The sequence below is a fragment of the Taudactylus pleione genome, unplaced genomic scaffold, assembly GCF_031769625.1.
Source record: "Taudactylus pleione unplaced genomic scaffold, aTauple2 ptg000205l, whole genome shotgun sequence".
In the NCBI taxonomy this organism is placed as follows: domain Eukaryota; kingdom Metazoa; phylum Chordata; class Amphibia; order Anura; family Myobatrachidae; genus Taudactylus; species Taudactylus pleione.
This window is the reverse complement of record NW_028284607.1, coordinates 3,116,234-3,188,322: the sequence shown is the minus strand read 5'-3', so window position 1 is coordinate 3,188,322 and position 72,089 is coordinate 3,116,234. Positions and strand designations below refer to the sequence as shown.

At 44.7% G+C, this 72,089-nt stretch overlaps 1 protein-coding gene across 1 annotated transcript; it reads left to right on the top strand.

The window, feature by feature from the left end:
• Positions 1-25,696: 25,696 nt before the first annotated feature.
• On the top strand, positions 25,697-69,071 carry LOC148517964 (uncharacterized). Its single transcript, XM_088477937.1, has 3 exons — positions 25,697-25,739; positions 25,811-26,133; positions 68,730-69,071. The coding sequence occupies exons 1-3, from the start codon at positions 25,697-25,699 to the stop codon at positions 69,069-69,071; spliced, it is 708 nt and encodes a 235-aa protein (XP_088334063.1).
• Positions 69,072-72,089: the final 3,018 nt, after the last annotated feature.

Genomic DNA, 72,089 nt, shown 5'->3' with positions numbered 1-72,089 from the left:
AGGGAATAAAAGACAAAAAAAATACAAAAAAATAAAAATTGGCCATTAAAATCTTACATGTCTACATTGTGGCAATTAACTAAATGTTTAACAATAATTACCTAAAAAATCTGGCCACCACATCATCGCGTATGGCCCCCCCACATACTGGCCTCCGACCAACCTCGGGGGGCCATCCTCAGGCAAGGCATCCTCTGGCTGCATTGGGACACCACTCCTTATGGCGATGTTGTGAAATATCCCACACAGGACCACAATTTTAGAAACCATAGCCGGCAAATACATGAGCTCGCCACCAGAGCAGTGGAGGCATCTGAATCGGCCTTTTAAAAGGCCGATACAGTGCTCCACCACCTGCCTGGTGGCTGTAAGTGCAGAATTATACTCACTTTGTGGCCCTGGTGTGGGAGCCAAATAAGGAGTGAGCAGCCAGGGCGTGCAAGGGTAACCACTGTCTCCTGTGAAAAAACAAAAACAAACATCAGGACCATTGTGTTACAAGCTTTGCAGTGGTTGCAACAGAAGGTGTCAACTTACCCAGAAGCCATGCATCACCAGCTTGTAGGTTGTCTAATTTGTGCCAAATCCCTGATTGCCGGATGACGAAGGAATCATGTGCACTCCCGGGGCATTTGGCATTTAGGGACAGGATCTGGAGGGAGGCATCACATACCACCATTACATTCAGTGAATGAAAGTGTTTGCGGTTCCTAAAAATAGCCTCCAGCCTTGCTGGAGGCTGAAGTGGTATGTGAGTGCCATCCACAACCCCTATGATGTGTGGGAAGCCAGCTATTTGGTAAAAATTGGCCTTCGCCACACTAAGGGAACCCATATCCACTGGCATTTTAATAAAATGATGGAGGTGTTTAAAAAGGGCCTCCATCACTGCCCTCGGGATCCTAGAAAAAGAGGATTGGGAGATTCCGGCAACTATTCACACCGTGGTTTGAAAGGATCCTGAGGCACAGAAATGTAACACCGACATTAATTGCGTAAGTGGTGGTATTGCTGTAGGACTGTCAATTTGCCGTTCAAGATCACTCTCTGTTAATGAGAGAGTGTCTAGGATGATTTGTGGAGGAAGACGGTGTTGTCTGTCGAAGCTGAATAATTGAGTAAGACAAGTTCAGTTTAAAATTCAATCACAGCGACGCCATCTTGCGACTGGCCGCAAGACGCCATTTTGCGAATGGCCACCTAGGCGCCATTTTAGATAAACTCACATTTTAGTACATGTGGCGATAATACCATTAGCATCATGCGAAGGCATCTGTGACCATTATCATATGAAGCAAGTGGCCAGGTGACAACTGGCTTGGGTAGATAAGTTTCCTGCATAGTGTTTGTTCACTACGGGTGGTCTGGCTAGAATAAATAAGCAAGCTTCCTGCAATGACACAGGAAAGGTGGGAGGGCCTGCTGGCAGGACATGTAGAACTATCTAACCCAGCATGCCACACTGCTAAAATTTTCACTCAGTTAGAGACAAATGCATTTTCATACACACATTAAATATGTCTTTATACCAAACCCTGAATACCCACACATTTCATATTCATACATAAGGTTCAATAAGCTTTAAAGTGTATGATTCAAGAAGGTTCAGTTAGTTTAAATGCTAAGAAATAAAGATATTTGTTAACTAAGTAATTATACAAGATAAACACGTCATTCTTGGAGTTGTTCTGATGCATACTCTTTCCACAGTTTCCCGGTGCTATCGGTGAGGAGATCGCATTATGCATTCTCGAGTTACGGACCGCAGAACCTACAAGCAACCAAAATGTATATTTTAGATTCAACTGTTAGGATGCTGAAGAAGGCGTGAGGAGGAAGACCCCTAGCTGTTAGAGGCAGGGAAAGTCTGTTTAAACCAGCCTGTTAGATGCACTGTAACAGATGCTTCACCTCTGAGAACCAATGACATCAGCAACAGACATACCTTTTGTCTTGTTTATACTGGGGGGGTATAAGTATGGGTGCACGGACACTATTTGGGAGTCTTTGTGCTGAATGCTGAATGACGAGGGGTCTCTTGCTGAAGCCTATCTCTGGGTCCAGAAGTGTCTGCGTACGTATACTGTACTTGTGGTCTGTTTGATTTACTTTTGCGCCTAAACTGTGTCTTGATCAATTGCGTGTAACTGTCTGAACTTTTACCTGAATATCACTTGTGCTTTGGAACCACAGGTTCTATGTCTAAGTCTTTATTTATGGTGTGACTGCGTACGCAAATTAGCGTCATCATTAGAGGTTTATAGGAAGGATTTTAGAAGGTACAGGCAGGGATACATAGAGGTTCATTTCTAATATTGTTAGTTGGGGGCTCGTGAAGAAGTCACTTACTTGCTCACATGGTACATATGGTCATCGATATTTCAGCAAAGGGTGGAGTGGCCACATGCAGGGTTTGCCTGCAACCGCTTTGTGCTGAAAGATCGCTATCCGTCTCCGTGTGAATTAAGGAAGCTGACTAGAATCCAGGGACAAGAGAGGAAAAAGTTTGTTTTCCTCTGTTGATAGAACCTTGTGTTTAGAGGGGTGCCGCAGTATTGCGTACGCGGCTAAAATGCATTTTTGCGTATGCAGTTAAAAAGTCATTATACGGTTGTGTGGTAGTCGCATAATTGTGTATGCGGCCGTTCACACAATAGCGTATACGCACTTCCGGTTCTGCTGCCACGTGTTTGAACAAAGCCATTGAGGTTTACATTTTTTTTTCTATTACCAATATCTGGGTTAAAAGTGTATTTTTCTGCGCAGGAAAAAGTGTGTAACAGTGAGTGTATTGTTGGTAGGGGTAATTTATTCCCTAAAGTTAAGGGTATCGTATGATCCTTAAGGGCAAGGTGCAAGGGTTAGCCTAGTCGGAGTCTTTATTTACTATATGACTGCGTACGCAAAATAGCGTCATCCTTAGAGGTTTATAGGCAGGATATTAGAGGTTTATAGGCAGGATATTAGAAGGTATAGGCAGGAGTGTATAGAGGTTCTAATTCAATATCCTTAGTAGGGGGCTCATAGTGAAGTCACTTACCTACTCACATGATACATACGGTTATCGATATCTCACCAAAGGGTGGAGTGGCCACATGCAGGGTTTACCTGCAACCGCTCGGTGCTGAGAAATTGCTACCCGTTTTCGTGTGAGCCAGGGACGCTGACTAGAATCCAGGGACAAGAGAGGAAAAAGTTTGTTTTCCTTTGTTGATAGAACCTTATGTTTAGAGGGGTGCCGCAGTATTGAGCACGCGGCTGAGTCGCAGTTTTGCACACAGTCAAGACGCACTCTGTGTATGCAGCTAAAAGTTGTCATACGGTTGTGTGGTAGTCGCATTATTGTGTATGCGACTGGTCACACAATAGCGTATACGTACTTCCGGTTGTGCTGCCACGTGTTTAAACAAAGCCGTTGAGGTTTACATTTTTCAATTGTTATCAATATCTGGGTTAACGTGTATTTTTCGCCGCAGGAAAAAAGTGTGTAACAGTGAGTATTTGTTGGTAGGGGTAACTTGTTCCCTAAAGTTAGAGGTACCATATGACCTTTAAGGGCTAAGTGCTAGCCGCTCGGTAAGCAGCTTATCATTCTAAACACAGTAGCAGGTGTACATGTTGTCTTTGTTGTATAGAGGTGCGTGAGAGTGGCCGACATATAAACTCTCATAGGTCTGGAAGTTACCTTACTAAAGCTTATCCGGGTGTGGAAGTGGCCTGCTTCAAATCTTATCCAGGTGTGGAAGTTGCCTTACTAAATCTTATCCAGGTGTGTGGGCGCTGCCGACTTAAATCGTCCACAGGTAAGTGAAAGTGTCTTGGTTGTCTTTCACCAGTTTAAATTTTTATTGAAAAGCGTAGGAGTTGTCTCAGAATGGGAGCCACGCAAACAGTAGAGATGTTAAGCAATGATGTGCTGCTAATGGAGGTGCCGATCGGATCGGCCCATCGTATCATGCATACCAAGTACGGTACTTATGCAATAAGGTATTGTGATATATGGTTTAATATGACGAGGAAGAGTGTTAGACCGTTTCCCAGAATTGGTAGTTTTGACAAAAATGTGTTAGATAATGTCCAGGATCACATCAGTATGGTGCGATCCCGAAAGAAAAAGATTAAGTATTTTGAATGTTTAAAACTATGGCAGCATGAAGGGGATGCTTGGCTTAAAAATGTGCAAACGACGCAAACTAGCGTTGCGAACGCATTGCCAGAAAATACATCCACGACGCTGAATTGCAATACGGGCGAGCCGCAAATTGGTGCGCACGTGCGGCAAGGTAGCATCGTGGAGAGTATTGCCAGCAGTTCACGCTCACCTCCCCCACCTTATGTGGATGGAGGTGCAAGTACAGTTACCAAAAATACCCATAAAAATGTAACAAGTAATTTGTACCCCCTCTTAAGTAACCATAAAGAAAATGTTTATGACGTAGATGATGAGCCTATTGTAATGTCTGCCATTTCCCATGCTGTGCAAATGATAGATGCTGCATCACCACAATCACGGGTGGTGCCGCCATCTCCATCGGTAACAGCAAGGGAAGTGTTAATACACTCTGCACCCATTGAGGAAGTTGTTAATACCATACGTAGCAGCAGCAGATTAAACCCCCAGCCAGGTAATCAGGTCAGAGGTAGCAACGCTGCCGGTCTGCATCCCATTCGGACAATAACTGTTCCGAATGGAAATGCGGATGCAAACGGTGTAGTGCCCACTAGGGAAGTAGTAATGCATTGTCCATGGACAAGGGCAGAACTAAATTCCATCATAAATGATTTCCCTGATCCAAAAAAGGAATTAGCCAAATCTCAAAGATTTTTGAGAAATTTGGGTAGTTCTCATGAGCCCACTAATAAAGATTGGCGTGTAGTGTTAAGGGCCTATCTACCACGCAATACAGACATGACAAAATTTATCACGGATTGTGTATTGGATGGCGACGTTCCCTTAACAGACCAAGTAAATCAAGGTAACATTTCCCGCATTGTGACTCAATTGGGTATATATTTTCCGGTAGTAGTTAACTGGAACAAAATCTTCACAATCAAACAAAAGGAGAGTGAAACTGCAGAAGACTATTGTGATCGGGCTCTGCAGGCTATCACCCAGTACACTGGGATAGAAGATATTAAAGATAGCATTCACCACAGGGGAATGATAGTCACGATATTAATGGACGGTTTAAAAAAGAATTTAAAAACTCGGGTTCAGACCTCACAGCCTGGCTGGAGGGGACTTACAATAGATAACCTCATAGAGTCTGCCTTAGAACATGACAAAAACATCTCAAAAAAGAGGGAGACCCACAGCGAAAAATTAATGGCTGTCAGTATACAAGCTCTGGAGGGAATGACGGTAACACCACAGCCAACAGACACGCTTGCACTTGCACACACACTCATGTCAGAACAAGTTGCTCTCACTAACCCCACTCAACAACAAACACAACTCTATCCTACTAACCCAATGCAACCACAGGTCCCAGGATATCCACCTACTTCTTATCCCCCACAATACCCTTACCCTCCCTATCCTTACCCATATCCACCACCTTTACCCTCTGCTCAAACTCCACAACAACACATGCTTTCACCTGAATCACGGACATGTTTTAATTGCAAACAAACAGGACACTTAAGTAGAAACTGCACAGTAAAAAGAGTATGGACCCCACACCAAGGGAAACCAGGATATCCCCATAAAGGATATGCACAGAGATCAGCAAATATTCAGCAAGCACCAGCTCCAATTGAAGCCGTAAATGCTTTATTGGAGAATGGTAGCCAACAATAGGGGTCAGGTCATACCTGTAGTCTACAGATAGTCAGGTTAATGGGAAGTACTAGGGAAGAACCGGTCTTGATGGTTGATGTAGCTGGTACTGAATATCCTTTTCTTGTAGACACAGGAGCGACCAAGTCAGTGATGAAATCTCCCGTTAATTTACAGGTGACCAACGAGACAATACCAACAATGGGTGTGACAGGTAGAGTGGAACGTTATCCTTTAACAAAGTCCGCAGAGGTTAGTATTGGGCCTTTGCATACCAGACATTCTTTTCTCCTGGCTGCCGCGGCTCCTACTAACCTGCTGGGTAGAGACTTGTTATGTAAAATGGGATGTGTCATATATTGCACCCCTGATGGTGTATATTTAGATATCCCAGAGAGAATGGTATACGAGGTGCGGGATATGTTGGACACTCCTCAAAGGATAATGTATCACTCTACCGTTTTAAAAGAAAATCCATCACAAGTAGATGAAATGTTGTCCTAAATTCCAGATTCCCTTTGGACAAAAGATGGACAGTACACTGGATTAATGGCAAACGTAAGCCCGGTAATGGTAAACTTAAAAAGCGGTAGGCAAGCTCCAAAAATTCCCCAGTACCCACTAAAACAGGAAGTAGAACTGGGGGTGTTTCCAATAATCGAGCAATTATTGCAACAGTGAATTTTAGTTCGTACAGCTAGTGTAGCCAACAGTCCCATCTTTCCAGTAAAGAAGAGTGGTGGGAGGGGTTATAGGCTGGTGCAAGAACTTAGAGGTGTTAATAAGGTAGTAGAGAGCCAATTCTCTGTAGTGCCGAATCCAGCTGTCATCCTGATGCAGATCCCACCAAATGCAACCCATTTCACTGTCATTGACCTCTGTTCTGCTTTCTTCTCTGTGCCTCTCCACCCTGACTGTCAGTACCTATTCGCATTCACATACAGAGGTGTGCAATATACATGGACACGATTGCCCCAAGGTTTCATAGACAGCCCCAGTATTTTCTCCCAGGCATTGCATGACTGTTTACAAGCTTTTCAACCTGCCAATGGATCAGTTCTAATTCAATATGTGGATGATTTATTGCTATGTTCTGACTCTTTTATGTCATGTGTGAATGATACTAAACTTTAGTTACTTCATCTCTCGCATACAGGACACAAAGGGCCTGATTCAGAGCCGTTCGCTATTTGTGGTCGTTCGTTCAAAAACAAGGGGTGGCTATTCAAATGATCCGTTCGCAAATTGCAGTCTGTTCCCACCTCTAAGTCTGAACGAGCGAGCAAAACATACGCTCGTTTTTTTGATAAAAACGCCCCCTGGCCGCACGCACCATACGTCATGTCCGCTATTTATTAGATTAATCGAGTACATCGTACAGCGTATGAACTGCTCGCTATTCTTGTGGTTGGTGTTTTCAACCGCTATTTTGCGAGCAGTTCTGAGTTAAAAAAAACCAAGTGACGTGGTCAATGACGCTGCTGTATTAATTATGCACTCCCTTAAAACGCCCGTTTTGACCTTTAAGCACGCCTGCATTCGGATCTCCACTCCCCGTTTTCAAGCACCTTCCCCTGTTACCACCCACATACGCCTCATTCTGTCACTCAAAATAGCAGGCCCTCGCTATATTGCGTACAAACGATTTTCGGCCGCACTGACTGGTTCGCGCATGCGTACTAAAAGCCGTACGCATGCGCAGATGTGCGAACATCGCTCAGAACGAGCGTACTGCCACTAGCGAGTGGCTCTGAATGAGGGCCAAAGTGGCTAAGGACAAGTTACAGCCGTGCCAGCCCAGAGTAAAATATTTGGGACACTGCCTAACCCAGGGGTTACGACATCTCACAAATGATAGAATCCAGGCCATACAAAACATGACACTGCCGCAGAATCAACAGCAAATTCGTACCTTCTTGGGAATGTGTGGATATTGCCGAACGTGGATCCCAGGTTTTTCTATTTTGGCTTTGCCTTTACAGGAACTAGTCTCTTCCTCAAAGCCCAATCGCGTCACACACACTGAGGAATCAGAACAGGCTTTTCTTAATCTTAAGGATAGTCTGACAAAAGCTCCTGCATTGGGAATACCCGATTATGAAAAACCTTTTGATTTATATTGTACGGAAGCCGATGGTTGTGCTGCAGGTGTCCTTACACAAAAACATGGTGCTGCCAGTAGGCCCGTAGCATACTGCAGTGCCCAATTGGACATGGTAGCAAGATCACTCCCCACCTGTTTGAGAAGTGTAGCAGCTACCGCTTTATTGGTGAATAAAAGTGAGGACGTAGTATTGGGCCATGATATGATTGTCTACACTCCCCATGCTGTATCTGCTCTGTTGAACTCAGCTCAAACCAGACACGTCTCCTCGGCTAGGTTCACCAAATGGGAACGAGCCCTAATCGCTCCTGCAAATATTACTGTTAAACATTGCAGTACGCTGAATCCAGCAACATACCTACCATATGTACAACATGATGTACAAAGGGTGGAAGGAGAGGAGTTGCTGGCGGGAGGTGCGTTCAGCAGACATGATGACACTCACGATTGTATGACATATCTGAATCAGACCTTTACTGCTAGACCTGACATACATGACACACCTTTAGAGAATGTGGATGTGACTTTCTATACGGATGGGAGTTGTCATAGACAAACAGACACAGGTGAATTATGTACAGGTTATGCTGTTGTAAATGACACAGACATCATGGAAGCTAAACCTCTCGGTCCTCCTCACTCAGCCCAGGTGGTAGAGTTAGTAGCACTGACTAGAGCATGTGAACTGGCAGCAGGCAAATCTGCTAACATTTACACTGACTCAAGTTACGCTTTCGGGGTGGTGCACGATTTTGGGGCTCTATGGCGTCTGAGAAATTTTATGACAGTAGCAGGCACACCAGTTGCACACTCCCGACACATAAAACATCTCTTAGAAGCAATCCAACTGCCCAAGGCAGTAGCAGTAATTAAATGCAAAGCCCACACATGTGAGGATGACCCGGTGTCACTGGGCAACAACAGAGCTGATGAAGCTGCAAAATGGGCAGCAGGGTTAAAAATTTCTTCCCCGATTGAAACAATTATGTCATTCCAAACCATTGATATGCTGAAATTAATTGAGATGCAAAATTTGTGTTCAATTCAGGAAAAATCCAAATGGAAGTCCAAGGGGTGTGGGCAAGAGTCCTCTGGGCTCTGGAGGAACGAACATGGTAAGCCAGTAGCTCCCAAGGCATATTACCCCAGCCTGGCTGAGGCAGCACACGGTCTGACTCACCTGGGCAAACAGGGTATGTGCAAGTTGGTGAGGGCATACTGGTGTGCACCAGGTTTTTCTTCACAAGCAGAGAAGATAGCAATGTCCTGTCTGACCTGCTTGAGAAAGAACATAGGGAAAGCAATCCCTACTGAACCGTCCCACATTCCTCCGACTGATGGACCTTTCCAGGTGATACAAATTGATTTCATCCAATTACCACCCTGCAGGAACCTTAAGTATGTACTAGTGTGCACAGACGTATTTTCTAACTGGGTTGAGGCCTACCCAGCGGCCACTAATACTGCTGCGTTTACTGCCAAGAAAATAGTTCAGGAATTTGTATGCAGGTACGGTATCCCTAGAATCATTGAGTGTGATAGAGGTACCCTTTTCACAGGTGATGTTTTTCAAAATATGTGTAAGCTGATGGGTATTAATAGCTGACTTCACACCCCCTACCGACCGCAAGCCAGTGCCAAGGTAGAGAGGATGAACGGGACTATTAAAAATAAGCTAAGTAAAATCATGGTAGAGACTGGACTAGGATGGCCAGAAGCGTTACCTTTGGTCCTACATAGCATAAGGACCACCCCTAGGTTGCCTCTGAATCTGTCCCCCTTTGAAATACTATTCGGCAGACAACCTCATTTGATTATAAGTCCCCAGGAAGACTTGAAGGGTAACAACGAGGTAACTGTAAAGTATCTTATATCAATGAGTAGTCAGTTAAAGCAACAGCAGCAGAAATTGAAATTGTTGTCTAATGATATGCCTGAAACTAACTGTCATGATGTTGAACCAGGAGAATATGTCATGATCAGAAATTTCTTGCGTTCAGGTTGTTTGACTGATTGGTGGGAAGGTCCATACCAGGTGCTGCTGACGAGTACTACATCTTTGAAGGTGGCCGAGAGAGATACCTGGGTCCATTCCACTTATAGCAAAAAGGTCAATCAACCGGTGGAGAAACAAGGCGAAGACAAGGCTGATAGTGTGGACCTGTCGCTCGCGAACTTGTTCCAGGAGGATTGAAAAGGTGGTAGTGAGATACCTGAACTGAGAGAAATTTTGCAGGACTTGTTGTTAAAATGGACAGGCCTGCTGTGTTCATTCTCATATTCTCTTTTAGAGTGTTCACCATCCTGGTCAGTTTGGGAATATCCAGTGTCTGTGATGGGGTCTGATTGAGGAAACAGGAGCTGATGGCAGTGCTGATGGAGTGGAGAAAGGAGGAGTGCAATGCTAATCAGGGGAGTGTCTGACCAATCTTAGTACTGTTATTGTTAAGAGAGCTGTCATTCCGGATACTCGGGGAAGGTGTGGAGGTTTATCGTCTGAAGATTCCTGTATTTGTGAGTTTTGTGGGTCTCTAGTTGATGAGAACTGTATCCAACGGCGCCAACCTAAATATAACCCGTACTGGGGAGGGTATCCTTTAGAGGATTATCACAGCATGGTAGGCAAAGTGTTAAATCAAACTGATTGCTGGGTGTGTTCACATGTGCCACAGGGACAGCATAATGTAGGGTTGGTGCCATTTCCGCTGAATACCACGGAAATTTTAGATTTACAAAAGGGAAAACTTTGGATGGAAAATTCCTCTCATCCAAACCACCTCATTTCAAACTCTATCAATTCCAAGTAGATAGATCACTTTTGTGTTTAAACATAATAAACCCCAATAAACCCGGAGGTTGGGAAGTGACGGGTAATAACCAGACGATGACCTTCTCACAAAGAGCTGATAATAAGTCCATAAACTATGATCTGTTACACTCAATTAAATCAAGTGGGAAACATTTTAGGTACCGGTATACATTGAGTTCCACCAAAGAAATGATTGGTAAAGTACCAGATGGTTATTGTGCTAAAATAATACAACCCGAAACTTGCATATACCAAATGGAAGAGCCTGAGATAGGATTGTTTGCAAGAGAAATGTGTTTAATGATAATGATGCATTCTATTCCTTATGTTCTCCCTGATAATGTATATTTTATATGTGGAAGAAAAGCGTATAAATGGCTCCCCCCAAGTTCCGAAGGTTTGTGTTATCTGGGAAGAGTAGTCCCAGAAGTTATGACCCTCACATATGTTGAAATGCTGGGTATACATAAAAACACACCGTCACCATATCTTCACACGCAATATGAACACAGAGGCAAGAGAAATATGATACCTGGTGATATGCATAAAGCCGCTCAGTTAATCAGTGAGACAACTGGCTTCCAAGTTTTAGTCGCCCTGGATCCCACCAGAATTGCTAGGGGTACATTAAATTTTAGATATATCCAGGAACTTGCTAAATTAATAGATAATATCAACGAGATGTACACGGGGAGAGAATTGCAAGCGTACAAGAAAGAACTAGTGCAACACAGGCTAGTGTTGAATTATTTAACCGCTGTTACTGGAGGGTATTGCATAACGTTAGCCACCCAATTTGGAGTAAAATGTTGCACTTATGTCACCAATGATACCAGCGACCCTAAGGAGGTGATAGACCAGAAGATGGATGAGATTCTGCAGCTAAAGTGGGAATTTCGTAAGAACCATAACGCATCAGTGGCTGAAGCAGGGGAAAAGATAGAAGGATGGGTGTTATGGCTGAACCCAGTTAAATGGTTCTTGGGTCTAGGGGAATGGGTCCAGGAAGTGATCGCCAGCATAGGCAAATTCTTGATCCTTATACTGATTGTCATCATAATAATTGGCATATGCGTCCGGTGTGTTCCTATTGTGTTGAAGTGTGGAAAATGCAAAAATAGAGTAAAACAAAAGAATGAAATTATGATGGTGGTCAGAAATGATAATATGTATACCGAGGTAGATACAGAACTGCATTACAACCCTGAGCTAGGAAGTACCATCATTTAAATGTATAATATTTAGACATGCATAGAAGATATTATTGAAATGTTATTTATAGAACACCTCAGATAATGTAAAGTCTCAAATTCCCCTTCAAGACTGTTGTTATAAGACTGGTGCATTCCCACACCTGTCACATGATCTCCCAAGATCCGTGGTGTGCGTATAATAGTAGTTTTATGTCCCCACCCAGAGACACATTATTGATGGATTAAGGAACACCTTGTGCCATCCCAGAATAACACTAAATAATATGTAAATGTAAGCCTAAAATAAATTTATATAACAGATTGTGATAGCATGTTGTTTGCTATCAAAGGGGGGACTGTCAAAGCTGAATAATTGAGTAAGACAAGTTCAGTTTAAAATTCAATCACAGCGACGCCATCTTGCGACTGGCTGCAAGACTCTATTTTAGAAATGCGATTGCAAGACGCCATTTTGCGAATGGCCACCTAAGCGCCATTTTAGATAAACTCACATTTTAGTACATGTGGCGATAATACCATTAGCATCATGCGAAGGCATCTGTGACCATTATCATATGAAGCAAGTGTCCAGGTGACAACTGGCTTGGGTAGATAAGTTTCCTGCATAGTGTTTGTTCACTACGGGTGGTTTGGCTAGAATAAATAAGCAAGCTTCCAGCAATGACACAGGAAAGGTGGGAGGGCCTGCTGACAGGACATGTAGAACTATCTAACCCAGCATGCCACACTGCTAAAATGTTCACTCAGTTAGAGACAAATGCATTTTCATACACATTAAATATGTCTTTATACCAAACCCTGAATACCCACACATTTCATATTCATACATAAGGTTCAATAAGCTTTAAAGTGTATGATTCAAGAAGGTTCAGTTAGTTTAAATGCTAAGAAATAAAGATATTTGTTAACTAAGGAATTATACAAGATAAACACGTCATTCTTGGAGTTGTTCTGATGCATACTCTTTCCACAGTTTCCCGGTGCTATCGGTGAGGAGATCGCATTATGCATTCTCGAGTTATGGACCGCATAACCAACAAGCAACCAAAATGGATATTTTAGATTCAACTGTTAGGATGCTGAAGAAGGCGTGAGGAGGAAGACCCCTAGCTGTTAGAGGCAGGGAAAGTCTGTTTAAACCAGCCTGTTAGATGCACTGTAACAGATGCTTCACCTCTGAGAACCAATGACATCAGCAACAGACATACCTTTTGTCTTGTTTATACTGGGGGGGTATAAGTATGGGTGCACGGACACTATTTGGGAGTCTTTGTGCTGAATGCTGAATGACGAGGGGTCTCTTGCTGAAGCCTATCTCTGGGTCCAGAAGCGCCTGCGTACGTATACTGTACTTGTGGTCTGTATGATTTACTTTTGCGCCTAAATTGTGTCTTGATCAATTGCGTGTAACTGTCTGAACTTTTACCTGAATATCACTTGTGCTTTGGAACCACAGGTTCTATGTCTAAGTCTTTATTTATGGTGTGACTGTGTACGCAAATTAGCGTCATCCTTAGAGGTTTATAGGAAGGATTTTAGAAGGTACAGGCAGGGATACATAGAGGTTCATTTCTAATATTGTTATGTCTTAATACCTCATCATCTGGCATTCCAAAAAGGGTGACATGTGTTCTATATATCTGGGGCCTTGCACGCCTACGAGGCCTACGCCTGGGATGAAGTTGAGGTTGGTCGGGTTCTGGAACCATGGCCAAGATAATACGACCAACATCAACCTGAAATGGTAAGCCAGGTAGTTATTGTTTTAGACAAATGTGTAAAGAAAAATATACTTATCTTTTGAAAGAAATCCAAAGATGCTTACAGGCCGGGGTCTTGTCATGAGTAGAACAACCTATATTTCAAAAGTAGAAAATATATTTATTTATTATTGGGAAAACTTGGATTGTAAACACATTTTTTAGGGTTAAAAAAAAGAGAAGGGAGCACACATTAGTTGGGAAAATCGCACGCTACATTTAGTGGGAAAACATGAATTTACACTGAAATAATAAAAACACATTAGTGCGCTAAATAGTACGCATTTTTGACAGTTAAAACAAGACGCATGAGTTCGCAATATATTACGCTACTTTTACAGTTCAATAACGAGACATTAGTGCGCTAAATAGTACACATTTTTGACAGTTAAAACAAGACACATGAGTTCGCAATATATTACGCTACTTTTACAGTTCAATAACGAGACATTAGTGCGCTAAATAGTACGTTCATTTTACAAAACAAGCAACTCAAACATTATTTCGCAAAAGAGTACGCTATATTTAGTGGAAAGATATGATTGGTCATAGAACAAAAAAAATAAAAATTAGCGAAACATATGCGAAGACCAACACATCGAAATTGTAAGTTTATGAAACTAAAAACACTTACCAAAAACTGACAAATAACCCAAAGTCCAAAAACGTCAATAGGGGCAAGGCCAAAATAACTGTAAAAAAAAAAAAAACATACGTACTAACATTTTGTAACTATTTCCTATTATTGTTTACGGTGGTTTTTAAAAAGACTTACTCAAAAACTCCAAAAACAAAAGCAAAACAATTAAAATACAGCATACGGAAAAAAAATAAGTAAGAAAAGCAAAAAAACGAGCACACTCCAAAACTCCAAACTCCAAAATCCACCAACTCCTACGTCAAACCTCCAACATTCATCACCCGCCACCTCGACTCGAGTCACACCAAGCCATAAATAGTCTTTATTTTCCCGCTCAAATTACGGACGACAATAGGAGCGCACAATCAATGATGCGGCCGAATAATGCTGACGCATGTATAAAAACGTCACTGAAAACCCCAATCGGTCTGCTGTAAGTGAGACCTGAAAGTAAAAAATGGCTACAGAGTAGCAAAGCACTGGCCAAGAGGCGCCAGGTAAGTATTTGTCTTCTTGGGCCTAAAGGATTATGTGGAACCAACATTTTAGGTACATTTTACATTATAACTTTTATTTCCAATTTACAAAAAGGTGTATAGGATGTAATGGAAGAGGCTGCTGGTCCTACTAGGACCACTAAACAAAGTAAAAAAAAAAGGCAGCCACAATTCACAAGAAAGGAGATGGAGGTTTTGGTCCAAATGTGTGTTGACACCCTGCCCCAGGCCCCAAGGAATATGGGTGCAAGCCAGAAATGGAAAATGTGGGATGACATAGCCAGTGCTGTCAATAGGGTGGGTGAGTTTGAACGTGCAACCCAGGAGGTCAAACGCCGGTACGTACAAACTACATTTTATTTAAAAGTGTTTACAGGTCCAAATACTGCAGGAATAATGGCAAATTTATATCCCACAGATGGAGCGACTTCAAATATCGGCTGAAGCAAAAACTGGCTGATAGGGCTCGGCATGCAGGGGGGACAGGTGGGGGTCCCACCCCTGTGTCACTGGAGCTGAATGATTTGGAGGAGCAGGCCCAGGCGTGTGTGCAGGATGAGGAGGTGTTTGGCGTGTCGAACATGGATACCGACATGCCAGACTTTGCGGCTCCTCATGTTGCCTCAGGTAAATGTAGTAATGTCAGAAATGTGTTTGGGACAGTATCTAGATTATATTGTTACTCTTTTCTCTTTTTTTTCACAGAGACACAGGTGGATGAGTCTGCTCCAGAGGGGAGCTTTGGCCGCAGAACTTCTGCTGGCTCTGCAGGGGAGGAACCAGTAGATCCGGCTGGGGACCCTGTGGAAGACAGTCCAGGGCAATCCCCCTCGCAGGCAGTGGCCCTCCTCACTGAGCTCAGTCTTAAAACGGATCAGCACACTGAGATTCTGGTGAGGCTGGACTCCACTCTGCTACGGGTGGCGGAGGCCCTGGAGCAAAGTGCTGCGGCCAATGTGACCATTGCTCAGGCCCTAGCGGAAAATCCTGGGGCCAACGTCCATATTGCAAATGCCCTGGAGCAGCTCGTTCGCCAGCAGATATTGGAGCTGGCCTCCCTTCCTGCCGGAACATCAGGACCCTCCACCTCTGGCACAACAACAGCCATCCCTCCAAATGTGCCTAGCCCTATGCCTAGTCCAGAGGCCCCAACATCTGCTTCTGGCCAGGCCAGCCGAAGGACCTCCCGGACCCGTTCAGGCTCCCTCCCTACCCCGGCCAAACAGGCCAAAAGGCGATGACAGCACTGGCTAATTTTCCCACATTCCATATCTGTGTTTGCCCCATATTCCTTAATGGCCAAAACCTCCCTCTCCTTTCTTGTTTTTCAATTTTGTTTGTTTGATAGTGGTTTAAAAAAGCCCTTTTTTTTGTTTACGCATTTCTAAAAACAGTTCTTTTTTTTTTTAAGTTATCCATATTTTAATTTGGGAAAACCCACCCCCCCAAAAAAAAAATGTGTTAACCAAATTAAAAAATGTTGAAAATATGAACAATTGTATTGTTAATTTATTCAAAAACTGGTTAAAAGGTAATCCCACACACAAAATTACAAACAATACAACTGAAATGTAAACATTTTTTTTGGAAAACAAAACAAAGGGTTAAAAACCATTTAAGAGTTTAAATTAACACTTAGCAAAAAACACAAGGACGCTTGTTTTCTTGGCCCCTAAAAAAAGCAGAAAAATCACAAACAGGACTACAATATTGTTGGCCGACAAAAAGTAATAAACTAATTTGGGAAAAACACGCAAATTTAAAATACATTTTTAAGCTAATTGATTGTCTAACCCAGAAATTATCAGCTGAGTAGTTCACCTGCATACGTTTTTTTGCTACTAAAAAAAGGCTATTTTCTTAACACCTTACAAGCATTTTTGCAATTCAAAACTGATTGTTTTTGAGCCCTCAATTGATAAATCGGGAAACCATCGATGAGCCACAGGAGGAACGAAGAGACCATCGTCATTGTGGTAGAGAATACCAGACCACAAGCTGAGCGAGCAGTTTGACTGGAAAGTTGATCAGACAGTGACGTAACACTTGTTCCGTTCACATTGGCCGTTCGCATCAGATAATGTATGTACGCCCAAAAAACGCCTCGCCACGTCTGCGTTTTCCCATTTCCACCCCCATCACCGCCCCAAAACGGACAGTTCTGTCAATCACATTTGATATGTCACTTCCTGTTCGCTATTCGAAGAACGACTGGAAAAATGATCGCAAACAGCCATACGCACATGCGTACTGTTACACCGATGCATGCATGGTTTGATATCGGACCGCTTACGAGCGGCTCTGAATGAGGGCCTTTGTTCCTATCCAATATGGTAGCTCTAACTCAGCATGTGCATTTTTCAGTGAATGCCCAGTAGTAGCAACCAAGTACACACCTATACAATTTTCGCGCCGTTCTTTTGATGTTGGATGTTGGATGAATGGCCGTTGGATTGTTAAGGTGTGTACGCTGTGACGATACACGAGCATTAGCCGATAAAGGGCTTAAAATGCTCTGCAACGGTCGGCCTTGGCCGCTCGCATCTCATGTACAAATTACTTTTCAGCCGCTTTGGCAGGGCGTTATCATATCAAAAGTGTAGTGTGTACGCACGTTCGATCAACTCTCTGGCCGTACTTGCAATTATACATCTCCAGCAGCTCTGCCTTTGTGGACATTGCCTTGCTATGTAGTCTTGATTTCATCACTACATGAATCAGCCATGTTCTTGTACTTAATCGCCCTTTATTATACTTTTATTATTTGTCACTAACTAAACTATGCTATCTAGCATGGTATGTTTTTACATGTTGTAACACCATGTCCCCCTTTCCTAATATATGTAGTATGAAGAAAAGCATAATACTGTACATGGAACACTATTATAAGGGCACAGTCATGCCCTTATATTAAGGATGCATCTAAAAAACTGCAATTCTCCCATAGAGAATTCCGGAGGGGGGCATGGTGTTTAAGGGGCTACACCTGAAATGCTATTGGAGGTACTGAGCTGAAATTTGGCACGGATGGGTAGAACTGTCGCTCGGTGCTGCATGCCAAATTTCAGGGCAAAACATAAAAAAATGAGGATTTGGGAGTAATATAAAGCTCCAACTGTCACTTTTTTCTGACATTCTCAATTAGGACAACTTTTCTGCCGTTCTCTATGGGTTTTTTTGGGAAGGCATAACTCAGGGTAGGGGGCGAATTTAGACTTGGGGTTTGTTTTATTAGGTAGCTATTGTGCCAGGGCACATGCGTTTGGGGTTCAGGTAAACTAAAAAGTTACAGTTTTTAAACTGTTCCCTCAAGAATGCGCCATTGAATAGATAGGAAATTTCAACTTGTTGCACAGCCGCAGTAGGAGCCTCCAGCAGGTGTATTCACTGTGGCTTCACTTGGGTGCAGCAAGATGGTTGCCTTTTGCGGACGGGGGCCAGGTCCGGGGGGGAAGGAAGCCAGCGTTTGCTGCGGCCTGGATGCAGGGGAGAGGGGGTAGTGGTTAGCGGGCATTAGCTGCGGCCAGGAACCGGGGACTGTAGCGGACGTTATTGGCAGCAGTGTCATGGCAATGCAGGTGGCGGTGTAGCAGGCGTTAGCACCTGGGGGAGGTAGCAGCACACAGATGCAGGCTCGGATCTGGAATATCCATAATACAGGTACCTGCATCTGTGTTTAAAAAAAACAATCACATAAGCAGGGACGGGTCAATGAGACCCATCTGTGCTTCTGTGTTTAATTTGAAAAAAAAACCTGTTAAAGAAAATAAATGGCGTGGCCCCCTCCCCAAACTCAACTACCAGCACAGGCCTTTGGAAAGCCAGTACTGTTGTGCTAAATGCAGGGGACAAATGATGTAGGGGTCCCCCGTATGAAACACAACCAACACCAGGCTTTTCAGAACCAGTCCTGGTTGCCAAAATACGGGGGACAAATGACATAGGGGTCCCCCGTATTCAGCGCTACCAGCCCTGGTTCTGGAAATACAAGGGGAAAAAATACATAGGGTCACCCTGTATTTACCAGGACCAGCACCGGACTCTTTCTAGTGGGGGGGGAGTGATGCCAAAGCCAGGGGAGCCCTTTCACCGGGCCCCCCAGCTGAAGCATCACCCCTGACCACTAGTCAGCCGAGGCCAGTGATCCCTTGGGAGCTGGGGACCCCCCCAATAAAGGGGTCCCCCTCTCCAGGGCACCCCAGGCCCAGGCTGGCAGCCCGGAGCTATCCCCGGCACCCCTGGGCGGTGGGTGCCGGGTTGATTGTGTAGTGTTGTACAAGTAAAGTTAAAATATTAGGCCTGATTCAGACCCACTTGCAAGCGGCTGTCCGCTCGCAAGTGGGTCGATGGTGTGCACTGCGCATGCGCACGACGGTGGGAGCTCCGTCGTGCGCATGCGCCAGACGCGACGAGCGAAGGACTTTCCTTCGCTCGTTGTGTCTGATCAAAGGGGGCGTGCTGTCGATGTTGATTGACAGCACGCCCCCTTTGGTGGGAGTTCTGGGGGCGTGCCTCCCAGACGGGGGCGTTCCCAAGGGAACGCCTACCGTCAGAAGCCGGCCCACTCACATCACTAGTGATGTCAGTGGGAGTGATTTTGGCTCTGATAGAGCCAAAATCACTCCGGGCCTTGCGGTTGAGAAACTCAACCGCAGGCTCCGGCTCGCAGTGGCGATGGTCGCGATGGTCAAGACCATCGCGGCCATCAACCTGCACGCTCGTATAGGCTGTGGGTGGTGGCCCACAGCTATACGAGTGTCCAGGAGGACGCTCCATAATTATGGAGGACGGCCCTCATTCAGAGCGTGCGCTCTGCTCAGAGCGTCCGGCTCTGAATGAGGGCCATTGTCTTTTGCTGTGGAAATACAGGGCCTGATTCAGAGCTGAACGCTCTGACCAGAGTGCTCGCTCTGAATCAGGGCCGTCCTATTTAAATGTGGAGCGGCCTTTTGGACGCTCGCATAGCTGTGGGTTACCACCCACAGCTTATGTGAGCGTCCATGATGATGGTCGCAATGGTCAAAGACCATCGCGACCATCGGGCTTGCGACGAGACCCTGCTGTAGGGTCTCGCTGCCACAAGCCCAGGAGTGATTTTGGCTCTATCAGAGCCAAAATCACTCCCACTGACATCATTACTGATGTCAGTGGGGCCGGACTCAGACAGTAGGCGTTCTCATGGGAACGCCTCCATCTGGCAGCCACGCCCCCCGGCACACCCACCAAAGGGGGTGTGCTGTCAGTCACCATCGACAGCACGCCCCCTTTGGTGCGAGACCCCGAGCGACGTATTTCTCGTCGCTCGCCTGCGCATTCGCACAACATCGACCCGCTTGCGAGCGACCTTTGCTCGTGAGCGGGTCTAAATGACCCCCACAGTTCCCAGCAAGCCTCACCCGCATGCTGGAACTTGGAGAACCACAAGTATCAGCTTGCGGGGTATTACGGGCCTGCTGGTACCCGTAGTTCTACAGCAAAAGCAATATTATAAAACCATAAAACACACACACCGTAGAAAAGTAAAATTTTATTAAAACATACATGCACACACACATGTACTCACACATGCACACACTATCTCACATACTCACCTAGTATCTCTGAAGCCAATCTGGGCCTGTTTCAGACCCGCTCACGAGTGCTGAGCGCTCGCAAGTGGGTCAATGTTGGCCCAGTGCGCATGCGCACAACAGAGCCGGCTCCGTCGTGCGCATGCGCGGGCAATCCGTTGCTCCGGGTCTCGTACCAAAGGGGGCGTGCTGTCGATGTTGAGTGACAGCACGCCCCCTTTTGTGGGCGGGCCGGGGGCGTGGCTGGCCAGACGGAGGCGTTCCCATGGGAACGCCTACCATCTGGGGCTGGCCCCACTGACAGTGATGTCAGTGGGAGTGCTTTCGGCTCTGGTAGAGCCGAAAGCACTCTAGGGCTTGCGGCAACGAGACCCTACCACAAGGGTCTTGTCGCAAGCCGATGGTCGCGATGTTCTTGACCATCGCGACCATCTTCCTGGCCACTCGTTATAGCTGTGGGTGGTCACCCACAGCTATGCGAGCGGCCAGGAGGCCGCTCTAAAAAACCAGAGGGCCGGCCTTGATTCAGAGCGAGCGCTCTGTCAGAGTGTCCGGCTCTGAATCAGGGTCTCTGTCCTCTTGGCCAGTATACAATCCAATGGAGTACCTGTAATAAAAATTCCATACTCACCTCCTCCTATGCGTGGATCTGTCCTCTTCAGGCAATCCAGGGTCTTGGAAAAAAAAAAAAACGCAAAATACCCGGACCCATGAACATTAGTAGTGTCCTCTAAGGACACCACTACCCGAATGACAGCTCCGCTCAGCATTTCAGATCAGAAATCCAGGTGTGGAGAACTCATTGGGTGAGAGAGGTGAGCCTTCCGCCTCTCAGCCAATGAGCTGTTCTCACCATTGACTTTAATGGTGAGAACCGAGCGTGCCCTTTTCAAAAATGGCGCGTCATCGCCATTTTTGAAATTCAAAGATGGCCACTGCGAGCCAATCACAGCTCGCAACATCATTGCCCTGTCCCCTCAGCTGGCTTAAATACAGCCAGCGCGAGGCACCATTCACTCAGACATCAGCCGGGTAGCTGGAGAGAAGACCAGCTAAAGAAAGAAGATGCCGTGGAAGCTCTGGATAGCGGCGGCCATGCAAAAGAGCTTAAAGGCCGCCGCCCTCCAGGCGAAGATGCCGTAGAAGTCCTGGGGGAGCGGCGGCCATGTAAAAGAGCTTAAAGGCTGCTGCCCCCCAGATGAAGGTGTGGCTAAATAAAATATTTTAAAAAATGGTGTCTGTTTTTTTTTTTTATATTTCATTTGCAGGGGTACTATAGGTACCAGCAGGTCCTTAATGCCCCGCCTGCTGGTACCCAAGTTCTCCAAGTGCCAGTATGCAGGGATGCCTGCTGGGACCTCTAGTACTACTGCAAAAGACTATTTATATTTTCATATGCACCACACAACACAATCAACCCAGCGCCCACCGCTCAGGGGTGCTGGGGATAGCCCCGGGGTATATCAGCCTGGGCCTGGGGTGCCCTGGAGAGGGGGACCCCTTTATTGGGGGGTACCCAGGGATCCCCAGCCTGGGCTGACTAGCGGTCAGGGGTGATGCTGCAGCTGGGGGGCCCGGTGAAAATGCTCCCCTGGCTTTGGCATCACTCCCCCCCCACTAGAAAGAGTCTGGATGCTGGTTCTGGTAAATACAGGGGGACCCTATGCATTTTTCCCACCTGTATTTCCAGAACTAGGGCTGGCTCAGAGCCCAGTGCTGGTGGTGCTGAATACCTACGTCATTTGTCCCCATATATTGGCAACCAGGACTGGTTCTGAAAAGCCTGGTTCTGGTTATGCTTAATATGGGGAACCCCTATGTCATTTGTCCCCTGTATTTAGCACAACCAGTACTGGCTTTCCAAAGCCCGGTGCTGGTTGTTGTTTTTGGGGAGGGGACCACACCATGTTTTTTTTTACACAGGTTTTTTTTTAATTAAACAGAAGCACAGACGGTCTCACTGACCCCTCCCTGCTTTTGTGTTTATTTAAATACAGGTATCATGGATCATTCAGATCCGAGCCTGCATCTGTCTTCTGCTACTCCCCCGGGTCCTGCCGCCTGCACCACCGCCACTGCTAACACCCATGGGTCCCAGTCGCAGCTAATGCCTGCTATCCCCCAGGTCCAGCCGCAGGTTATGGCTGCTTCCTTCCCCCGAGCCCACCGCCACTACCACCCACACTGACCTGCCATTTTGGTGCACCAAAGTGAAACCACAGTGAGCACACCTGATGGAGGCTCCTACTGAGGCTGCGCATCAAGTTGAAACTTCCTATCTCTATAAAAACTATAACTTTCTAAATTACCTAAACCTCAAAAGCACCTACCCTAAAACAATAGCTACCTAATAAAACAAACCCAAAGTGTAAATTTGCCCCCTACCTTGAGTTATGCCTTCCCAAAAATCCCCCTTAGAGAGAACAGCAGAAAAGTGGTCCTAATTGAGTGTCAGAAAATACTGACAGTTGGAAATTTAAATTACTCCCAAGTCCTAATTCTTTATGTTTTTGCCCTGAAATTTGGCATGCAGCACCGAGCAACAGTTATACCAGCCCATGCCAAATTTCAGCACCATACCTCCAATAGCTTTTGAGGTGTAGCCCCTTAAACATCATGCCCCCTCAGGATTTCTCTATGGGAAAACTAAGTTTTTTCGAGAGGACCCCTACGTCGCTCATCCCCTGTATTTTGCCAACCAATACTGGCTGTGATTAGCCTGGTGCTGGTTGTGCTTAATACAGGGAACCCCTACATAATTTTTCGACTGTGTTAGCTCAACCAGCACTGGGGCTCCAAAACCCGATGCTGGTTGTGCTGTGGAGGAATGTAATTTTTTTTTATATTACACATTCATTTTTAAACAATACATGGATGGATCTCACTGATATGTCCATGCATCTGTGTCCTAGCACCTATAAGTCCCTCTGTCGCCAGCTAATGCTTCTGTGCATGCCCATTGCTGCCACTACTCTGCACCTCCACTGCTGCCACTGCCCCACACATCTGCAGCCTGCCCCCGCAGCTGTCTCTCCCTCTGCACCATTAAAACACCACCTGTGTGTTGTCTGCTCCTCCACCCGTGTTAGTGTACCTATTTGTTGTCCTTCTGCCCTCCAGGTGGCCCGGTTTGCTCATCAAAACCCTGATGGTTAATAAATTATAAAAAAGCAATGAAATTCCATAAACAAAAACCTTATGGTTTTACATGTCCCATTAAGACTTCTTAAACATGATCTGAAATTTCACAAAACCTACTGAATTTGTGCCACTCAAACTAAAGAAAGCAATAAAATTACGATCATTAAGGCTGACTCCTTAATGGATGTGTTCCTTGCGCAATACAGATATGGTATGCCATCACACTCTGTGGTTAACTGCAGATTCATCACTCTCACAGAATGAGGTTGCTGTCACTCACAAAATGGTGGAGCTGCTAATTCACAGAATTGTGTGCTCATTGGAATACACACATGCAGTCTATGCAACTGAGGTCTAAGCAGAAAATAGAGCTGTGCAGATGGGATAAAAGTGGTGTGGATGGGGGGAGGAGACAGAGCAGCATGGATAGGTGAGACAAAAAGGTGTTTAGAGGAGGGAAGATTAAGCAGTACAGATGGAGGGGGTAGCCAAAGTGATGCAGATGGCTGAAAAACAGTGGTTCGGATAGGGTGGAAGAACAAAGTAATGCAGATGGGTGGAAAAGAGTGGTGCGCATGGGGGGAAACAGAGTGGCACAGTTTGGGGGGACAGTGACGTGGATGGGGGTAGAGAGTGGCATGAACATGGGAAGACAGAGCAGTGCAGATGGGTAAAGACAGATTGGTGTGGATAAGAAAATACAGACTAACACAAATGGGAGAACACACATCATTAGGGATTGGGGAATACAGATTGGTGTGGATGGGTAGGAAGACAGAGTAGTGTAGATGGGGGGGAGGAGACAGAGTTGCACAGTTGAGGGGGGACAGAGTGGTGCTGATGGAGGAAGAAAGAGTGCCACAGAGGAAAGGAAGACAAAGCGGCATGGCTTAGGGGAAGGCAGTGGTGCAGAAGGAAATGGAGTGCAGGGTGGTGCGGATGGAGAAAGACAGATTGGTGCGGATGAGAGAACACAGACTAGCACAGTTTGGAGACCACACAGCAGTAGGGATTGGGGAAGACAGATTGGTGTGGATGGGGAAGAAGATAGGGTGGTGGGGGAGACAAAGTTGCACAGTTGGGGGGACCAGAGCAGTGCAGATGGAGGAAGAAAGAGTGCCACAGATGAGAGAAAGACAGCAATGTGGCTGTGGAGAAGGCACGAATGCAGGGCGGTGCGGCTGGGGAAAAACATTGGTGCAGATGAGGGAACACAGACTAGCACAGTTGGGAGACCACATAGCAGTAGGAATTGGGGAATATATAGCAGCATGAGGCATATAGGGGAAGAAAGTGTACAGTACATGCATAGACATAGTATGATAGTTTTAAAAATAAGGGAGCTGAAGGTGTATTCTAAATGAGATTAATGCATGCAGTGAGAAGGATGTTGGAAGCCAGTGAGTTTGTTTTGGTGATCGAATGGGAAGATTGTGGGCACTGAGTGGGATGTTGGAGCCACATAACTACTCAAACCTCAGTTAGACTGCATGTATGTATTCCAATGAGCACACAATTCTGTGAATTAGCGGCTCTACCATTTTGTGATTGACAGCAATCCCATTCTGTGAGAGTGCTGAATCTGCAGTTAGCCACAGAGTGTGATAGCATACCATATCTGTGTTGCGCAAGGTACATGTCTATTAAGGCGTCAGCCTTAATGATCATAATTTCATTGCTTTTTTTAGTTTGAGTGGAACAAATTCAGTAGGTTTTGTGAAATTTCAGATCATGTCTAAGAAGCCTTAATGGGACATGTAAAACTGTAAGGTTTTTTCTCTATGGAATATAGAATAAAATATATTGCTAATAATAATTTTGTTACTTCCCTTACAGCATACTGCTATCCAGCATGGTAAGTTGTAGTTGTAACGTCCAATCGAGAGTTAGGTTGATCGAACCATTGCATTGAAAGCTTGATTGTATAGATGTATTCCCAGCTTTACATTTACTGAATTTCTACAAATGAATATGTAAAAATAAAAAACCTTGCATTTATTCATCACTATTCTTACATATTCGCTGCAAGCTCCCATAGAGTGTGCAGGAAATTAATAACCAGTGGTCCCTGTAATAATTTGCATAGAAGGACACACCTTGGTTTTCTATGGTTATATAGTTTTTCTGATGGATTCAGCTTGATGTCTGTGTCACTGGGCAAGTTTGTTCTCACCTTTCCAGCATGTCCTGGGCTGTTCTACTCCTCACCTTCACGGCTTGTTCATGTAAGATATTAACTCATGTATAGCCACTTCTCCTCTTATACTCCCTCTCTAACATTCCTGTCTTGTTTCAGGTACTGTGGCTCAGTTTACTGTGATTCAGGATGCTGCAATGTCAGTTTCTCCTGGTTTAAACATCCGTCTGATCTGCAGTCACAGTGGAGGCTCAATGGCTGAGACTACACGCCCAACCTGGGTGTACCAAGAACTTCAGAGTGTTCCTAACCTTATAGTCACTAGTGATGCCAGCAGTAATCACAATATAAGACCTTCATCAGTATCTGACAGATTTATAGGATCCATATCGGGAGGATCAGCCATTCTGTCCATCAGCAGAGTACAAGCTAATGATGACGGAACATATTACTGTGCTCTTTGGTCAGGCAGTGCATGCACAGTAGTACAGACAAATGCAGAAATAAGGCATTAATCTCTGTATCCTGTAACCACACAGAAGTTGTCACTGTGAAGGAGAATTAAATGCTTCCTCACATTGTTTCTGTGGTGAAAACACATGGCCTGTATCCTCAAGATGCACTGGTCTATATTTTTACTTCTATTATATTTACTATACCTGTAATGTGATAGAATTAACCACAGACAGTTCTATAAGATGAATATATTGAATGATATAATAATTATTTTAGGACAGCATGCTATTTCTCTGAATATTCGCTATAGTAGGAATTAGATAATAACAAAAACTTTGCTTACTTGGAAGTGTGTATGTTAAACACAGTTCTATGATATTTCTCTTTGCAGACTATGAGCAATTTCATGAACAGTGTGTGCATGGTCAATAAATGAGCACACCCCAATGCAAGAATCTAATGTAATTTGGATGCGTTGACCTTTATGATGAGAGATGCAGAACAGGGGTGTGAATGAGCTTTCTGATGTAGGCAATGTACCGTACAGTAAGGGTTACGCATAGAGATGAGCGGGTTTGGTTATCAGAGATCCGAACCCACCTGAACTTAGCCATCTGAGTCGAGATCCGAGTTGGCTCGGCTTTTCCTCGGATCTCAAAACGAGGCAAAACGTCATCATCCTGCTGTCGGATTCTCACGGGTTTTGGATTGCATAAAAGTTCCCTGTGATCGCCGCCATTTTCATTCCCGCTGTAGAGAGTGAAGAGGAAGGAGGGGGCTGTGATCGCTGTGTGTTGCTGTGTATAGGGGCTGGCTACTGTTGTCACATGTCAGGGGCTGGCTGCTTAATGTCCGTAGGGGCTGGCTGTTGTCCATAGGGGTTGGCTGGCTGTTCTCCTGTCCATAGGGGCTGGCTGGCTGTTGTCCATATGGGCTGGCTGGCTGTGCTGTTGTGTTGTCCAGGAGGTGCTCTGTCCATCAGGGGTGCTCTTTGCCCCCAGTGTGAAAAAAAAAGTTTTTTATTTCTGTGTGTGTGCGCGTTAGCCACACTTATCAGCAACGTAGCTGCGCAGGGGTGCTGTCTGTGTCGTTTATCAAAGTGCTGCTTCCTCGTTCAGGGATGCTCCACCCCCATGTGCCAAAAAAAAAAATCAATCTATCAATCAATGTGTTATTTTTTTGTGTGTGTGTGTGCGCGTTAGCCACACTTATCACCAGCAACGTAGCTATGCAGGGGTGATGCCTGTGTTGTTTATCAATGGGCTGCTGCCTCTTACAGGGGTGCTCTCTCCCCCAAGTGCCAAAAAAAATTAAGCAATCAATCAAAGTGTTTTTTTTCTGTGTGTGTGTGCACGTTAGCAATGACATCACAAACGCCTGTTCACATATCTGCTCTGGTTAAGTGGACAGTGGGTACAACGGCAGTTTGAAGGCCACTAACTATGTTTTTTTTAATGTCCCTGTACAGGTTGGGAATTGTGGAAGCTTTGCAAAGGATTATTTAACAGTCTCCCTCATATATTTACCTCATAATCAAAAAATTTAATTAAATTTACTACCAATCAACCCTTCCTGTCCCTGCCTTCAACTACATACATACTCCAACTCTCTCAGGCCTCTCTTGAATAATAAAAACATTTGTTTCCTGATGTGCCATGTTGGAAGTTGAACTGTTTGTGCTGCCCACTGCTGCCGCTTAGCTTAGTCAGCCAGCTAGCTTGGTGCAAATTTTGGGCCTAAACTGGATGAAAACAATATAGTGAGCTGTGAGGTGGTCAAAATTGACTGGAAATGAGTGGAAATAAATGTTATTGAGGTTAATAATACTGTAGGAATAAAAACATGCCCAAATTATGTGATTCTAGCAGTTTTTATGATTTTTTTTTAGAAAAATACAGATCCAAAACCAAAACCCCAAAATAAAACACGGGAAGGCGGTTATCTTGTAGATATGCTAATGTAGTATTTTTACACTCATTCTCGTATGCATGTGATTCACTAGCAGATTATCCTCAGGGTTAGTGCACGGTTTCTCAGCACCACAAAACCCACTTCCCAGTCCCTCAAATGAAATTAAAGTAATAGTTCTTACCTCCTCTTGTGCGGTTGGCAAATCTTCAGTCAAGATATCTGATATCTCATGTAGAGCGTTGTCCAGGCTCCATTGCTGTACAGGGATAAAAAAAAAAAAAGTTAGATGTCAGATCATAGAAAAAGAAAAAAACTTGCCGCAGTAAGCCAGTAACTGACACTTTAACATTAGTAGTGATTTTTATTTCCTGTTAATTACAAACTGATGGTTTCACTAAAAGCAAAACTGTTACAGTGAAATCTATATATTCAAACACAATATGGAAGGTTTTGCCTTCAATTAAATTGTCGGTTTGTAACTTACTAAAAAAAAAAATCACATATAAAGTTTATTTTGAAAAAAAAGCTACTCTATAAATCAGACCTCTTATCAATGTATAATGCACTTGCTTAAAGTCACTGTGAAATGCTTGTATACATTCACAATACAGTATATAAATGGGCCAATGCACAGCTGAATATAAGTTAGGCGCATTGCTCCCATGTGCATGATACTAAGTACAGGTATATATATTCACCCATTGTATGCATCTATGATGCATGTATGTTCTATGTGTCTGGAACAAATCTATATGTACGCTTGGTTTTGTAGCTGGCATCAATATCAGTGTTTACTCGGTGCAAAGATGCAGCTGAGAACAGGTGTATTACACATATATGAGTCTATTTACTAAGCAGTGTTAGGAGACAGAGTGAAAAGTGATAAGAAAGTGATAAAGTGCCAGCCGATCAGCTCCCAACTGTCATTTTTCAAACACAGCCTGTGAGATGACAGTTGGGAGCTGATTGGCTGGAACCTTTTCACTTTCTTATCACTTTTCACACTGTCTCCTAACACTGCTTAGTAAATAGACTCCATAGTATGCATAGCCTGTAGTTCCATGGACACACTAGACTGAACTTTTGCCTATGTGAGAATACCCAGTTACAGCTTAGTTACACCTACTCAGTCGCCAGTGGGGATGTGATTGAAAGGTGTACTATTGTAAGCTATCATGAACAGGGCCCTCTTCCCTCATATGTTTTCCTTCCCTCGCTTCCCACACCATATCCTCCCCAGTGTCTACAGAGGCACCTAAACTTTGGGTTCTGCCGCCCTGCTGCTTATTTGAAGATTATGACTGCTGAGTCAGCAATGTTTATAAACAGTGGCCATGATCTGCAATGCTCTGTATAATGCTTGTATGTCACTTTTGTTCCTGTTTTTGTTCACACTATTTCTACTTTAGTACTTTGTAAGATGCTGCGAACCCCTTATGGCGCCATATATATAAAGAATAATATTAATACTGTGCATTGTCAATACTTGCATATTTTTTACTCCAGCGCATGTACAATGCAAAAAGACACAAGAAACTCTCAGCAAAAGGATTGGCATTCAACTCTGCTTCAAACTCAAAATGTTTATAAACCAAACAAAATAAATGAATGAAAGGATGAAAATCTTCACCAGCTTTTCAATCACATGCAACTCTGCTCACCAGCTTTTTCCTCATGTAAGCCTTTGCCTGTCAACTTTTTCCTCACATGCCCCTCTGCCCGCCAGCTGTTCCATCACATGCCCTTATGGATGACAGGTTTTCCCTCACTGTACATGCCTTTCTGCATGCCAGCTTTTCCCTCACATCCTTCTTTGACCATTACATTCTCACTCCTTTGCATTTCTGCCCTTCAGCTTTTCACTCCCATGTTCCTCAACGTTTCCCTCATATGCCTCCTGCCCACCACACTCCATTACATGCCATTCTGCCTGCCAACTTTTCCCTTTAAAGGCCCTATGCTCTGCAGTGTATGCCTCACTTTCCACCTGCCCTCCAGTGTTATCATATTGCCCCGGCTACATATATGATTTTTCTCATGGCTGAAAAGTAACTGTCTGAAGTGTGCATCATGTGACTCAGCAAAAATGACATTAAAACAGTGCAGCAGAAAGGACCACCCCCGCTGCATTGTTAGCACTAAAAAATCTTATACTCACCTCCGTCCTGGCTCTGGTCTCCATAGCCGGAGCCGCCAGCCAATCAGCGGCCACTAACTGTAGAGCTGCTGCTGATTGGCTAGCGGCTCTGGCTACTGACAAATGCCATAAGGGGTCTCCTGTCATTAGCTGGGTAGCGATGTATGTGGTCACACATGCATCGCTAAATGTCCAAAATGTTCCAGGGTCTCAGGTTATTATTTTGCCTAGACCCCTGGATGCTACAGAGACCAGTGCCAGGACAGAGGTGAGTATAGGATTTTTTATTCACAGGTACAGCCGTGGATTTCTACTTGGAGAAAGGGTGTCAGCAGGTAAGTATGTGTGAGTGTGGTAGGTGTGCAATAAAATTGTAAATTCTATGGTGTGTGTGTTCTGTCCATTTTGAATCTATTTGTTTTACAGTGGGTGCTGGCCCCCTGCTGGCACTTGGCACCTGTAGGTCCACTGTAAAAAATAATAGTTTACATTATAATTTCACCACTATTAACCCTGCAATTTCATCCCACCTCCCCTGAGATCCCCAGCTTGGGCTGACCGGCTTGATCAAATGTGAAATTGAATATAAACATGAATCTTCTTAAAAATCAAATATTATCAAACATTTGTACTATACTTTTACATAGTCAAACATAGGATCCCCTGATTTACTACACAGTCCCAGACCCTCTCCCTCCGCTCTCCTGTGTGAAATGTGGGTCTACAGTATGTAGTAAGCTTTGGAGAGAGATTAAGAGGATGGAGATAAAGTACCAACCAATCAGCTCATAACTGTCAGACTCTAACATGTCAGTTAGAAGCTGATTGGTTGGAACTTTATTTCCATCCACTTTATCTCACTCCATGGCTTAGTACATAGACCCAATGGCGATCGATCATGAGGGATGGACTTTTATATGCAATCCAAAATACATCAGATCTGACTCTGGGAAGATGACATTTTGCCTCATTTTGGGATTCGAACTTGGCTGGAGGACCTGAGTCGGAACTTGGTTTCACTTGTAACCCCTATGTTCGGTTGTGAATCGCTCATCTCTAATAACAATGCAGTAGACATAAGACTGAATACTCTGTAGCGAATACAGTTGTTTGGCAAGTATAGTTCTCAGGGATGCCACGTGCAGCCGGGAGAGACACAGATGGTCGTAATGTGACCTGTTAATGGGGATTGGAACCCCGATGTGTGACATAGTGGAATTCCAGTACCAACAAAGTTACTATACCTCCATTGGCTACATTTGATAAGGTTACAGGCCCTGCAATGGCGAAACTACAGTAGTTGGAGACTCTTCAAACTTACTTTCCCGCACCTGAAAAGCCTACAACATCATTGTCCAGTGGCAAGCACTATGGCACCTAAAAAAAAAACCAATAATAATAGTGTGGGCCACAGAATTCAGTTCAGCTGCTTGCAGTTGCTATGTATATGCTTCTCTTACCTTCTGTTTGTGAGGATATTCCTTTTTTGTTTATTCAATAACTTCTATTGTATTATATATTTTGCTTTCTGTACTTCAGAGTATAATATTGGGGGAATATCATGGAATTTAAAGCACTTGTAGCCAGAATAATCTGCATATAATAAATGCTTCTTCATTTCTCTCTTTTCTGAGCAGGGGTTCTGAGAGAGTGATGGGATACCAGGATGGTTTGGCCATACCCTGGTAGCCATGGTACATCATGTACAAAGGGTCCTGTCATTTCTAAGGCCACAGCCACACAGATTTGGACAAACCCCATTATGGAAGGGGTGGGGGTAAATATTGTTGATAAGGGAGTGCGTACTTATAAGACTTAATTTCGTTCCTCCATGTAGGCTTCATTCCCTGTTCCAAGATAGCTGCTGAAGTTACTACTGAGCATGTGCTGGGCCATGTTGTCTTTACTCTGCGGACCGATGTATTACTAGCATTTACCACTGTTCCAGCATCCTGCACTGCTACCAGCAAGCTATACACACTAGAGATGAGTGGGTTCGGATCTCAGAGATCCGAACCCACCCGAATTTTGAGATCCGGGGCGAGAACCGAACGTGCGTTCGGTTCCTCCGCCGGCCAAGGATCTCAATCCGAGGCAAAACCATAGAGACGAAATCTCGCGGCTCACAAGCTTTCGTCTCTATGATCTATGTAGTATATAGGGACCACGCAGCGGACGCCATTTCATTCCGGCTGTGGAGACTGAACAACAAGGGTTGGTAGTGTAGGGCTGGGAGAGGTGCTGGTGCTGTGCTGTCTGCTGTGTCCTGGGCTGGTGCTGATCCATTCTGGGCTGGTGCTGTGCTGTCTGCTGTGTCCATATGCTGTTGCTGATCCATCTGGGCTGGTGCTGTGCTGTCTGCTGCTTCCATCTAGGCTGGTTCTAATCCATCTGGGCTGGTGTTGTGCTGTCTGCTGTGTCCATCTGGGCCCAAGTTCTGGATCGTCAAAAAAAAATATATACTGTCAATTTAGCTTCTGTGTGTGTGTGTTTGTGCGTGTTAGGCTTAGCCGCACAAGATACAGCAATGCAACCTAGTTCTGTCTGACTCCAGTCGTCTTCAATCGGTGCTCTAGGCCCAAGTTCTGGACCGTCAAAAAAAAATAATATATATATATATATATTGTCAATTTATCTTCTGTGTGTGTGCATGTTAGGCTTAGCCGCACAAGATACAGCAATGCAACCTAGTGCTGCCCGACTCCAGTCATAATCAATCGGTGCTCTGGGCCCAAGTTCTGGACCGTCAAAAAAAATATATATATATTGTCAATTTATCTGCTATGTGTGTGTGCATGTTAGGCTTAGCCGCACAAGATACAGCAACGCAACCTAGTGCTGCCTGACTCCAGTCATCATCATTCGGTGCTCTGGGCCCAAGTTCTGGACCGTCAAATAAAATAAAAAATATATATATTGTCAATTTATCTTCTGTGTGTGTGTGCATGTTAGGCTTAGCCGCACAAGATACAGCAACGCAACCTAGTGCTGCCCGACTCCAGTCGTCATCAATCGGTGCTCTGGGCCCAAGTTCTGGACCGTCAAAAAAAAAATATATATATGGTCAATTTGTTTTATTTTGTTTATTTTATTGTATTTATTTACGTGTGTGAATTTTGTAACCGCACCTTGGCTACACTATTGGTGCTTGTGACACTGCTTCAAGACCGCAGAAAATATGGAGGGCTGTCACATGACAGGAGAGCAAGACCAAGAACCACTTGTTGTAGCTGCCGCCAGCAGTGCAAGGCCATCAACTTCCTCGACCTCTATGAAGGCCCATGCCCCAGGGCTTAAGTCACACCATTGATATGGTAAAGCTACTTTTACTGAAGTTAAGAAAAAAAATTTAAAGAAAATTTGCAGTTAGATAAACAAAAAATTGGCAATATACCACTCACTACATGAAGTCAGGGGCAGAACTATGGGAGACAATGGAGGAGCCTGCCGCCGGGCTCTGGCTCTGAAGGGGCACCTCCTTCATTGTCCACAACATATTCACCCCACTTAGGGCTGTAATTATGTACCCGGAGTGACCGTCACGGGCGCCCAATACATGACATCTCTTCCTGGCACCTGAGAAGCCAACATACACCATAGTGGAGAGCCCCTTGTCAGACCATCAGCTGCTGCCTTTGTCTATCTATAGCCTGTCTACATGCCAATTGCTACATTACAGTGTCAGCGGCAGAGACGGGGGGGGGTACCAGATTATAAGTTGCCTCCGGGTATCTGGGATGTATTTACGCCACTGCACGAAGTGGCAAGGAAATGATAAGGCCTTGGCCTTTCTTTAGGAAGACTGCTGGTTCTGATTCTGATAGCCCTTCTGCTTGTAGTAGTAGTGGTGGTGGTACCATTAAAAAATTGAAAGTTGTTAGGATGAGTAAGACAGCTCCGGAAAAACCAACTGTGTGCCCTGAGAAATCGAAATCACAAATCCCCGAGGAGAGTGCAAGTGTGTCCGCGGTTGGCATGTGTGAGCCAGACCTAAATGCTAGTGTACTTGAGGATCCTCCAAGTTCCAACATGTGTGTGCCCCCTGTAAATGTGGGGAATGGCAGTCAACATCTTGCAGATGTAGTCATCGAGGATGCTTCTGTGGAATTACACATGGAGAAGAAGGATATTTTGGTAGTTGAAGGTGTTAAGGATGATGAGGATGTTGATGATGAAGATGTTGGTGATGCGGATGTTGATGATGAAGATGTTGGTGATGAGGATGTTGATGCCGAGGATGTCCTTTGTGTAAGTAAGGCAACAGCTGTTGCCCATGGATTGAAAAAGCCAAAGCCCATTGTTGTCATGCCGGGGCAAAAGACAAAAAAATCCACTTCTCACGTGTGGAATTATTTCCACCCCAATCCAGACAACAGTTGTCAAGCCATATGTAACCATTGCCAAGCAAAAGTGAGTAGAGGGAGGGACCTAAACCACCTAGGAACCTCCTCCTTGTTACGTCACTTGGAGCGCATTCATCAAATATCAAAGTGTATGTCGGCAAGTTTCAAAACTCAAAATGTAACAAGTCCATTGTCACCTACCTGCTCCCTCTCTGTATCGATCCAAGCGCCTTCGATCTCCAACACCAACACCTGCATCATCAACATCCTCATTCATCATCGGGAGTAGTCCTGCTGCATTCAATGTTGTTAATCGAAGCATAATTGACTCCTCTCTTATCCGTGATTCCTTAGAAGGATCCTTGATGACTACGCCTGTTGCTGCTGCTGTTGCTGTGAGTGGATCTTCATCCCAGAAGGGGACCAGGAGGAAGACTACTTGTAGTGTATCCTCCAAAAAACAATTAACTGTCAAACAATCGTTTGCAATGGCAAACAAGTTTGACAGCAATCACCCAGTTGCACAGCAGATTACTGACGCCATAACAACTATGCTGGTATTAGATGTGCATCCAGTATCCGCCATTACTGCAGTGTGTTGTCAACAGTTAATCGAGGTCCTGTGTTCTCCCTACCAGATCCCTTCTAGATTACACTTTGCTAGAACAGCAATTCCAAGTCTGTACAAGGACATTAAAAAAAACTTATTAAAGTCCTCAGAAATGCTGTTGTACCCACTGTCCACTTGACCACTGATATGTGGACAGTGGGACAGGGCAAACCAAGGATTACATGACTGTGATAGCCCACTAGGTAGGAGTATTGCCTACAACAGCAACAGCAGCAGCAACATCTACCAAAAGACAGCTGATACAGAGGCAGAATACTCTTTGTATAACTGGTTTCACTAAGAGGCATACCGCTGAGAACCTCTTCGAAAAACTCAGGGAAATCATTGCTAAATTGCTTACCCCACTCCTTGGGATTTGTGATTTCGGACAATGCCACCAATATTGTGAGAGCATTACATGTGGACGAATTCAAACACGTCCCATGTTTTGCTCACACAATTAATTTGGTGGTGCAACAGTTTTTCTTTAAAAATACAGGAGCATGCAGAAAAAGCTGTCGGTTGCCACATGTGAAGTTAGTTCAGACACTGCCAGCTTGAGTCAGGTCATTCCTCTCATCAGACTTTTGCAAAAACAGCTGGATAAACTGAAGAAGGAGCTGAAATGTAGCAATTGCGCAAAGTATGTCGGACTGGTGGATCAAGCCCTTGATTCACTTCACCAGGATCCAAGAGTCGTCAATCTATTGAAATCTGAAAAATATATTTTGCCGACCATTCTGGATCCTAGGTTTAAGTCCTACCTTGTGAGTTTTTTTCCAACATACCGAAATCTAAAACTATGCAAAGAGCTGTTGGTAAAAAAATTGTCAGCTGCAGTCGCACGTGAAATGCCATCATCTTCTCCTCCAGTTTCTGCAGCTGCCAGGAAAAAACTCAATTTTCCTTACAGAATGTCTGCTGGACATGCAGATCGTTCACTTAAAACTTACAGCTGGTCGGGCCTGAGAGAACTGCCTATTAGTGACATGTCTTCTACCGTGACTATATGTGATGTGGTCTCCATTTACAGAATGGTGGAGGACTATTTCAGAGATAACATCCTAATAGGCATGTCAGACAGTCCCTTTCAGTACTGGCAGGAAAAAGAGGCAATTTGGAGTCCCATACACAAACTGGCTTTGCATTACTTAAGTTTCCCATGCTCCAGTGTGCATGGGTGCCGAGAGGGGGGGGAGCGGGTACAGTTTACCCGGGCCCGGGCTTGTTAGAGGTGCCCGGCGGGGCCCGGGGCCAGCGTCGTTCCCCTCTCTCCCTCACAGCAGTCCAACACACAACTCGTGCTGGGCTGCTGTGTGAGACTGCTTGCAGTTGCTACAGCAGCGGAGCAGTCTCCTATGGCTGTGGGGGAGCGATCACACTGATCGTGGCAACCTTGTCAGTGATCGGCGTAGGAGGTTACTTCCTCAAAATGTGGAAAAGATGATGTTCATTAAAATGGATTGCAAATTCCACGAGGAAGACGTCTACCAACAATTACATCAAAAAATTACAGAGGCGCCTATGGTGGATTCCAGCGGGGACAAATTAATATTGTGTGAAGAACAGGATGTACACAATGATGGGGATGACAAGGATGATGACAACTTCTAATGTAAAGCCAGTTTGTGTATGGGATCATTTTCATTTCCATGTCCAATGCACATTGGCAGCTTGTTTTATGGGGGTCCAAATAAACCAATCATTTCAGTCACAAGTGGCAGTCCTTGTTGCTGAAATGATTGGTTTGTTAAACTGTCCTGTTTTGTATACAACATAAGTTTTGGTGGGAGGGCCCAAGCACTATTCCATCTTGCACCTTTTTCCTTTCCATTATGTGCTGGTTGGGGCATTGCTGCCTGACATTTTAAATTAATGTTATGGTTGGTTTAGGAACCAATGATTTATTTTTAAATTTATTTATTATTAGTTTTACAGCCAGGGGCTGCACCCAATGAATTGTTTTTAAATCAATTTATTATCAATTTTACAGCCAGGGGCTGCACCCAATGAATTGTTTTTTAATTAATTTACTATCAAGTTAACAACCAGGGGCTGCACGAAATGAATTGTTTTTTGATTAATTTATTATCAATTTTACAGCCAGGGGCTGCACCCAATGAATTGTTTTTTAATTAATTTATTATCAATTTAACAGCCAGGGGCTGTACCAATGAATTGCTTTTTATTAATTATTCAGCCAGGGGCTGCACCAATGAATTGTTTTTAAATGTATTTATTATCAATTTTACAGCCAGGGGCTGCACCAATGAATTGTTTTTTAATTTACTTATTATCAATTTTACAGCCAGGGGCTGCACCAACTATCAACTATCAATTCTTCAATCCTCAAGGGTATCCCAACCATCATCTTTGCACAGTCCTCAACTCTATTAATAATTATATCAATCAGTTTTGAGCCAGCAAGCTGGATGCAACCTTTTGGCCCTTAAACTAGATAAAAAAATCAATATTGTGAGCTGTGAGGTGGTCAAAATTGACTGGAAATGAGTGGAAATAAATGTTATTGAGGTTATTAATACTGTAAGAACAAAAAAAGGCCCATTTTATGTGATCCAAAACCAAAACACGAAAGCAAAACACAGAGGTGAGGTTTTGGCAAAACCAATCCAGATCCAAAACCAGGGGAGATCCAGACTCAAAACAGCTGTACATCACATATATTCCAATAAACCATCCTACTGGCAGGGGCTTGCTGGAAACTTTTGACCAAGGGGGCAGATGCAATAAGTGGCCCTGGCTTTTTTTTTTATCAGTGCATTGCAATGGGAAACTGCTTGTGACAAAAAAAACTGTAGGCATGGTCTGTCTAAATTTAAGGTGATTTCAATAATTAGTGACATAAATGTTACAAATATATCACCTACCAAACTCATCTGACAAAGCAGAGACCATTCTAGTGATCCTTGCAATATACACAGAGCACTATAGTGACCGGTATACAATACAGGGACCATTTTAGTGATGGGTATAAAATACAGAGGCCATTCTAGTGACTGGTATACACTACAGGGATAATTCTAGTGACTTGTATACTCTACAGGGATCATTCTAGTGACTGGTATACACTACAGGGATCATTCTAGTGACTGGTATACACTACAGGGATCATTCTAGTGACTGGTATACACTACAGGGATCATTCTAGAGACTGGTATTCACTACAGGGACCATTGAAGTGACCAGTATGCCATTGTTTCCATGTGACAAGATGCCTTACAATGTTTAGGGCTATATTTATCAACAAATATTTGCAGAATATTCCTGAAAATGGGTGGCCCACAAATTTTAAGCCTCCCAGGGATGTATGGGAACACCAAAGCAGATATTGGAAATGTAAAGGTTAGCACCCTGCCCCCGGTCCAGCCCTCCCATCTTACTGGTTAAGCAACTGGGCTGTCTGTAATGATAATGTATTCAGCGGGTCTGTACATAACTCTGTCTTACCACAGCTACTGTACACACACAGGACCTCATTCAGAGGCGGTTGTTAGTTGCAAGCGGTCGCACTGAATCAGATCGGCCGCTTGCATCTGAATGACCGCCTCCTTGTCGATCGCTAAGCTGTGGGTTACCACCCACAGCTTAACAACCGACCAGGTTGATGGTCACGATGGTGATCACCATCGCGACCATCGGGGCTTACGACCAGACCCTAAGGTTGGGTCTGGGCACTCGTAAGCCCCAGGGTGCTTTCTGCTCTGATGGAGCAGGAAGCTCCCCACTGACATCACTGATGATGTCAGTGTGGCTGCCCACAAAACGGTAGGCATTCGTTAAGGAACGCCTCCATTTTGGAAACCACCACTCGGCCCGCCTACCGAACGGGACTAGCTGTCGATCAACATCGACAGCCGCCCCTTTGGAAACTCTGTCGCTCCGGGGCTTGCGCACGCGCAGTGCGGCCGCTGCACTGCGCAGGCCTAACCATCGAGTCAGTTACGAGCGCATCGGCGATTGCGACCGACTCTGAATAAGGTCCACATTTCCAACAAAAAATATCTTCTGGTGCTCTGTGAGTATAATTAGAAGAGAATAGTTTTGTGTTTCACTGTGCAAGCAATCATTAGCATGATCCTCTTTATACTTTGTCTCTTGTCTGTACCTCCTCCATCAACCGCATATGTCACAGTTCTGTTTCACTGTATGTTTTGTTTTTATGTATGATTTGATCCTAACAGTCCAGTGTTGCAGTTATAACAAAATAATGACGAGGATTATATACAGTGTTGTAGTTTTCTGTTCTCCTTGTTGTCTATGTTGAAATATGGAGCTCGATACGTCACTACCTCCATGGTGCTCCTCTAAGGAAGCATCTTTCCCTTTTCCAAGATAGCCATAGTTTGGTCTTCTGTGCATGCGGGGTGCCATCTTGTCACTGTGTAAGAGTACCACAGTGTGACACTGACATGTCCCACTGTGGTGCTTTACACAATGACAAGATGGCATCGAACATGTAACAGAAGACCAAACTGCTGCCATCTTCATCCTCTGTGGACATGTCCCAATTAGGTCCTGAGAGACCCTGCAATATCCGCAATGATACCTGCTATCAGAGCATACCGCTTATGTTCTGGTCGCTACCTTATATATATATATATATATATATATATGTGCACTGCTACCAACATACATCACCGGCTTGTGACTTGTAAGTTCCACTAAAGCTCACTCCAACCAGATACAGAGGTGTAAAGTTACTAAGCATAGTTTTTGATCAATTTGGGATTATCTGCAATATCCCCCTGATTTGGCAAATCTGTGATTTACTAAAGGCAAACTCGCATTGAAATTGCATGTGACATGACTTTAGCTGGCAATAGACTTCATTAGATAATTGGAACAACATTGTATGGTTTACATAGACAACAATAGAAATCATGGATTTACTAAGAATTGTGTTGCCAAACACTATAAAATGTCACACCAAAAGCACATCAGAACTACCTGTGGCAGGCGTGTTTGTCCATAGCACTACACAGATCAGTATGATCTGAGCAGGCTTCTGTGTGTAAACAAGCAAATAAAGGGTTGATATTAAGAAAAAATAGTGTGGAGTCGTTGTCATCCCCAAAAGCATAACCAGACCCATACTGCACCTCTAAGCCCAGTCTGGTGCTAGAATATTGGGGGGGGGGGAAATGGCATGGGGTCTCCCCATTTTTCCAGTAACCAGCACCAGGCTGAACCAGCTGAGGGGCTTACACTATAGGAGGGAGACACAGCATGGGGTGCCATGTAAGACCATCCCCAAATTGGTCAATCCTTGGACTATGGGGACCCCAAAGATAAAATGCGTTTCCCCTCCTGAGGATCAACAAGTCCTGGGCTCTTCCCTACATACCTGGTCTCATTGGATGGTAATTGTATAAGAAATATAAAATAATATTGTGGAACAAGTGCCAGCATGGCTGGACGGCCCGTTAGCACCTATAGTACCGCTGTAATGAAAATATTAAAAAACTAATACGAAATATACACCGACTGTTTTAACCCTTTATTAAACACTCACACTCACACTTCATAATCACCTACTCTTGGATGTGCTTGGTCCCCTTATCCATGTACAGTAGTAATCCACGGGTCTTGATAAAACAAATGCAGTAATTCGAGCCAGAATAGACATTCTGTACACTATGTACAGCGCTACCCCGATATGACCGTTCCCATGTGGGTCACTGCCATATGAATCAATATGGGTGTTGGACGTTCTGAGCCAATCATCACTTACCTACTGATTCATATAGAAGTGACCTACATGGGAACGGTCATATCATGGTTAGCACTGTATTTAGGGCCTATATGCAAACCATGCAACTAATATTTTAATGCTGCAGGAGGCGTCTAAGGAAAAAGATGCCTCATGACTGCATTACAGATCCAAGTGCTGCATCCTAAGATCATCAGATCATCTGTGAGACCATCCGTGATCTGAGTAACCCTGAGGTTACTAATATTGGCCCTCATCCGACGCAGACTCTGGCCTCGGCAGTTACAGAAAAATGCAGGCGACACCCCCTGTTTTCAGGAACGGAGGCCTTCACTGCCCCCACCCTGCCCCCAAAGGGCCACAGCCTGTCAATCAGGCTGTAGTTCAGGAGGCTCTGCATGCAATGACGCAGTACCCATTCTGTACATGAGCAGGAGTCCTGTGCAAGGGCAGGTTTGTGTACATCTCTGAATTAGGCCCATAGTGTACAGCGAGTCCGTTCTTGCTCAGATCACTGCATTTTTTGGTTTTTCCAAGACCCGTGGATACTACATGAACAATGGGACCGAGCACGTCCATGGAGTAGGGGCTGTTTGGTGTGGCTGGAGCCACAATGTCTAATGACACATAATGAAACATCTGTAGATACATTTTTGGGCATTATTGACTTATGCCTGTAGAGGAAGAAAGAGGGCTGGCAAGCAATGACTGAGTAAGGGTATGTTCAAGTGGTTGCAACACAATAGGAAGTGGATGCATTTGCAAACACTGTACACATTTTAAAAGTTGTACTGTATCAATAGCAGATGCTGGATGACTGGTGCAATGATATGCAAAGATGATAATGACTATCAGTAACTGGCTGCTCCTGATTGGCTGATTGACAACTCACGGTTGATAGTGCTTAAATTATTAATTTGCATATTTATTATATCAAGTAGTGGCCATCAATTGGCATTACTTAATTAACATTTAAGTTTACTACTGCAAGAAAGAGTGCCATTGAATTTTTAAAGAAGAAAACACAGATGTTGTTTTGTGTGGCAGACAGAAGAATTTGTCTAAGGAAAGACAAGACAAGAATGACAGAAATGAACATTACATTTATACAGAATAAAATGAATGGATGCCTTTGACTAAATTGTGTAGCAAAAAAAATGAAGCATAAGACTTGAAAGGGCATATAAAGTGGATGTAGAGTGTCACATTTAGGATTTTCATATCCGAGTCAAGACCTGTGGACTGGGATGACGGGTTGTAACACAATAGCGGTGGTAGGATCTGAGGTCTACTCATGAGTGAGACCGATGTGGTAAATGTCTGGTGCCTTCAGAGAGGTCAGTGATACCTGCAAGGCTCCCAGTTTGTTCCTGGAACTAATTGAGTGAAACTCAAACCCTTACCCTGAATGTAGGGATTAGAGGCTGGAATTAGTGTTTGAGAACTCAGTAAGTAATCCAGGAAATCGGTAGCCTGCATGGAATCTGTTAACAGATGCTGCAGACCAGTTATCAGAGGTGGGTTTCTGGAGTTTAAATCCTAAAGTAGGAGCTGAAGTGAAGCAGCCAGTCCTCAGCAACTTGAAGAATGCTGTAACAGAAACTTAACACAAACCCCAACACTCTAGGAGAGAGCCCATAGAGCTACAACCACCATTGATAAAGGTACCAATGGTATAGTGGTGAGTCCAAAGTAGGTCAGGAGCTGCAAAGCTGAGTATAAGCAATGTAATGCAGGACAGAAGTAAACTGAACTACATGAAGGATAAAGGACCTTAATCAGACCCACTCGCAAGCGCTGAGCGCTAACAAGTGGGTCAATGTTTAGGCCCTGCGCACGAGCAGTGGCCGCACGGCACGTGTGCAAGCCCCGGAGCGAGAGAGAAATTCTCTCTCTCTGGGGCTCGCTACAAACAGGACGGCTGTAGATGTTGATCGACAGCTTGCCCCATTTAGTAGGCGGGGAGGGGGGTTGGTTTCACAAACGGAGGTGTTCCTTAAGGAACGCATGCCATTTTGTGGGCGGCTGCACTGACATCAGCAGTGATGACAGTGGGGAGCTTCCTGCTCGACCAGAGCAGGAAGCTCCCTGGGGCTTGCGGTTGCAGAGACCCAACCTTAGGGACTCGTCGCAAGCCCCGATGGTCGCGATGGTCTCGACCATCGTGACCATCAACCTGGTCGGTCGCTAAAGCTGTGGTTGGTAAACCACAGCTTAGCTAGCGACTAGGAGGCCGCACTTCAAAACACAAGTGGCCGCCCACATTCAGAGCGACCGCTCGCATTTTGCGAGCGCCTCTGAATGAGGGCCAAAGTCCACTTGAACCTGCAATGAGCAGTAGAAGACTTGGCATTGGAATCAATAGGAACATCTGTGTAATGACTTCAGAATATAGCACGCTGGAACCATAGAACAACTCACAGACTTGGAAGGTAGATGATCTAGATAAGAACTAGAGGTTGCAGAATTGGGAGTATATTTACTAAAGTGCAGGTTTTTAGAAGTGGAGATGTTGCCCATAGCAACCAATCAGATTCTACCTAACATGTATCTAGCACCTTCTAGAAGATAATAGCTAGAATCTGATTGGTTGATATTGGCAACATGTCCACTTCTAAAAACCTGCACTTTAGTAAATATACCCTTTGAACTGGAATGGGACTAGAGGTAACAGCAGAGTACCCAGAGTGGAACCGGAGACTTGAACTTGACTGGGGCCGGAGGAAACAGTAGAGTAGCCAGAGTGAACCCGAAGACTTGAACCAGAATGGGACAGAGGAAACAGCAGTGTAGCCAGAGTGGAACTAGATATTGTAACCGGACTGGGGCCAGAGGTAACAGTAGAGTAGCCAGAGTGGAACTGGTGACTTGAACCAGAATGGGACAGGAGGAAACAGCAATGTAGATGGAGTGGAACCAAAAGCTTGAACCAGACTGGGGCCAGAGGTAACAGTAGAGTAACCGGAGTGGAACTGTAAACCTCAAACAGGATAGGACCGGAGTTAATAGCAGGGTAGCCAGAGTGGAACCGGAGATTTGAGCTGGAATGGTAGTGTTAAGACTATCAGCCAGCCAGAGTGGAACCACTGGCTTGGACCGGAATAGGCAGAGATAGCAGCAGCCAGCCAGAATGGGGCCGCAGGCTTGAACCAGAGTTGGACCAGTTATACTAACAGTAGCTGAGCCGTACTGTGACCGGTGCTTGGTAGGTGCAAGCTGGAAGCAGCATACAGTGCAGAGCTGCAGAGTGGATGGACCAGACTCAAAGGCAGCAGCTTGCAGGTCTCCAGCAGCACAGATTGAGTTAAGAACCACATTGTTCTGACAAGGTGATAGTATCAGGTGTAAGGATGTGTGCTGAGCCCCGTGTTCTGATTTTGGTTTTGGATCTGAATCTCCCCTGGTTTTGGATCTGGACTGGTTTTGCCAATACCTCACCTCTGTGTCTTGTTTTTCGGTTTTGGTTTTGGATCTGGATTTTTTCTTAAAAAATCATAAAAACAGCTAAAATCACATGAAATGTGCCTGTTTTTGTTCCTACAGTATTATTAACCTCAATAATATTTATTGCCACTCATTTCCAGTCATTTTGACCACCTCACAGCTCACAATATTGATTTTTTTTCATCTAGTTAAGGGCCAAAAGGTTGCATCCAGCTAACTGGCTCAAAACTGAGTGATAAATAGAGTTGAGAACTGTGCAAAGATGATGGTTGGGATACCCCTTGAGGATTGAAGAATTGATAGTTGATAATTGATACAGTCACTGACTGAAGGAGGAATTGATAGTTGATTATTAGTGCAGCCACTGGCTGAAGTAAGGATTGATAGTTGATAGTTGGCGCAGCCACTGGCTGAAGTAAGAATAGTTGATACTTGATAATTGGTGCAGCCACTGGCTGAAGTAAGAATAGTTGATACTTGATAATTGGTGCAGCCTCTGGCTGAAGTAAGAATAGTTGATACTTGATAATTGGTGCAGCTACTATCTGAAGTAAGAATTGATAGTTGATAGTTAATTGTTGATGCAGCCTCCGGGCTGAGTAGTACTGGAATACAGAGCTATGATTAGGAACCAGTCATGCAACAGCCTTGAGGGCTGGAACTCTTGGCAAGATGCGGCCATTACAGCTTTGAGGGCTGGTGAGGAGTGATGACAGGTGGCCTTTGGGCCGTGAAGCAGGATGCGGCTTTTTGGCCGTGTAGCAGCCTTGAGGGCTGAGAACTTCTGGCGGGATGTTGCCTTTGGGCCGTGCAACAGGATGCGGCCTTTGGGCCATGTAGCAACCATGAGGGCTGAGAACCCTTGGCTGAATGTCACTGTTATGCGACTTGTGCCACTGGGTTGACACAAGCAGCAGTTGGTTCAGAATTTTTTTTAAATAAAATGAAAGGGGCATGCAGGAGATGCTGTCTGTGGCCATTACAATTTCTGGATATTCATAAACTATAACATTAAAAATGTCAGGCAGCAATGCCCCAAGCAGCACATAATGGAAAGGAAAAAGATGCAAAATATAATTGTCCTTGGGCCCTCCTACCCACCCTTATGTTGTATATATGAAACAGGACATTCATAATTTAACAAACCAATCACTTCAGTGACAGGGACTGTCACTTGTGGCTGAAATGAATGGTTTGTTTAGACTCCCCACAAAACAAGCTGGCAATGCACAGTGGACATTGGTGCAATGATCCCACACACAAGCTGGCTTTACAACATAGGTAAGATCAGATGTCGTCATCATCATTGTCACCCCATAAGCGTGTACATCCTCTTCTTCACACAATATTAATTCGTCCCTGCTAGAATCAATCCACCATTACAGACGCTTCAGTAGTTTTTTTACTTAATTGCTGGTAAAGGTCTTCCTCGTGGAATTTGTAATTCATTTTGATGAACATCATCTTTTCCACATTCTGGGGAAGTAATCTCCTATGCTAATTACTGACAAGGTTCCCGGCTACGCTGAAAACTCTTTTCAGAGTACACACTGGAGGGTGGGCAACTTAAGAACAGCAAAGCCAGTGTGTGTAAGGGACTCCAAATTGCCTCTTCTTCCTGCCAGTAGTGAAACGGACTGTCCGACATGCCTATTTGGATGCTTTCCCTAAAATAGTCATCCACCATTCTCTGAATGGTGACCATATCAGACAAAGGGCCTGATTCAGAGCTGAACGCTCTGACCAGAGCGCTTGCTCTGAATCAGGGCCCTCCTACCTGTTTTAGGAACGTCCTCATGGATGCTCGCATAGCTGTGGGTTACCACCCACAGCTTATGCGAGCGTCCATGATGATGGTTGCGATGGTCAAGACCATCGCGACCATCGGGCTTGCGACGGAGACCCTGAGGTAGGGTCTCGCTGCCGCAAGCCCTGGAGTGATTTTGGCTCTATCAGAGCCAAAATCACTCCCACTGACATCACTAGTGATGCCAGTGGGGCCGGCTTGAGACGGTAGGCGTTCCCATGGGAACGCCTCCGTCTGGCAGGCACACCCCCGGCACGCCCACCAAAGGGGGCATGCTGTCAATCAACATCGACAGCACACCCCCTTTGGTGCGAGACCCGGAGCGATGGAGAGCCCGTCGCTCTCCGGTTCTCGCGCATGCGCACGATGGAGCTCCCTCCGTCGTGCGCATGCGCAGTGGGGGACATCGACCCATTTGCGAGCGTATTGCCGCTCACGAGCGGGTCTGAATGACCCCCAAATTCACAGTAGACATGTCACTCATTGTAGGCAGTTCTTTCAGACCCAACCAGATGTCATTAATTTTTGCTGATTGATCTGCATCACCACCCAGCAGTGTGTCTCTTAGAAAAATTTAGATTTTTACTGGCAGCTGCAGAAACTGAAGGAGGAGAAGATGCCGTGTCACGTGCCACTTGAGCTGACAATTTTTTCACCAGATCTTTGCATCTTTTCAGATTTATGTCCGTCGGAAAGAAAGACACAATATATGACTTAAACCTAAAATCAAGTATGGTCGCTAAAATATAGTGATCTGATTTCAAGAGATTGATGACCCTTGGATCTTGGCGAAGCGAGTGGAGGGCTTAATCTACCAATCTGACATACCTAGCGGAATCACTCGGTTTCAGCTCCACTTGAAGTTTCTCCAGCTGCTTTTGCAAAAGTCTGATTAGGGGAATGACCTGACTCAAGCTGGCAGTGTCTGAACTGCCATGTAATCTTTAGTTTGCCCTGTCCCACTTGTCCACAGATCTGTTGTTAAGTAGACAGTGGGCACAACGGCATTTTGGAGGACATTAATAAGTCATTTTTTAATGTCCTTGTACAGCTTGGGAATTGCTTTTCTAGAGAAGTGGAATCTAGAAGGGATCTGGTAGGGAGAACACAGGACCTCCATTAACTGTCTAAAACCCACTGCATTAATGGTGGATACTGGAAGCACATCTAATACCAGCATAGCTGCTATGGCGTCAGTGATCCGCTGTGCAACTGGGTGTTTGCTGTCTTACTTGCTTGCAAATGCAAAGGATTGTTTGACAGTCAATTGTTAGGTTGAACTACTAAAAGCAGTCTTCTTCCTGGTCCCCTTCTGGGATGAAGATCTACTCACAGCAACAGCAGCAGCAGGCATAGCACTCAAGGATCCTTCTGAGGAACAATGGATAGGAGAGGAGTCTGTCCTTATGATATTGGATGCAGGACTACTTCTGAAAATGAATGAGGATATAGATGATGATGCAGGTGTTGGTGGTGGAGATTGCAGGCGCTTGGATCCAGATAGAAGGGAGCAGCTAGGTGACACTGGACTGATTGTTGTTTGGTCTTTTGTCCACAAAGTTTCAGAATTTGAAATACCCTTTCCAATTTGATGAATTTGCTGCAAGTGATGTAACAAGGAGGAGATTCCTAAATGGTTAAGGTCCTTACCTCTACTCACTGTTACATGGCAACGGTTAGAAATGGCTTGGCAAAGGTTGTATAGATTTGGGTGGAAAATATTCCACACATGAGAAGTGTATTTTTTGGTCCTTTGCCCAGGCATGGCAACAAAGAGATTTTTCCCACCATGGGCAATAACTGTTGCCTGATTAACAGTTTTTACACAAACATCCTCGGCATCAACATCCTCATCATCATCCTAATCCTTGTTGTTATCGCTACGTAAATATCCTTCTCATCCTCCTGGTGCAATTCCACAGAAGCATCCTCGATTTCTACGGCAGCATGTTGACTTGTGCTGCTCATCCCCACATTTGCAGAGGGCACACAAATGGTGGAAGGAGGATCCTCTTCAAGTACAGTATTAGAAAGGTCAGGCTCACATATGGCAACCACGGACACACATGGACTCTCCTCAGGGATCTGTGACTTTTTGGAGACAATTTAAATTTTTTTTGTGCCTCTTCTACAAGCGGAAAGGCTTAAATCATCACAACTAGAACTACCAGTCATAAGTAAAGTCCAAGGCCTTATCCTTTCCCTGCCACTTCGTGTATTGAATGGCATATTGCCAAATTTTTGTTTCTCTAAAGCTGACTTAGCTTTAGATTTTTTTTGTTTAACAGGGTAAAAGTTGATTTTTTTTACATGGCCTGACTGAAGCCCTGGTGCATCGGCCTTCATAGATGACGCTGACGGCCTTGCATCTTCATCATGACTGCTGCCGGCAGCTACAAGACTGGTATGTGGATCTTGCTCTTCTATCATGTGACTGTCCTCCATACTCACTGCAGTCTTACAGCAGTGTCACCAAGCAATTATAGTGCAGCTAAGTTGCGGCACTGTGTTCAGTTCTGGAGGCCATATCTCGAGAAGAATATTAATACATTAGAGACTGTACAAAGAAGGGCAACTAAAATGGTGCAAGGTCTACACCACAAAACGTACCAGGAAAGACTAAAAGATCTTAATATGTATAGTGGGTCACTTCACTAATATATGATCTCTATCCAGGCATCTTTCATTAGAGTGTCCAGACCACACAAGGAGCAGTGGCAGAGTTTTTCTTGCTCCCCTTTCTCCCTGGGCCTTGTGATTGGCTAGCTGCCAGTGAAGGGGGTGGGGAGAACAGGGAGAAGACAGGGAGACAGTCGCCTTTTCTGATCTTCTCCCCTCAGGAGGCTCCTAGTGCTATCCTGAGATTGCAAGTTTTTTCTTAGAAGCAAAATGGAAAGCTGAACTTTCCGTACTTCTATGAATCACTTTCCCTATACTAGTGTATGGAGAAGCAATTGCTACACTAATCAGGGGCACCGCTGGAGACATCTCAGATTTCACCACTGTGACCAGATAAAGAGCTTTTCCCTGCTACATGAAAAGACCCCTTAGAGACCATACTGGCCAATTTTAATTTCTCTAGGCAGTGGAGCTATTCACGTCATTAGGCCACTCCCCCCATCACAGTATTATTCTGCCAATCCTGCCCACTTTACTAGGAAGTGGATGGGCTGTGGGAGGTCCATCCATTCTTTCTGGATTTCGGGTGCTACCCCAAATACCAGGAGAGTCCTGGAGAGTAGGTAAGTATGTTAGTGACATATATTGTTCAGTTCCCAATAAAAATAGTAAATAGAAAAAAATATTTAGTAAACTGTACAGGTTTATTGATTTGACCAGTGTTGCGTTATTAGAATTATTTGCCTGAAAATTTGTCTCTTTGTCATTCATTAGTTAGTGTTTTAATGCTGTGGTTAATAAATACAATTTTTATTTAAAACTTGCTTTGGCAACTGATTATGTAGTGTTTTGATATCCAGGGGTGGATTGGAAGGTTAAAAATGTCCCTGGAAAGGTTTGTAGAAGTGTCCTCACATGGGCTGCACCAGAGGTTTAGTGCGCAAGGGGTTGAGCAGAGAGGGAGATGGTCAGCATAGTTATACCCAAGAAGGGGTTCTACACTGCAGCAAAAGGCTGCAAGGCCCCTGTCTCTCCTGTCTTCATCTGCATGGCCTCTCCTCCTCACTGAAAGCAGCTAAGGCAGGATTTTCCTGATAGGTTGCTGCTTCCTGATTATTGTGTGGCTGCAACAGGAGGAACATATGACATCACCAACAGGTAAGTTACGGTATGGGCTGTTTATGGTAGGTAATGTAAGAATAAGGGGGTAAGGGGTTAATGATTTAATGGGGTGAATAAGATAAAGTATTTTATGAGACTAAGGGGTCTATTTACTAAGCCTTGGATGGAGATAAAGTGAAGAGAGATAAAGTACCAACCGTTCAGCTCATAACTGCCATGTCACAGTCTGTGTTTGAAAAATTGCAGTTAGGAGCTGTTTGACTAGTACTTTATCTCTGTCCACTTTATCTCCATCCTTTGGCTATCTACACCTGTGTCATCTCCTGGACCAGAAGGACAACAAAGATCCCCGGACAATTTGGGTACAAACTAGTGGAGTCCCTGCAAACCAACACCCGCTGGCTGCCCACCCCTCCTCCGAGATGACTTTACTAAAGTACTTCATGTATCCAGTTTTATCTTTTAACTGGAATAATTGAATATATATACCCATCCTGTGGGTCATTTTTTATACCATCACCAACCCCAAGAATACTGTGGACATTCCCCTCGTCCATCCCACTCACCCATCCAGCTTCAATCCACATGCTGGTAAATCTGACTGAATCTACTCGTTCTGTCGGGGCGTTTGTATGCTAAATGTTTCATGTTTTCATATGTCTTCACATGTTTTTTTATTATCACATGGTTTTTACTATGATGAATAAATATCATATTTGTTTCACTTGAATACTGGAACCTCTCATATGTTCTCATATGGTTAAATACTGAGTAGCGCCTACAGTAGGTAAGACCCATTTTATTGCCATTTACTTCAGTTTTCCTACTAGAAAAACTCATTACCCACCAGGCCTGCTTACATTCAGGGAGCGCCCAGGGTCACATATACCCACACCACTACACTTAGTAAATAGACCCCTAAGTGAGAAAATTAGGGAGTTAATGTACATTTTTTAAAAAATATATTTTTTATTTAAGTAAATGGCAGCTAAATACAGAAATATGGTTCATATTCTCAGAATCAAAAGAAATTGCTATTATTGAATATAGGAAAAAATCTGGTTGTCACATTAGACACAGCGGGAAAAACAATGTGAGTCACTGAGTAAAAGATGTGAAATAAAAATACAGAATGCGGTAACGTGAAAAGAACTGAGGTTTTCATGCCCAGGGGAGAAGGCAGCTAGCAGAGAGCAAAGGAGTAGAAAAGTGGAAACACCTGCGCTTCCAGGGTGAACAGGGAGAGATCATGGTCAGTGACTATTGGCTTGCATAGGGGGATTAAAGTAAATTTGGGTCGGGGGGGGGTCAGCAGCCAGCATTCTGTGTTCATATCAAGAAGTGCATTGGCGACAAATTTTTATTTGGGTTTCGGTGGCGATAGGGAGTGTGTCCATGTGACTTTCCCATTCGAAGAAGAATCGATCAGTATATGCTTCTTTATGCAGTAATGTTAATTTCAATTAATTTTGAACTAGAAAGACAATATTTCCTAAAATGGAGAGAACTGTGGAGGTCCAGAGCCCATCCAGTTCTGTAAAGTGGTCTCCCAGCCGCACTGTTGGCTAACAGTAATGTCTAACAGCCCTTTGTCACACTTTGACCTAGGGCAAAATCCTCAGAACTGTCCATTCAGGGGTGATGGGAATATAGGGCTTGATTCACAGATGTATGCAATGCCTATATTTATGCAGATTGAGCAATTGTTAGCCATTGCGCATGCGAGAAAGCTGCACTGCGTACACGTAGCATTTGTTTTGCGATAACGCTCGCACAGAGGATTCACTCACCAAGTAAGTGAGAGGTAGTCAGCATTTGGGGGATGTAATAGGGTATAGCTATAAAAAGGCAGGCGCAACGGGCCCTTTAAACGCCATTTTCTGTGTGTGCATAAATTAACCACTGCATCCTTGCTCACATCAGGAGATGCCTCTCCATGTCTGAAGACCTGCTGTGCATGTTAGACTTACCCAGAACCTGATGGCCACCTGATCTACGTTCGATGTTTCTGATGTTTTACCATAGTTCCGAGAAGTTTGAAGTCAATATTTAAGAGAGTAATATGGGCTGTAAGAGGCCAATTGTTGCATGCCCTTGTCAGGTTTAGACAATAAGGTGGTATAGGCTTAAGTAAATGGGGTAGTAGTGGTTTGCCTTAGTATTGTCTGAAATTGTTTAACTAAGATAGGGGCAATTTGGTTTATAATAATTGTTAGGCTAGCTTAAATTAAATTTTTTAATGATGTTGGGGCCTATTTATAATTTATGACATGGTGGTCACTCATGCCCACTGTATTATTTGGCTGTGACTGTGATGTTCTCTGTATTATATGGTGGTCACTGATGCCCTCTTCATTATATGGAGATCACTGTGGTGTTGTCTGTATTATATGGTAATCACTGATGCTCTCTGTATTATGTAGCAGTTACTGATGCCCTCTGTATTATATGGTGGTCCCTGTGATGTTCTCTGCATTATATGTCAGTCATATAGGTAGAGGGTGACTATTATCTATTGGGGACAGGAAGGAGGGCGCCAAACTTAGACTTTGACCTTGGTGACAGAAAGTCTAGCTTCACCCCTGCTTGTGGCTATCTCAAAACGAGTAAAAAAGCAGCTCACTGCATTCATTAATGTCCACCGCAGCACAGACAGTATAATGCCATAACTAGGGGTATGCAGCTGGTTTAACCACACAGAATGCAGGGCTCTGTGGGTGACACGGTCACCACCCCACAGCCCCTGCTTCTGGCTGCAGGGTACCTGGAATGGCACCCTGCAGCCAGCACCGCTGCTGCAGTGCTGCCTGTAGCGTCCCTGCCATAATTACAGCTGCCCGGAGCTTTCAAGATGCTGCGGGCACTGCTGCAGCTTAAGGTGCTGGTGGCCCTGCCCCCTTATGCGTGACTTCATGACATCATGCGCAAAGGAGGCGGGCCGGTACAGGGCACTCAGAGCCATAGTTACGGCTCTGGGGCTGATTTTGAGTCATAAACACAAAGTGGCTGTTGGTGCATTCAGCCTTATGCTAATAAAAGGATCTGTAGGGCTATTGCTGGGTTTGTGTGCCTACAAGCAGAATACTGTGCCGCCCATTGATTTTACACCGCATATGTCATCATTAGTATGAAGATGCACCATGCTAGATGCAAGAGATCGATTAGAAACAGGCTTCCCTTCCCTGTACGCATGACTCTGAATTGCACAGTGCTTTGGATGCACGCCCATGATACTCCCACAGACAGGTATTAGCATATTCCCACAATCGCTATTCCGAGAGCGGCTGGGAGCGTGGCTGCGTAAGCACCCTATCTGAATCAGGCCTAATGTGTGTAGCCTTGGTTAAATGTGAATAATGAGTCACAATGTTTCTGAAAACAGCAATCATACATTCCACTTGTGTTTGATTTCTGAGAAATCCCATGGCAATTAAATGACATAACATTACAATCAATGAGCAAAACAAGAAACATGCATACATTCCTCATCCAGTACTGCTTTAAAGAGTTTGGCTCCATTGTACTAAGCCTGGGTAGCCACCGGGGTGACTTGTCCGCCAATACACACTAACCAATCTGCCACTCGATGTGTCTACGGCGCTGACATCACAACTGGCAGGGCATTTACATTTTGTCAGCCAGTTGAGATGTCAGTCACCGGCGGTCCATCTAGAAAGTGTACGAGTGGTAGGTGGCTCGCCCGTACAAACAGTCAGATCTGCCAATACATCTACAAGATATATTGACATCGCCCGTGCTGCAGGGCCAATGCGATCATCTGCACCCGCCGATGTCATGTGATTCGTCGGCTGATTGAACGACATATCACATAGTATTTACCCAGCATTTCACATTTTATACCATGAAAATGTGTTCATCAAAGAGGTCATTTAGTTAATACAAAATGTTTGCCACTTCATTACAAACTTCTTTACATACAACAGCGCCATCTTCTGTCTTTATTTTTTAAAAACTTTAAGATGTGACCTATTAACCCCTCACCTTGTAGAATTAAGTGCAAGCAGCAATATTGCTTTTAAAGCCTGACAACTGTTTTCATTGGCACATCAAGGTTCTGCTTGTTTCTAATGCTCTTGAAAATCTGCATGGTCTACCAAAGAGTATGGAAGAAGGGCTTCAGCTAACAGTTCACACATTCTGTGATTAAAGCTGGGTACATCTGGGCCTGATTCAAATGTGGATGCAAATGTGCCGATACAGTATTTACACAGATTGAACTATTGTTATCCATTGTGCATACGTGTAAGTCGCACTGCGCACACACAGCGATCCAGTTGCTATAATGCTCACATAGAGGATTCACTTGCAAAGTGAGTGACAGGTAGTCAGCATTTGGGGGAAGTAACGGGGGTGGGTAGTAAGAAAAATGCAGGTCTGTTTTTTGGGGTTGGGTATGAAATACCAGCGGCTGAATAGCGACAGCGGTATCCTGATGGATGAAGATCCTTACAGGGGTGGTAAGTATGCTATCCCTACCCCACTCCCCCCATAACCCTAACCCACCCTTAGTGGTGCCTAACCCTAACCTCCCCCCCTTAGTGCCTAACCCTAACCCCCACCCCGGTGGTGCCTAAGCCTCCCTCCCCGTAGCCTAAACCCAACCCTCCCCGAAGGGTGTGCCTAACCCTAATCTCCCTCTGAGAGTTCCTAAACCTAACCCTCCTCCCCCGCTGTTAAGACCTAACACCTTACCTTGCCTTCATTCAGGTTGCCGGCTGTCGGGATTTCAGCGTCATGATAAAGATAGACGTCGGGATTTCGTCACCTATCTTTAGGCATTCCAGCCGCCGGTAATATAGCTACATCCCGTTTTTTGGGCTTCCAAAAATGAGTCACTGCGTTCTTTCAGAACACTGATAGCCGCATGATCAGTGATCAATGTTTCTGGTTTTGCGTGTGATTGGCGGATAGAAGATTCTGTCAGTGGGTATCTCTATTTCTGTGGACGGCAGATGGGTCATTAGCATATTTTCGCAATTGCGATGACATTTGTGTCCACATCTGAATTAGGCCCACTGTAAGATTCTGCAGTGCCGGATAAGTGGGTGCGGCACCAGTTTAAATTTAGCACCGGCCATGAGCCAACCGCTACTCACAGAAAGGCAGCTAATAAACAGCGGCAGCTATTTGAACTTGGCACTGGCCATGAGCCAATCATGGCTTGCAAACCAGCAGCCAATCAGAAGCAGCTTACCGGTAGGCAGCCCTGGCCACCATTAATTTACCTCAGCTCCCCTCTCTAGATCACCATGTGTCGGGCATTAGGCCTGTGGGTGCAATCAGGCTTTAGGCCAGTGGGGCATTTTAGGTGGGCAGAGGCCCTTGCCACAAGTTTAAGTGACTCTGGGAACTAGGCCCAGGTAATTTTATGTGCCCTAAGGTAGGCAGGCAATAGTCTAAGTCCTGGGTGAGTGGCTGGGTTATTAGACCCAGTCCAATCGTTAGCAACAGATAGGTAATGGAGGCCCCTACTGTGTGGCATATTGTGTATAATGGGTACTACTGTGTGGCATAATGTGTAGGTGTACTACGATGTCACATGGGGCGGGATGTACTCAAGGTAAAAATGAGGTAAAACTCCTGAAAATGCAGTTTTCAAGGGTTTTACATCATTCCCCGAATGTAGTAGTACCTGGAATGCTATGCATTTACGGCACTTCGTCCTGAAGGGTGACGCCACCTTCAGGTGGCGTTACCCAATAGAAGCCTATGGGCTTCTTATCTGGACACTCTAGGCAGGGTCCGATCGGATCCTTCCCATGAGCCCTCGCGGCAGGCAGCCTTCTGCGAATGCGCAGAAGGACGCCAGAGGGATTTCTGGGTGATAAACCCAGAAGTCCCTCTTCCCGGCAGCTTTGGAAAGGACAGCTCTTATCGGGAGAGCTGTCCTTTGTGAAATTCTTGGTACCCGAAGCAGTGGCGGATCCAGGGTGGGGAAATCAGGACAATCGCCCCCCCGAAACACAACTGTAAAATAATATTTTTTTTCTTCCTCCATAAGGGGACGTGACCATGGACCAGCGATTAGGCCACGCCCCCTTGACCCAGCCGACTCTCTTCAGGGACACATGCTTCATGTCAAGTGCTCAGGAAGAGGAAGAGCTGAAGAGCCTGAGGAGCAGGAGCAGTAGGACGCCGATCTGGAAGAAAAAGGAGCAGTCCGGCTGCAGAAATGAAGGTAAATTGGAGGGAGCTGGGGAGCGGGTTGATTGTTGAGGTTACTCGGGGCTGGAGGCTGGAATGACAAAGGTCAGGAGGGGAGACAGGATGACAGGGGCTTGGAGGGGAGACAGGATGACAGGGGCTTAGAGGGGAGACAGGATGACAGGGGCCTGAAGGGGAGAAAGGTGGCCGGAATAATGGGGGGCTGGAGGGGACACGAGACTGGAATGACAGGTGGCTGGAGGGGACACAGGGGGCTGAAGGCTGGAATGATGAGGGGCTGGAGGGGACAGGAGGCTGGAATGACAGGTGGCTGGAGGGGACACATAGGGCTGAAGGCTGGAATGATGAGGGCTGGAGGGTTCACAGGGCTGAAGGCTGGAATGACAAGGGGTTGGAGGCTGGAATGATGGAGGCTGGAGGGTACACAGAGGACTGGAGACTGGAATGACAGGGGACTGGAGGGGACACAGAGCGGTGGATGCTGGAATGGCAGGGGGATTTAGGGGACACAGGGGGCTGAAGGCTGGAATGAGAAGGGGCTTGAGGGTACACTGGGCTGAAGGTTGGAATCACAGGGGTCTGAAGACTGGAATAATGTGGAGCTGGAGGGGAAAGAGGGGGCTGGAGGGTACACAGATGGCTGGAGGCTGGAATGACATGGCTGGAGGGGACACAGAGGGCTGGACGCTGGAATGACAGGGCTGGAGGTAACACAGGGGGCAGGAGGCTGGAGGGGATACAGGGAGCACATTTCTGATTGAACTTCTGTTGTATGATGATGACATTGATTATATTCCTACACAAACAGGCATCTTCCGGAGCATGTGATCTTCAACGTGAAAAGTGACTACTGATTGAGGACACTACCCACGGAGGATCATATTCTTCAGACATTCCCCATTGCCGAGATACCACCATATAGGTAAGGTGAGTTTTTATATAGTACACACAGAAACAGTATTGATTTTTTTGTCCTTTTAAGTGGGGCATCAAAGGAATTTTCACCCTGGGCTGTACTTGGTCTAGAACTGGCCCTGATATGACACACAAGGTCCCCCTCCTACAGGTGACTAAAACTGGATTAATGAGGAGTCTGAGGACACAGGTGACATATACCTCACTCCCAGGGGTCCCACTGGGATCCATGATGATGGACGGATCACCAATGGAGTGGAAAGCATGTCTTTGCCACCACTGCACATACACACACACTGCCCCCCCTAGAGCAAGAGTCTAGATCCGCCCCTGACCCAAGGTCAGGGAGGATGTACTGCATGTACTGCTAATGCAATGCTTAGTACATCCAACCCATAATGTGTATAATGGGTACTATTGTGTGGCATAATGGGTACTACTGTATGGTAATGGTATAATGTGTATAAGGGATACTACTGTATGGCAAAATGTATATAAGGGGTACAACCAGGGCCGGCCCATTACGCCGAGTATGCAGCTGCGTACGGCGCCAAGTTGTAAGGGCGTCATCTGTCCCGCCGCTGTGCTGCTGTCCCCCAAAGCCGCCGGAGTTACAATGAGTCACACTGACTCATATGCCGCTGCGCAGCGGCAGCCAGCCACAGCCGCTGCCGGAACATCGGCCCATACTTTGTTGATTGACAGCAGGCCGGGCACGGCTGGAGGGGGAGGAGTGGCCGCTCTCTTCTCCACCCCTCTCCTGAGCTCCTCCCTCTCAGAGTGACACAGCTTAAGAGTCTGTGCCCGGCTGGAAGAGGAGGAGGGGCCACACTCTACCCTCTCCTCCCCGCTCCTCCCCTCCAACCCCAGTTTCCTCTGGCTGTGCTGCTGCTTGGACGCCGGGGATCTGACGTCACGAACTCGTGACCATCCCCGGCGTGTTCCAAGGTTAGGAGGAGCCATCCACGCGCTGCAGTCCCAGGTAAGACAATTTAATTTCTTTTGTATTTATCATGCACTGGCTGTCACCCTCTTCCTGTCATCACCCTGTCACTGTCACCCATTGGTCATTCTTTCTTTCCCTGTCACCCACAGCTGTCACCGTCTCCTGGCGTCACACTCACCCTGTCACCTAGTACTGCCACCCTCTCCCTGTCACCCTCTACCTGTCGTCACCCTCTGTCACCTAGTGCTGTCACCCTCTGTCACCTAGTGCTGTCACCCTCCCCCTGTCACCCTCTCCCTGTCACCTAGTGCTGTCACCCTCTCCCTGTCACCTAGTGCTGTCACCCTCTCCCTGTCATCACCCTCCCGTCACCTAGCGCTGTCACCCTCTCTGTCATCACCCTCTGTCACCTAGTGCTGCCACCCTCTCCCTGTCGTCACCCTCTCCCTGTTACCCTCTACCTGTCATCACCCTCTGTCATATAGTGCTGTCACCCTCTGTCACCTAGTGCTGTCACCCTCTGTCACCTAGTGCTGTCACCCTCCCCCTGTCACCTAGTGCTGTCACCCTCCCCCTGTCACCTAGTGCTGTCACCCTCTCCCTGTCACCTAGTGCTGTCACCCTCTCTCTGTTGTCACCCTCCCGTCACCTAGTGCTGTCACCCTCTCTGTCAGCACCCTCTGTCACCTAGTGCTTTTACCCATTGTTCATTTTCTTTCTGTCACCCACTGCTTTCACTGTCTCTTGGCATCACCCACTGCTGTCACCCTCTCCCTGTCACCCTTTGTCACCCTCTCTCCGTCACCCAGTGCTGTCACTCTTTCCCTGTAGTCACCCTCTCCCTGTCACCTAGTGCTTTCACCCTCTCCCTGTCATCACTTTTTCCCTGTCACCCTCTGTCTGTCACCTAGTGCTGTCGCCCCCTCACCCTGTCGTCATTCTCTCCGTCACCCTCACCCTGTCATCATCCTCTCCCTGTCACCTTCTTCCTGTCACCCACTCCCTGTCACCTAGTGCTGTCACCCAGGGGCAAATGCAGGATTTTTAAGGGGGGGTTTCCATATTATATTATTTATATATATATATATATATATATATATATATATATTTATAAATATATATATATATATACAGTCAGGTCCATAAATATTGGGACATTGACAGAATTTTCAGATTTTGGCCTCTATTCACCACCACAATGGTTTTGAAATGAAACAAACAAGATGCGCTTTAACTGCAGACTTTCAGATTTAATTTGAGGGTAATTACATCCAAATCGGGTGAACGGTGTAGGAATTACAACAGTTTCAATATGTGCCTCCCACTTTTTAAGGGGCCAAAAGTAATGGGACTATCAACTCAAAAGCTATTTCATGGACAGGTGTGGGCTATTCCCTCATTATTTCATTATCAATTAAGCAGGTAAAAGGTCTGGAGATGACTCTAGGTGTGACATTTGCATTTGAAATCACTTGCTGTCAACTCTCAATATGAGATCCAAAGAGCTGTCACTATCAGTGAAGCAAGCCATCATTAGGCTGAAAAATCAAAACAAACCCATCAGAGAGATAGCAAAAACATTAGGTGTGGCCAAATCAACTGTTTGGAACATTCTTAAAAAGAAAGAACGCACCGGAGAGCTCAGCAACACCAAAAGACCCGGAAGACCACGGAAAACAAATGTGCTGGATGACAGAAGAATTATTTCCCTGGTGAAGAAAAACACCTTCACAACAGTTGGCCAAATCAAGAACACTCTCCAGGAGGTAGATGTATATGTGTCAAAGTCAACAATCAAGAAAAGACTTCACAAGAGAGAATATAGAGGGTTCACCACAAGATGTAAACCATTGGTGAGCCACAAAAACAGGAAGACCAGATTAGAGTTTGCCAAACAACATCTAAAAAAGCCATTACAGTTCTGGAACAACATCCTATTGACAGATGAGACAAAGATCAACTTGTACCAGAGTGATGGGAAGAGAAGAGAAGGAAAGGAACTGCTCATGATCCAAAACATACCACCTCATCAGTGAAGCATGGTGGTGGTAGTGTCGTGGCGTGGGCATGTATGGCTGCCAATGGAACTGGTTCCCTTGTATTTATTGATGATGTGACTGCTGACAAAAGCAGCAGAATGAATTCTGAAGTGTTTCGGGCAATATTATATGCTCATATTCAGTCAAATGCTTCAGAACTCATTGGACGGCGCTTCACAGTACAGATGGACAATGACCCGAAGCATACTGCAAAAGCAACCAAAGAGTTTTTTAAGGCTAAAAAGTGTAATGTTATGCAATGGCCAAGTCAATCCCCTGATCTGAATCCGATTGAGCATGCATTTCACTTGATGAAGACAAAACTGAAGGGAAAATGCCCCAAGAACAAGCAGGAACTGAAGACATTTGCAGTAGAGGCCTGGCAGAGCATCACCAGGGATGAAACCCAGCGTCTGGTGATGTCTATGCATTCCAGACTTCAGGCTGTAATTGCCTGCAAAGGATTTGCAACAAAGTGTTAAAAAGTGAAGTTAGATTTAGGATTGTTTAGTTTGTCCCATTACTTTTGGCCCCTTAAAAAGTGGGAGGCACATATACAAACCATTGTAATTCCTACACCGTTCACCTGATTTGGATGTAATTACCCTCAAATTAAATCTGAAAGTCTGCAGTTGAATCACATCTTGTTTGTTTCATTTCAAAGCCATTGTGGTGGTGAATAGAGGACAAAATATGAAAATTCTTTTAATGTCCCAATATTTATGGACCTGACTGTATATATATATATATATATATATATATATATATATATATATATCTTAAAGCGATCCACACACTCTTTGTTTATAGTATAGTTGCTGGGGTGCAGCATCAATTTTCAGTCTGGGCAATTTACCGCAGACAAAAATGTATGACATAGTATAGGGGTGCACTCACCAGACTTCAGCCAATTCATAAATAGATAACTTTATTCCATCATGGATAAATAAAGTTATCTATTTATGAATCGGCTGAAGTCTGGTGAGTGCACCCCTATACTATGATATATATATATATATATATATATGTGTGTGTATATGTGTGCGTGTGATACACACAGAGTATACATACACCCAAAACATACTTACAAACACTCACACATCATACATACACGTTCCCCCGTCATTTTTACCAATTAATATTTGCATTAAACAAATAGGAAAATATGGAATAGAAATAGAGTTTATTTACAAAAAATAAAAAACTCCGGAGCTGTTAGAATTTCATATTACTATATTCCCTCCAGAGACTTTCCCGATGCAGCTGCACAGCACCAATCTTGCCAATTGGATCACACTGACACCAGCAATGTCTGTGTAGATATAACTTTATTGTATATAATCATGGTGGCACCAAACAGCCCCCCCTCCCTTTCCCTGGGACTCCTATGTCTCACAAAATCCCAAACACCCTCCCCCCTTCGTCCCTGGGACTTCAATGTCACACACATTCATCACACATACACACGCACACACACACACCTACCCGGCCAACAATAACAAAAGACTGACCTGGCATGATTCAGCAGTTAGCCTCTCAGTGTCGTGCCGCTTTCCCATGCCGCACTGCGCCAAACAGCTCCTCAATCCCTCCCTTGTATGCACTGTGGGAGTTGTCACTGGAGAGACATGTCGTCTCTCCATAGAGCCAGTACGCCATGCGGGAGCGCCGGAGGAGGCGGAGCTCACAGGCTCACAGCAGGGTTGTGGATAGATCCTCTTCCGTAGATGTATCTACGGAAGGGGATCTATACAAAACCCTCATAGCAGTCAGGACAGCCGAGTGCGCACCAGAGCAGCGGGCGCCCGGCAAATAGAAATTGCAGCAGCGTCCGGGTCCGCACCAGAGCATTCTCTGCTCTGTGTGGCCACCCTGGTTATGGCTTCTGAAAAAAAAATTGGTAGGTCAGTGGGGGGGGGGGGGTTCTGGGTACTCAGAAACCCCCCCTGTGTGCGCGAGTGCTGTCACCCTCTCCCTGTCACCCACTCACTGTCTCCCTCTCCCTGAATATGTTTCTTAGGGTGTATTTGTAGCTTAACACCGAGGGTGGTCCTGCTGTATAGGGGCCCTTTAACACTTCATACATTTTTATGTGGCGGTCTGTGTGTTTGTCTATGGGCTCTATTTACTACAATCCGCATACTGAATGCGGATTGTAGTGTGATATTACCGAGTGAATTCGCATTGCAAATTCAGGCAATATCACAGGGATTTACTATAAATCCCTTGCAGGGACAGAGCTTGCGATAAAGCTCTGTCCCTGCGGATCCCATCCGCACTCTAGTAGCAGTATTTTCGGAAAAAATAACACGACTAAGAGCCCGCGCATGCACCGACCCACCTTCACTGCTAACCCCCACCGACGATAAGCTCCGCCCCCCGCGATCCCCCCTCCCTTCATTACACTTACCTGCATCCTCCTGGCCTCCGGTGATCTTCTCCGGGCTTCCCGATCAGGTGATCTCCCATACTGCACTGGGGCCCGATCACCTGATGACTGGGCAGCAGTGCACTGTGAGAGACCAATTGACTGGAGAGGAGGCATCACCAGAGGCCCGATCACCGGTCCCTGGATTCAGGTAAGTAAAAAAAAAATGTTTCAATTTTTTTTTTTCTTTTTTTTACAGCAATCAGCTTGCGGTCTGTTTAGACCACACAGCTGATTACTGGTACCGGCTCCCGCCTCTGCTTTCCCCGTTAGAGCAGAGTGGGAGCCCGGTAACCGGGGGAGACCCTGGATAACGCCACCACCAGGGGGCGTTATTATCACAGGGCTTCCCTCGGTATTTTTTTACAATTTATTTTTAGTAACTCTGGTCGGATCACATTTCCCATTACAATTATGGGAAATGCGATCTGCTTTACTAAAAATAAGTGATACCTAGGGGTTGGAGTAGAATTTTACTAATTCTACTCCAATTGCCCTGTAATAATTACAGGTGAAACTAAAATAATGTGAAAAGGGTGTGAAAACACCCTTTTTCACTTTATTTTAGTAAAAATAATGTTAATAAATAGAGCCCTTTGTGTGTGTTTAATTATTTTCATGTAGGGGCCTATGTGTGTTTTATTTTTTTTTCATGCAAATCCTATATGTTTTATTACTTTTATGTGGATGCTAATGTGTGTGGTGTTTTCTCATGTGGGGATCTATGTGCGTTTTTTTTCTGCAAAGCGATATCTGTTTTATTTTTATGTGGGGGCAGAATGTGTTTTTATTTTTTTTAATGTGGAGCCTATGCGCTTTATTATTTTGATGTGGGGGCCTATGTATGTGTTTTTTTCATGCAAAGCCTATGTATATGTTTTTTATTTATCACGTGGGGCCCCACACAGTGGAGGTTAATGTGTGTGTTTTTTTTCCCTCTTTTGGGTCCATTGTATATTATTACTAAGGATTCTGGGCCTGATTCAGAGCCGGACGCTATTTGCGGACGGTCGTTCCAAAAAAGGGGCCGGCTATTTAAATTGAGCGCTCGTTCTTTGCGGTTTGTTGACGCCTCTATGTCTGAGCGAGCGAACGAAAAATGCTCTCGCTATTTTGTAAAGACGACCCTTTGCTGTTCGCAACACACGTCATCTCCGGTATTTATTAGATTAATCGGGTACATCGAAAGGCATCTGAACTGCTCACAGTGCTTGTGGTAGGTTTTTCTTACCGCTATCACTGCGAGAAGTTCAGGCTAAAAGACAAGCAAGTGACGTGGTCGATGACGCTCCATTACTAATTATGCACTCCCATTAAACGCCCTTTTGACCGTTTGGCACGCCTGCATTCGGATCTCCACTCCCCCGTTTTCAAGCACCTTCCCCTGTTACCACCCACAAACGGTACATTCTGTCAATCACATTAGCAGCCCCTCACTGTTTTGCGACCGCACGATTTTCGACCGCAATGACTGGTTTGCGCATGCGCATTATGACCCATAAGCATGCGCAGTTGCGCGAACATCGCTCAGAGCGAACGAGCGGCCGCTTACGAGCGGCTCTGAATCAGGCCCTCTGTATTTTCTGATGCAGGAGAAGGTCCATGTGGGGTGACACCATTAGTTACTACACTCGGTTACACCACTCTTAGTGACGCCACTGAGTATAGTATTAACTTATAGCCATGTGTATATAAAGCTGGAATTTTGATCTATAGTTTCCATTTTTCCATTGCTACATTATTACATGCACTCCCGATATTTCACACACCGAAATATGAGGCTTTATTTCAACAAGGGGCGCCAAAATCTATGGCCCTCATTCAGAGCCGCTCGTTAGCGGCAGTACGCTCGTTCCGAGCGATGTTCGCACATCTGCGCATGCGTACGGTTTTTAGTACGCATGCGCGAACCAGTCAGTGCGGCCGAAAATCGTTTGTACGCTATATAGCGAGTGCCTGCTATTTTGAGTGACTGAATGAGGCGTATGTGGGTGGTAACAGGGGAGGTGCTTGAAAACGGGGGAGTGGAATTCGAACGCAGGCGTGCTTAAAGGTCAAAACGGGCGTTTTAAGGGTGTGCATAATTAATCCAGCAGCGTCATTGACCACGTCACTTGGTTTTTTTAAACTCAGAACTGCTTGCAAAATAGCGGTTGAAAAAACCAACCACAAGAATAGCGAGCAGTTCATACGCTGTACGATGTACTCGATTAATCAAATAAATATCGGACATGATGTATGGTGCCAGCGGCCAGGGGGCATTTTTATCAAATAAACGAGCGTATGTTTTGCTCGCTCGTTCAGACTTAGAGGTATGAACAGACTGCAATTTGCGAACGGATCATTTGAATAGCCACCCCTTGTTTTTGAACGAAAGACCGCAAATAGCGAACGGCTCTGAATGAGGGCCTATATCCGCTTACCAAAAAAATTAGGCTTGGGCCGGCCCTGGGTACAACTATGTGGCATAATATGAATAAGGGGTACTACTGTGTGGCATAATGTGAATAATGGGTACTACTGTGTGGCATATTGTGAATAAGGGTTCTACTGTGTGGCATAATGGGAATAAGGGGTATTACTGTGTGGCATAAAGTGAATAAGTGGTACTACTGTGTGGCATAATATGCATAAGCGGCTCTGCTGTGTGGAGTAACATGTATAAGGGGCACTACTATGTTGCATAATTTGAATTGGTACTATTATATGGCCATGTCCCTCCCCTGCAAGGCTATGCTCCGGTGTGCGCTGTCCTTATATGAAATGGGGGGTGGGTCACCAATACTCTTTCTAGCACAGGGCATCAAAATGTCTAGCTATGGGTCTTCACAACAAACTCAATGTATGTCTCATTGTGACATACAGTACATACACACAGTATTTATTTATTACCAGTTATTTCTATAGTGCACACATATTCTGCAGCGCTTTACAGAGAATATTTGTCCATTCACATCAGTCCCTTCCCCAGTGGAGCTTACAATCTATATCAAATGTACACACACATACTTACACACTAGGGTTACATTTTGTTGGGAGCCAATTAACCTACCAGTATTTATTTTTGAAGTGTGAGAGGTAACCGCAGCACCCGGAGGAAACCCACACAAGCAGAGGGAGAATATACATACTCCACACAGTTAGGGCCATATTGGGAAATTAACCCATGACCTCAGTGCTATAAGGCAGTAATGCTAACCATTACACTGTCTGTGCTGCCCAACTAACATTAAATAAATATGGCAATATAAATAAATAGCTGTTTGCATTACCTGAGTGGAGTCAGTCTAATGAGCTGGGTGCCACAGCTAAGTGTCAGAGGATGGAGCAGCCACCCAGGACAGGATCTATTATCCTGTAAAGTCTGTAAACTCCTCAGTCACACTCAGCTAAGGAGGAAATAATGGACAGATGCATACTGTACCTCAAAGCAGTCCCAATTTCAGTGGGACAGTCCCGCTTTTCGGGCACTGTCTCGCTGTCCCACCTGCAGGCAGTGTCCTGTGGGTGGGTGGGAGGTTGGTGGAGCACACTAGAACAGCAGGTGCATACTGAATAGATGCTGTGCGCATATGCATAACATCAGTGGCTTCATTTGCCGGGCGCCTGCTGATATTGGTTATCAGCGGGCACCCGCCTCCCTCCCTGCAGCGGCAGCCGAAAGCCAGAGCTCACTCCTGAACTCCGCTTCCGGCGTGACGTTATGACGTCCCTCCCACAGATCCGAGGAGCCGGAGCTCACACCTGAGCTCCGGCTTCCGGCAGATAGCACTATGGGAGGGACGTCGTGACTTCATGACTTCCCTCCCATAGATCCGTGGTAGAGCCACGATCGGACCAGACGGCAGCGGATGGAGGAGCGGTGCTTAAGGTAAGTATTATGTTTGTGTTTTAATTGTATTTTTTTTCAGAAGCACCAGCACTGGGGGCATAGCTATAGGGGGGATTTCTATAGGCGGCATTACTACTGGGGGCATGACTATAGGGGGCATTACTACTGGGGGCATTACAACAGTGGACACTAGTAATGGGGGCATTAATATAGGGGGCATTACTACTGGAGGCACTACAATAGGGGGCATTACTACAGTGGACACTACTAATGGGGGCATTAATAAGGGGGGCATTTACTACTGGAGGCACTACTACAGTGGACACTACTAATGGGGGCATTACTACTGGAGGCACTACTATAGGGGGCATTACTAATGGGGCATTACTAATGGAGGCACTACTAATGAAGGCATTACTACTGGGGGCACTACTAATGGGGCATTACTATAGTGGGCATTACTACTGGAGGCACTACTATAGGGGGCACTACTAATGGGGGCATTACAACTGTGGGCACTACTATAGGGGCCATTGCTACTTTGGGCACTACTATAGGGGGCATTACTACTGGGGGCACTACTAATGTGGGCATTACAACTGTGGGCATTGTGTAAAAGGGGCACCACTGTGTGTCATAACATGAATAAGGGACAACTGTGTGGCGTAACTTGAATTGGGGATAATGTATTATAAAGGGAATTACTGTGTGTGGCAAAATGTATTATACAGGGCATTACTGCGTGCGACATAATGTATTATACAGGGCATTACTGTGTGTGGCATAATGTGTTATACAGGTTATTCTGCTTATGGCATAATGTGTTATACAGGGCATTACTGCGTATGGCATAATGTGTTATACAGGGCATTACTGCATGTGGCATAATGTGTTATACAAGGCATTACTGCATGTGGCATAATGTGTTATAAAGAACATTACTGTGTAAGACATACTGTGTCAGGCGCATTACTGCACATGGCAATTATTCGCCATGAGGGGAGAGCTTGAGGGAAGCCCAGCACCTTCATAAGTGCTGGGCACGCCCCACAGTGTGATGAATTGGAGATGTTCCACAAGGACACGCCCCCTTTCTGGAAGCACGCGCACAGAGGAACGCCATCTAAATAAAGGATTTTTTTATTTTTTGGGGGGAGGGGCGCAACTGGGAACTTTCACCCTGAGCTCCGCAATGTCTAGAACCGGCCCTGCATGGCATATAAACAGTGCCTGGGGGCAGCCCAGCTGTACGGAGAGTGCTAGGCATGCCCAAAGAGTGACATAAAGCCATGCCCCCTTTCCTATGAGGCCACGTCCCTGTCATACTACCATATGTTGGGTGGTATGCTGGTAGACATTCTGTATATTATGTAGGTGGTATCAGGTGACACATCCTAACAGCAGCACCCTAAATTCTAGCTGAAGTGGGAACATATCTCTGTGTGCTGGGAACTGTAGACTTACAGAGACTGTATTAATTCACACCTCTCCTGACCCACTTCACAATCAATTCATGCCCCTCTAAAATCAATTCATGCCCCTCTAAAATCAATTCATGAACCTGTTCACACACACTCAACTTCAATTCATTACCCTCAATATAGGTAGATCAAGTCATGCCTACCCCCAATCACTTTATGCCCTAAATTTAATTAATGGACCATACAGTTAATTAATGTCCTTTTTAATTTATTTCTCCATAGCACCTTCCTACAATTTCATTACGCCAAACTACTGTCCACCATGGGAGCAAACTTTGTAAAGTGACTGTAAATATACAGTACTACTGTAGCTTTATTTCTATAGGAAGACAAATACTCTATCATGTACTGTACAGATGTGTTCACATACACCTTTCCTAAAATCGAGCCTTATGGCCAAATGTGCTATGCCTGTGAATCTGCGAATAGGCCACGCCTTGTGATTTTTCTTAAAATTGGCTACTTTAATCTGATACTTTATACGAATACTTTTGCAGGAAAAAAAAACTTGTGATCTATCTAATTGCTACTCGCCGTGGTGCATCTTAGCTGTGATGGCATCTTGTGCCAAATTAAGCAAAAGAGGAAAGGTGTATGAGGACACATCTGTATATGCTAAACTGGAGCACCCAAAGGAAATCCACACTCACACAGGGAGAACACTGCACAGAGATATAGTTCTAAAACTAGAAGCTTAACTATTGTCCACTTTACAGCCTCCTAAACCCAATACAGCAATATTTGTTCACTATTCTACCATCTCAGCTTTTTATCTACAGGCTACAAATCCAATACAGTGTTTAGGAGACTACTAACCAAATGGACCCTGCAATGATTTGCATAGAAGGACACACCTTGGTTTTTTATAGTTTTATAGTGACTCTGAAGGATTCAGCCTGAAGTATTTTGTGCTACTGAGCAAGTCTCTTCTTTTCTTTCCATTATGTCCTGGGCTGTTATCCTGCTCACTGTCATCACCTGTTCATGTAAGATATTATGACTAGTATATCCACGTATCCTCTCATTTTCTCCCAGTAACATTCCTGTCTTGTTTCAGGTACTCTGGCTCAGTTTGCTGTGATTCAGGATGCTGCAATGTCAGTATCTCCTGGTTCAAACATCCGTCTGATCTGCAGTCACAATAAAGGCTCAATAGCTACTGGTAACTACCCAACCTGGGTGTACCAATCACTTGGGAGTGTTCCTAACCTTATAGTCAGTAGTGATAGCAGTGGCAATCACAACCAAAAACCCTCATCAGTATCCGATAGATTCTCGGGATCTGTATCAGGAGGATCATCCATTCTGTCCATCAGCAGAGTGCAAGCAAATGATGACGGAACATATTACTGTGCTCTTTGGTCAGGCAGTGAATACACAGTGGTACAGACAAATGCAGAACTGATGCATTAAATATTCTAACCACATATAGATATTGTTTGTAATTGTTGAGGAGAATGAAACTCTTTTTTCAATTGTTTCTGTGCTATAATGACTCTTTATGGCCTGAATTTGCCATGGTACATGGTACTGTACATTTGTGTATACGTAATTATTATTTACAGACATCTAGTATATTATATACAGTAAAGTAGGAGGAAATAGCCATAGACATACCCGATATGCTGGTGTGTACGGGTGACAGTACACATGCTGCAGGGACCCGGCGGTGATTGACAGCTCAACTGAGCAGGTAATTTAAATGCCCACCTGTTTGAGCTGCCAAACCTGGCACATCTGGCAGACAAATTGGTAAGGGTGGATACACTTACCATTCATCAGATAGGTTGGTGGGTCAACTAGTGTGTGCCCAACTTAAGGTTTGATACATCTTTCCCCTAGTCATATTGAAGCTCATTAGATGTGGATACATTTTCGTTCTTAGCATACGCAGAGAATATGCAAGAAGAAACACATTGTGATGTTCATATTTTGAGACTATCGCATCTCAAGATGCCCCTACCTAAAAAATTATAGTACTTGGGCCAGGCGTATGCAGGCATAACAAGTACTTACTTATATCCCACAATAGCTTAGAGAAGTGACTTGACAGTATTAGTGGTAAATGCTAAGGTTGTACTAGCCTATTTGTACACTATATAATAATGTAATGTAGTGTCACATACACAAGAGGGAAGAATGTCTTGCCAGTGTTAATAATAAATACAAAAGTCGTAATTTCAATAGGAAATGTAATAAAATACAAACAATTCCACTTTGTTTTTTAACCACGTAAAATTAAATGGGATCTTCTTTCCTGCAGTTGTCCAAATGCTAACGTCAATTAAGCAATGAAAAAAGAATGTTGCTAATTATATAATACAAAGTAGATGCTAATGTTTTAAGTACTAACAATTAGAAGAGTCAACACACCATACTGTTGAAAGTTCCTATCATTATGCATATTATTGCACCAGCCCTCCAGTACACACAAGATATACGCATCCTAAATTATAAATCCGTGGAGGCATCTATCATGATTATAGCCTAAACAGAAATGAGTCAAATAAAATATAAATGTGCTCATGAAAACTCCCAGAGATATAAGATTTTGTAAATAAAATGGTTCCGGAAATCAATGTGTAAGTAAACAAAGATTTAATACATGGTGATCTATATTTTAGAGATACTTGAGTGTCATTGATGACTAGTCAACTACAAGATGATTTGATTACAAAAGACAATAGTTATTTCAACTACAAGCACCTTTTTTTAATACACCAAAACAAAACATTTCATACTCCATCTTTGGGATGACCACTGTACCAATTTGTAACCAGTGAAACTAGCCACATAAAATGTGTCATCCATTTACAAAGTCATCATACATGTAATATACCTTCCACAGGAATCCATACAACCTTATACAGGAATCCATAGAACATAGGTATGTATCCTATGCATATGTGTGGAAAAGAAAATCATATCCAGTCAATTGGACTAATTATTAAATGTCTACTATGTGCTAGAACATACTTATAGGACTACTTACTGTACTAGAAGTGCATATGAACAAAAACAAAACAGTTGTAACAGATTAGCATACCAGTTTAGCTTTGCCCTGATGTCACAATAAAGGGAGTTTCAGAATAAGAAATTGATTTTAAAAAAGTGTCAGAATGACTTTAGAAACCAGAGTTAGTATTTCTACTGATTAATTGTTCACAGATTGCAGGTAACATGATGGTTCCATAACCATTTCTGTTTTTTATTTCTGTTTTACTTTAAGAAAACAGTGTTGCATTTATATTTTTTGTATGTCAACTTATTGACACAAGTTTATATAATAAGCCAGAGGTTCCCGAACGCAGTACTCAAGGCACCCCAACAGTTCAGGTTTTAGGGATATCCATGGTTGAGCACAGGTGGTTAAATCAAATTGACTGAGGTACTAATTAAGTTACCTGTGGTCAAGCATGGCTATCTTTAAAACCTGGACTGTTAGGGTGCCTTGAGAACTGAGGGCCTTAATAATTATGGATCGCAACTGCAACAGTGTACGCAGATCGGCTGATGGTGGATACTGCGCATGCGTATGCATCGCAGTGCACGTGCGTGAGTTAGCATTGCAATCGCACTGCGATCACCTACGCAGATACAAAGCAATCGTAGACTGAGGGATGGGAGGTCAGCATTTGGGGGTGGTGACGGGGGAGTGGTTGGAGAGAAGCAGGTGTGCATGTCCAATTGAACGCTGTTGCATGGGCGTGCATAAATTAGCCACTGCCACGGCATGCGCAGCTTGAGTACTCACTGTGTGGGATGAGGTTACCAATTTTTGAGTAAGGTCAGACCTGTAGTAATTGTGTGTGAGGGGCCCATGTTATTCGATATGCCTGATGTATACACAAGACTGCAAGGTATTAGAGATGTGTGATAATGGTAGTGGGCGGTAGTGGGCGTCTCTATGCTGGCTGTGCAATGGCATTGTGATTGCAGTCATTAGTATATTTTTGCTGCAGACCTATGTGTGTAATCGCAGCTGCGATTGCAATAGCGATCCGTAGTGAAGCAGGCCCTGAGTTTGGGAACCTTTGCAATAAGCATTGAAACATTTTGTCATATTAAACTAAATTTAATAACTATCTGTCTTTATGTTCTTAAAACATTCATGTGCCAGATGTATCTGGTTTATATAATGTTACATTGCACAGGTGATTGTTTGGTTTATGGTGATTAAATTAGATTGTGATTCTTGCTTGGAATCAGAAAGGCAGTAACTGAAGATTTCTTAAGAGTGTCAACTCTTGAACTATTAAAGGCAGAACTGTTTGTTTACTGTGTGTGAAATATAATTTTGGTGGCACTAACTCTTGCTGCATTCCATTTGTCTATTCAGGCATAAAGGGACAGAAATAAAAAAATAATAAAAATATTTCCTTTAAATATTTCTTCTAGGAAGAAGAGGAAAAAAAATCAAGCAAGTCAAAA

Bases quoted from the DNA above. Each gene is read 5' to 3' on its own strand.
- LOC148517964 (XM_088477937.1), top strand. From the start codon at position 25,697: ATGTCCTGGGCTGTTCTACTCCTCACCTTCACGGCTTGTTCAT. The intron at 25,740-25,810 runs GTAAGATATTAA...GTCTTGTTTCAG, and splicing joins CACCTTCACGGCTTGTTCAT to GTACTGTGGCTCAGTTTACT. The intron at 26,134-68,729 runs GTAGTACAGACA...ACTCTGGCTCAG, and splicing joins GGTCAGGCAGTGCATGCACA to TTTGCTGTGATTCAGGATGC.